The following is a 65,544-nucleotide window of genomic DNA, read 5'->3' as shown; positions in this document are numbered from 1 at the left end:
GAATATCCAACCGTTTCAGCTATAAGTTACCCACAGAGGTCTAAGTGGTGTGTGAATACACTATGAAAAGTATGATGAATGTGCAAAGGTAGCTTATACTGCTGCCTGCACAGAACGCAGATTTGTTTGAATTTTTAGTTTTCCACACTTTGAAATGCAAAAAACATAAAGCACTCATACAGGGAACATTAATCCTGTAAAGCAATCTTTGACAGACAATCTTCATATCAAATGAACTCAACTATAGTTTTATTATCGTGTCACAGTCTCTCTCTCTCTCTGTCTCTCTCTCTCTCTCTCTGTGTGTGTGTGTGTGTGTGTGTGTGTGTGTGTGTGTGTGTGTGTAAGAGTGAGTGAGTGAGAGTGAGACTACTTTGACAGAGCTCTGGAGCACTGTAACAGGAAATACTTTGGTAGGCATGGAACTGAGAAAGAAATGGAAGTTCTCAGGGATTGATGTGTCTGCAAAGAAACAGAAGGAACATTACTCACAGCCATAAAAAAAAGAAAAGGACTTACAGAATATCTGCAAAAATGCCCTGCAGGACTTTTTCAGTAATACAAATGCTCTGAAAAACCAAAGCATGAAATGCCACGTTAGTCATTTGTATTCATCTGAGTGCAATGCAATTAAAAGTATGTTTTAAAAGTCATAAAGTTTAAAAATTAGTAGTTCCTGAGCAGATCAGTGCATTTAGGCTTGTAGACATGGTCAAGAAAACCTAGATGATGAAAATCAGCTTCTGTACATAAATCCGAAGACAAAAGACAGCTGACCCCAGGAAAGAGGTGCAGAAGGAGGAAGGACAGGACTAGCATGAGGATTGTAATCACTAATAACGAGTACATCTGGTCTGGTGCCATAAAAAATGTGAACCAAATGATGGGTTAGCACAATAAACGTACCTATAGTTGACACTGACTAATCTGTGGTATCAAAATTGTCTGAACTCTTCAAAACAAGTGCAAACTTGTCATTTTTATGTATTGCTTTTTCACTTGTTAATTGTCTTAACCAGCATTTACACAGTGTTGAGTGGAGAAGATAAGAATTATACAAACAGATAAAGTGAGATAGGAGAAAAGACAGAGGAAGGGTGATTATTAAAAAAGAAAATTCATTAAAATGCATGCAAGTTGGGATATTCTGATGTCAGCTAACTTCCACCTCTGAAGGTGTCCTGTGTTTGACTGTGATATTACAACTTTTTCAGTAATTGCTGAAGGACCATTAGCATTCAGCATGCGTGCTGAAGGGACAGCTGAAAAACAGAGATATTTCATATTGGTCTGAGAAAAAAAAAACCCTCATACTTTAGCCTTTTGTCTCTCTCTGTCATTGTCTGTGGTCGAGAGAAAGACGAGGACTGTTTGCTTCACATCTACTCAACCTCGAGAACTTGGGAGACAAATTAACTACAGACCAACCTGTGTGTGTGTGTGTGCGTGTGTGTGCGTGCGTGTGGGTGTGTAGAGAGGGGTTAAGGGGAAAATAAAACAGCATCATGTTTATCTGCTTTCACCAGACAGCAAACTGTTGCTAATTTCTATAGTTTCTTAGAATTAGAAGAATACCTGGGAGCCAAAAATCTGAAATTTTTTATGCCTTTTTTTTTTAATTTAGAAAAACTAACACTGTTGAAAAATTGTCCCTTATCTCTAGTTCTGCAGGCTTCTGTGGTCAAATCTCACTGATAATTGGCACTTCTGCTATAGTCAAACACAGAAGAGCTAACTAATGAGGAGGCTTAGTTTATATGTAGTTATAACTCTGCTGGTTGGCTATGACAAATATACTTTCCCCAAGCAGACAGAGGAGGCCGAGACTTATTATAATATATTTATTTATTTATAATATTTACTGCAAACCTAGAATACATTTGCAGTGACAGACTGAATTCCTTTACATTTATAATAATGAACTGCGCTAACATGAAAATACAGTATTGTGCAGTTAGCTTAAAATGGCTTGGGTAGAGGTTTCCCAGACAGTTTGCAGTTCTCCTAACCCTAATGCGGAAAACATACACAATGTTGCACTGGGTAAAAATTTCTTCTCAATCTGCTGCTATGTTGTAGTTGGCTTAATGATTATTTTCTCAAACAAGAGATTGCTGGTGCCAAAGTGACTAAATATCATGCCTGGAACGTGTGTTTTTTTTTAACTATTCATGCCACTGATTAATCAGTGTATAGTTCTTAAAAAATGTATATAGCCATTTCCTCTGTTGAATCTATAGTTACTACACCATTGTTACATCCTGCAGTAACCTAGTGATGCCTTTATGAGCTGGTGCAGAACATATCAATCTCCTGTTTTCAGTCAGGTGTAAATATCCCCAAATTTGTTCATCATGACCTGAACTGAAATAAATGCTGGCATTTGCAGTGACCCATCTTACACTGGGTAGTTTACAATCTTTCATTATGTGAGCTGATTCATAGATGAACTAATGAACAGGGCCAAATTGAGCATCTCCCTCTTTGGACCTCATTATTCCATCCCACTGATATCCGGTGCATTGGCAATATGCCTGCTAAACACAGTGAGGTGCTCTGTGCTTATGTAAAGTAGCTAATAAAGACCACAGTAACTCTTGTGCATCAATGTATTTATGAAGAATACTATGTTTGGTTTAAGTGTTAGCAGTCACAGTCCTACAAATGCAGGTGTTTTTCTCTGCTTTAAAGTCTACTACAATTACTAAACTGAACTACAAAATATCATGGTCTGACCCATGTGCATCTAGACTTACACATCTCAGAAACCTTCTCCACTTAATAAAAGCAACACAATAAGAAATTTGGCCAAGTAGGAACATACTGAGCTGTAATGTCTCACATTTCATAATTTCAGCTTGGTTATGCAATCAGAAAACCTTCAGTGTGACCATACATTTAGTCATAATGCTGTAACAAGGAGGTGTTATTTTCACTGACTTGGTTTGTGAAAATAACAGTGTTTGTACGAAACTGCCAAGATGTTTAACTACAACATTTTTATTCTAATCTGACTCAAGCTAAAAAATGTTCTGGGCATGAAATTCAAACAGATCTTTCCAGGTATGAAATCAGGGTTGGTGACGTATTTGTGCAGTTTCAGCAGGAGCTCGGGTTTGATATTTTCCTTGTCATATTATGTCAGATTTTTAATAATTGCTTAGCACTAGGCCAGTCTGGTCTATGAAGAGAGAGAAGTGTTAGCTTGTCAACAAACGAGGAGGAAAAACTTTTATTGTTTAATACATGTGTGGTGGAATTTATAGTTAGTTAATGAATCTGTTAAAATATTTATAAGCTATGTATTGTTACAAATTTAACTGACGCTGTCATGTAATTGTAATAACGGACAGCTCTGAGATAACGAAGCCATGTGGTGATGTAAAATATATATGTTGAATTGCGAGCATAATTTAGGGATTCAACTTTGACACTTCAACTTTGTAGTGGTTAGAAGACACAAAATGTCATTCCGGTACAAATTCTCTTATTAGGCTTGAGAGCCAAAATAATATATTCATCACTGAAACTCCTGCAACTCAACAAGAAAGTGCTGAAACTCTGAACATCCACTCTATACAGGTCGATGCAACATGGTGCAATGAACTGAAAGTTGTATCACAGCCCTCACATAGCCATCTTTAAATCTTTCCACAATTGTTCCACTCCAGCCCTTCTTCCACATTTAATTTGGAGGTTACCTCTTACTGCTCTTGCTCATTGTTATAATCAGCATTGTTTGCTTCATAGGTGAGTGGTTATAAGGCTGTGGCTCATCAAGTGCTTGATGCCTTCACATTTATTCAAGTACTGGCCCTCAGTGAAAATACTACAGTTTTACACTTGAATTGTGTCTCACAAAAGCTTAAAGTGGATAGGATGTGTTCAAGATTGAATTTAGATCAGCAACCCAGTAGATTAGTGAATAATGAAATTTTAAGGTTGACAGATTAATGAGTGCCAAGTCGTGGGATGTAAGAGTAATCCCTGCTGAATGCTGATTCAAAATAGGTAGGATTAAAAAAATGTCCTGTGGAAATGGTCAGGTTATTAAGTAAAAAAAAATAATATATATATTATTGTGACTATAATGGTAGCTGAAATTATGATAATAAGAATTATGCAAATAGCATCATAATCTTTATGAACAATTATCTTTGATGAAGACAGAAATGATAATTATGATTACAATGAAAGATCATTGTGATTTTAGGGAGACTGATGAATTATTTCTGGTACAAACAACATTATGTAAATACATTTTACTGTTTCCTATATTTGCTATTTTGTTTTCACTGATTCGTTTTTTTTACAGAATAGACACTACAGATGATTATCTGTCTTTGCTGTTAAGTAAAATAAACTGCTGAACAAATGAAATATATCATGTATACAGATTAGTTCTCCTGTTCTGACTTCATTATAGAAAAGCATGGATACTGAATTTCACAGTGTATAGTTTTGGAAACCAACACCAGTGTTACAGGAGTAATGATTACCTAATGAATAATAAATTTAATTAAAACAAATAAGTAAAAATTATTTTGGCTGTTTGAGTCTCTGGAAATCAGACTTAAGCAGGAGGCCAGCATGACTCCAGGACAGTCATGACTAGTTCTGGAGGTTTGATAAACACACCCCGTTCCCTTTAGGTGTCATCTGCTATGGCCTGGTTGCCTTCAGCCTCGACTGGCCAACCCCTCATCTGCTTTATGTACCTGTAGTAAGGACCAGTATTTGAATTATGCACAAAATAAATGTAGTAATATGAATAAGTGTTGTGATTTTAGGCACAATAAAGGCAACATCAGTGACACTTTTGAAGAATTTGTGATAAAACACATGCACACACAAAACTCATCAGCCTTCTCTTTATCTACATTTTTACATCTCCTCCTTATCTCTGCAAGGAACATATGTATATATGGATATTATGTTTGACATAATTTATAAATCAGCATACCTGCACATACCAGTAATAAAGGAAACATACAACAGTGAGACCTGAAAGCCACAGCCAAAGTCACCCACAGGGCTCATACATACCAGAATGTGTAGTTTTGCCTGTACATGGGAGATGAAATACTGGAACACCTGAAGGGCAGCACTACAGACACATTAAAAAGGCTAAGCACACACAGATGATCACATAATTTCAGGAGGTCTAGTCTCAGCAGGCAAATAACTTGAAATCTGATGTGTTTTTTCCATTCATTTGGGGGCACTGATTGTAACTGAATGCTTTAGCCCAGATTCTTTTCTGCCCATTGTAAGAAACTTAGATGTTTTACAAGGTTTTTATTATCTTCTTTAACCAACTCATAAAGGCTTCATATTTAGTTCTATTATATTAGATAGTAATATAATAAAACATTAGATTTTATTGTAGATCTTGGTACTGTCACGGTGAGTGCTGTGGCAGGCAGACAGAGGACCCAAAAGCAGGCCTTACAGACACAAAGAGGTGAACTAAAAGAGGCACCTTTATTGCGCTGTACCCAAACACTAAATACAAAACTAAGCCAAAAACTAGAAACCAGAAACAAAGAACTAAAATTGGAACAGAGAACTAGGAGTTACAAGCAGTATGGAGGAAACACACAGCAATATGGGATGAAGCAACAACAGGCAAGCGTAAGAAACAGGAGGTATAAAGCTGGAACAGATCTAACATAATGAGACAGGAAGGAAGAAAAACTGAAAACACTGAACACAGGACTTGGAACTGTCAAAATAAAACAGGAAACATGAGACACACTAAGACACAGACGTGGCACTGTAACCGGGGAAATAAGCAGACATGAGAACATAGCTGACTGGGGGAGACAAATGAATATGAAGACAAGTGAGACTAGAAAGAAATGTGGAATACAGGAGAGGCATAGTAACAGAAAACTAATGGCTAGAAACTATCAAAGCAGAAGCAAAACACAAGCAGAAAAACAACCAAGAGAACCAGGAGCATGAATAAGAATAAATCAAAGGATATTAATTCAACCTGAAACACAAACACTGGGTGGCAGACCCAGTACAATGACAGGTACTACTGGTATCTTGCTATGTTAGGCTGCAGTTACAGGACTGGTTTCCTACCTTAAAAATTATAACCCATTAAAAAAACAACGCTTCTCAGGATTTGGACATAAACATGTTTTATGTTAGGTTATGTGTTATGTGTTGACACAACACTGGTTTATTCCTTGAGTAGGGGATGGAAGAAATTAATTAAAAAGCAGCCGGTGACCAAAGAAAAAATTAGAAAGACCTTCAGAAATCCTGGAAAACCAACAAGACCACTCAAAAATTATACGAAAGTCTGGCTCTTTGGTAGCAAAATATAAAGAAGAGGAGACTCAAAACTTTTGCACAGTACTATTGCTAATAGAAAAATTGTCAAACAGAATAAAAAACACACAGAGAGAAAAACAAGAGAGGCAGATTTGCTGTTCATGAAGACAATCTTTATGTGTCAAGCTCTTTAGTAAAACAAAAGTTACATTTGTGCTGTTGGGGATAATAATTAAATGAGTAAATTGTGGCATTAAGTAGCCTGTGATGATTAATTTTGCTCTATTTTATGTAAGTTTTCACTTTTGCCTTATCTTGTCAATTTAGTACATTTGACAAGATAAATTTCAATGTCTTAGCAGTTCCTTTGTTATATAGTAGTTGTGACTGCAACTGGAAACCTGGGTGTCCAATGATCCAGTGATTATCTGTCCCAGCAATATGTATGCTTATGTCTCACCTTAGACACACTTGGAGATGTCCCAGAGAATAAAACTTAGTGGGACTTGGCTGAAGTAGGCAGAGGATCCACACTTAAATGGTTGTAAATCTCCACAGCTGCATCCAGATTCTGCCGGCACAATCCTTCACTGCCAGAGAAAACTAACCGCTCAGGATAGCTTGAAAGGAGGTTGGGTATGACAAGATGTTGTAACAAGCATGATAAGATAAGATAATTAATACTGCAATGGACAAACCTAAGAAACTGTAACTGTCAAAAAATCAAACGTGAGAACTCACTGAAGGACGTAATTGCATATATTCATGTGTGAGTGCGTTTGTGTGAGTATTTTGGGGGACTCCTGACTTTGAAGCTCTGTTTGAGGCTATTTCCCAAGGATGTTGGCAGGCACAACATGCTGAAGTGGCAAGTGAATCTGGCCATCACAGGGCTGTGTCCTCCTCGTGGAGAACCACATGCTGCTGTGAGGAAACAGAAAGGATGGAGGGACTATTGAAAAACTGACAAAAAGCATAAAATAGTTTTCCCCCATGAGAAAATTCACAAAACTTCCCCAGTAGTTAGCAATAATAGCACCGCTGTTTCTTTAAAGCCTGACATTCCACCGAAAGGCTACTAACCATACACATTTCTACCAACATCAGACTAACAGTGTTTTACTTTTTCTTGACAACATGTCACCAATGAAAATGAAACGATGTTCAATTTAAGGTTCAACTGATATGGAGTACTTAAGGACAGACCAGAAATGTTCAAAAAATCTAGGAAAGCAATCTAAGGAAGCATCAGTTGTTGTGCATGTGTGCATGTGCGTGTGTTTGTAGCACAGGTTAAGGCAGCAAACGTCCTTAAAAAAACAAACCAAAAAAAACCTCACACATAGCACACAAGATAAATGGGTTTCCTAAATAAATTGGCAGTCTTCATTAAAAACTCCAAACAAAACAAATAAGGTTCATGCTGACTGAGTAAAAGCAAAAACAAAAGAGCTATATCTACACTTTTTAACTGAACAAAAAAACCCAAACAATTTTAAACAAATCTAAAGATACAGAAAGGCCGAAGGCTGTGCTCAGCCGAAAAGGCCCTCTGACATTTTTTCTACAGTTAGATGAGGACATTGATTTCCATTTTATCTCTGTGAGGTAAATACAGTTTCTAAACAGCTTAGCCTTGCTCAAAAACTGGAAAGAGGGAAGACATCCAGACTAGATCTGTCTAGAGAGATTTCTATGAGTTCTAAAACTGGTCTACTTGTAGGCAGTAGTTTGGGGAACTATATATATATATATATATATATAGAAAACAAAAGGTTGATGCTTAGCTAGTCTAGCCCGGCTGTGCATGTAGGACTGTCAAAGTCCAAAGGCAAACCTGTTTAATTCCCAAAATCTCAGAATGCTCCTTTTTGTGGTCTATCTAAAACATCTTTACACTGTTTACACTGTTTGCAGAATTCTAAAAGAGGGGATGTTGTACCAGATACTACCAACCAGCTGGGGGTAACTCCAAGCAACCAGAGTCTCATATATACACATATATACATATTTTCAAAGGTCTTATTTTAGTGTAGCTCGTCTTATTTATATCCCTGGATCTCCTTCTGGAAAACCATGTTTTGGTCATAGAATCCAGGAAAATTGAAGACAGAGAAAGTCTGAGCAGAGAAGTCGACGAAGACAGGAAGACAGTAATCCTGTTAAGAGAGCCTCAGCTAGCACAAATTTCAAGTCAGCCAAAATATCTCTAGAACACTGTCATGAATAATTGCATACAAAGTTTAACTCTGAATTCCAACACCAAAAGTATCATCTTTGGTTTGAACCACCATTAAGCCTTTCTGACAGCAGCCATGAAAACTAGGATTCATTTATTTGTTTGTTTTGTTTTTTATTTTTTAATTTTCCAGCTCTCCTAATCAGATGCCTGAACCACCTCAAGTGGCTCCTTTCAACGAAGAGAAGTGGCAGCTCTATTCTGAGCCTCTCGCAAATGCCTGAACTCCTAGGAATGTAACAGTTGTAGTTCCTTTCCTGAAGGGAAGTAGCTCTTGATCTACTGACAACAGCTTCAGTCCAGTCCTTGTATATTTCTTCCCAAGTTCTTAAACTGATAAGTCTCCCAAGGCCAAGGTCACCCCTGTTTCATTTGCACTGTTCCTGTTGCACTTTCCCTTCAGGTCAATGTTCCATTAATATACTTCGGTACAGTGCTAAACAGCCAGCCTTTTCAGTAATGACGTTCCCATTCTTGCGGAAGATGTGGATTCTGTCATCCACATAACTCTAAGTTCTAAGTTCACATAACTCAATAATCTTCTCCATTATTGTGGTTGGATGTACTGACCTTTCCCAAAATATAAATGGTAACCTTTCACAATATTCAAATTTAGTTTGTGCTGTCAAAGTTTGCAGTTCCTTTCAGCTCAACAATTTCTGTACATATTGGTGGATGTAAGCACAGGTCCATACCTTACCATTGCTGTTGTCCTCAAACTGATCTCTGATAACTGTGAAAGGCAGCAAAAATATAAAGGCTTGATATAGTACACTACTGAGGTGCCTGGGGTTCTGCCACCCAAACAAAAATAGGTACAAAAAATAAAGTATCTCAATTAGTAAGTAACAACATGGTTAAAAATTAAGTAAATCCTAAACCTAAAACCCATTTTATTTGATTGTCAAATCTGTTTTACAAAATTGTTGTTTGGACCAAATGACTGATTTTTTGAGGCATCATAGAAAAGATGACAGTTACATTTTGTGTTAAATATACCATATTGAGGTCTGGCACTCTGTTACCCAGCAGCAAAGCCTCCAGCAAAGAAGACAGAGTAGTTACTTTTTTGATGCCCACCTGATGAATTGCTTAGCGCAATGATTCAACATAGACTGCAGACCTTTCTCCACATACTGTTTAAACACCCCCATCAGATATGCACACACTGGGTGTTGAAGCTGGGGGCACAGCAATAAGTTAAATGAGATTAAATGAGGTTAAATGTAACAGCATATTAAATATATTCATAAACCTATATTTACAGTATCTACATATTTTGTAAACTAAACATGTTCGTTTTGGCATACTTAGACTACCTGGTATCTGCTTTTCCCCCTGTTTCTTTTCTCAATGCTTAACTAAGATAACTGTTAAACTTGAAAATGACTTACATTGTAACATCTAACCTCTCCCAAAAAAGCAAAAAACCCTAAATTCCCTAAAAGGCTGAACTATTCCTTCATCAGGTATAGTGTGTTAGACAAGACACAAAGAATTAGAATAAATACACCATTATCCCCCAAGACAATGAGAGAGAGTCTCCCAGTAAAAATAGCTACAAGAAAATCAATAGAAAATGAATTTAAAACTCTAATGAACTCCAACTACTCCACACAACTGATGAAAGTTTAATTAGTTCCTCCACACAGAGAGCATTACTAAAGCAACACTTAAATAAAAAAAGAAAAGTCACTTCTTAAAATATGTTTGTCAAAAACTGATTAAAGGAACCGAAATAGAGAGGTTGAGTAGATAAACAAAAATTAGAAACAGTAAGAAACAGGGAGAGAGAAACAGCGAGACAGAGAGAGTTGAAGATTGATATGATAGATGACCCATTCTTGCTGTGAAGTTAAGTCACAAAAGGCTCAGGGCTATTGCTTCCATTAACTTTGATGCAATGGGTTGCCATCAAACTTTATACTGATGCTGAATTTCTGTGTCTTGCGATGCTTGGAAGACATGTACCAGTAAATAAACATAGAGGACAACACATTCACAGCTCCACACACACTGAATACTGCCATGATATATATGGGAAAAGGGTGCTTGATGTGTAAATAATACCCTGAGCTTGGACTATAATCAAGGGTGCAGAACTATGCTCTGAAAGAAAAACAGCTACAACCAACAACAATTTGGCTACACTGTAAAAACTAACCTATGGAATAAAAAAAATTAAAAAATTGAAGATATTAGATAGTGCGTCAAACATCAAACATAGTTTCTCCCAAATGTCAAGAGCAAAGTGGCTTTTTAAATCTAGATTTAAAGGCCAAATGACCATAAAACCAGGAAAAGGGGCTGGACTTAGTTTTAGCCTTTGGTATTTCTTGGTTCTTAGTTTTTGTCCTTGTACTTTTAAAACTTCTCAAGTTCCTTCTTTCTGATGTTGCCATCAACTGGTATAGCGACTTCTATCACTATGGACTTCTTCCTCTGCCTACCCACCACTACTCTGTTCGGCTGGTTAGCCATCACCTGTTTCTCTGTCTGTATCTGAAAGTTCCACAGGATTTTAGATGGTGATTCTCAACCATCCTTGGGGGATTATCCCATTTTGATGTCAGGACTTCCAGGCCATACTTGACTCAGTTGTTTATGTATACTCTGGCAGGTTATGGCGTTAATGTATGCCTTGCCTGATAGCGTCTTGCATCCTGCAGTTATGTGCTGGATTGTCTCAGGGACATCTTTGCACTGCCTGAACCTGGGGTCTTGCCTGGTGTGGTAGACCCCAGCCTATACTGCTCTTGTGCTTATAGCTCATTCCAGTGCTGATTAGTGCATCTGTGCTGGCTTTCAGTCCAGCTTCATCTAACTATTGGTAGAAGATTTTTAATATCAGCCATTTTTTCTGTCTGCCATACCTGTCTTTCCATGATGTTTCCTTTTAAACAACAAACAGCACAGCATAATCAGTGAAGACCTTTGTCAGGTTGAGTCTCTGTGCTCTAATAATAACCACATTCTTACTAATGTTGAGGGTTATCTCTCTTCAGTGACCTTCAGTGAACATTATCATCATTCATCCATCCATTCTCTTCCGCTTCCCAGCTACCATAGGGCGAGAGGGAGGGTACAGCCTGGACAGACTGCCAGCGTGTCACGTCCTAAAAACAAACATTATAAATTATATGTATTTCTTTGTGTCATTACCATATCTAAATGTCTACTATTCCTTAGAAAAATAAAAAGTTTCCAAATAACTGATATACAGTGGAAATTGTTTTTAAAAACAGTTTTTTTGTTTTGTTATATTTTTGCTTCATATTAGTCATACTGAGTTACAATCCATAATTTTCAGTTCACATGCTTTTTACTTCATAACTGCATCAATTTGATAACCATAATCACCAAAATGGAATCAAATCTTAAAGCCAATCTGCTTGAAAAAAAAAAAAAGAACATCATTGCAAAAGAGCCTGTATGAGCATCTTTTCCAAAGTAGCTGGTGAATTCATTTAAATATATTTAACTTAATGTTATAGTGTTAAAATAAATCAGTGAAAAACCCTCATTATAGATGTAATAAATATGATAATCAATAAAATTCCGCTATTTACAAAAAGTTTGCTTAACTGAAATGTAAAAAAAATTGAAGTGCGAGATAATGAATGTTTACTGATTGTGGGACAAGCAGACTCAGAAAGGTAATGGCAAATCAAAGACAGACAATGGCTCTTAACTCTTTAGCAACCAAAATTCATACACTCCTAAAGGACTTATTTTGTAATTTTGGCTGTAAAATTATTATTATTTTTTTTTCATTTTTCAGGAACTGTTTGATTTTTCTCTCTGGCACAAAATGGTTGAGGAGTAAGGTAATGTGAAGTGCACATTGTAAAATCTATGTGGAGCTGATGTTCATGAGAAAAAAAAAAAGATTTTATGCCACACAGCAGGCATTCAGTCCTATACAGAACCCAGACACATAAAAAACAGCATTTTTCCCCATTTCTAAACATTTCTTTATCTCCTTTTATGTCACACTATTCAACCATGACATGCACTGAACTATGTAAATGAATTTCCAAAGTGAAAATGACGCTGAGAAACTTAGCTTAATGTAAAAGGGGTTGGAAGATCTTAAGGTCTTAGCTGCTAATCTGCGTCACCATCAATATAGTTTCACTGTTCTTGCTGTGGACTATAGCATGTTGTCCCAAAAAAACAAGTTATCTACTTAAAATAAAAAAAAGGTTTCACTGTAAACATTCTGTACATCTATCTTCAGGGTACACAAAAGCTAAATATAGTCAACATATCCATGTGTATGTGTGTGTGTGTTAAAATCACAGCAATCACACTGGAAATTGCTGAAAAGGTGGACGTCTGTCTGCCTAGATAATTGAATGCACATGTGTCATTGTGATGCTCTGACCCTGCCATGACCACAACAGATTTGGACAGCTCTCATCCCAAAGTCAGAGTGGTCCTGCTGGGACAGTTGCTCTGAGCACAGCTTGTACATGTGGGTCATTTTCCTTGCTAGGATACTGGACCCAAATCCCTCTGGGTAAAAAATCACCTGGATGGAGAACAGAAAAACAGTTATAGCGATTATAAATGCAGCTGAGCTTAAGTCAATAAAACAGATCAAAGAAAAAAGAATTGATGAATCATTTTATAGAGACACAGTATATATGAGAAATTAGGATAACACTAAAACTGCCAGTTACTTCTGCAATATGAGCACAGTTTGGAATCATAACTGCTATCGACCTAAAGGGAGTTTTGTGTCTCTGCAGTCTGACATCCTTTTTGGCATGCAGTGCCATTTATGGGGGTGAGACCAGCAAGGATACTGGGCCCATTACCACCCTTGTTGAGTGTGTTAACAGCAACGGTGTGTCACCAATCTTCCCCATGATTATAGTTGTGTGTCCTGAACTAGACCGAGAGATGTATGGTATGGTATGCCATATTTTATTTTTAATTTAACTTTAAGTTTGAGTAGTTTACACAAACTTAACATTAAATAATAATTGCTAATCATTTGAAATGCTGATTTATAAGCCATAAGTCAGAATCAGGTGTGCGTTTGTTTTGTGTGTACCTTTGCAGCTTTGGCATTTTGCATGTTTATGAGTTGCTGAGCAATGACAGAGAACACTTCAATATTCATTCGGTTAAATTTGTCAAAACAACACCAAGTTCCTGACAGAGCCAGCCCACCGAAGAACTGCCCTATTATCTGTACAATATTGTGATTGATTAAAAACAGATCTGTCTGTGGAAAACTGAGACTAGAAAAACTGCAAGACACTCACACTGAATACAAATACCTGCAATTCAGTTGCTAATTTTAATATTTCAAAGAAGCTATTGCACAGCTTTGTGTGTGTGTGTGTGTGTGTGTGTGTGTGTGTGTGTGTGTGTGTGTGTGTGTGTGAGGCATCAGTAATTTCCACTTGTCTCACAGACAGTGGAATAAAGTATTACAGATAGCCCTATATGTTGGTAAGCCACACAGGAAGATCTGGACGAAAAATGGGATTCCAGCCTGGATCCAAACACCTGTCCAGCTTTAATCTACTTCAGGTGTTGTTTAACAATAACAAACTACAGAAGACAGAGAGAATGCTTTCCCAGATGTCTTGTCAGTATGTGCTTTCAGCAATACTGACTCCAATCTATCTGAACTGCAAGAGAAATAATCGAATAGCACCTTAAATGAAAAGCACAGTAGGTTTCAAATTAAAATTCGGTGGGGCATTTAGAAGTTTGTGGGGTTTTAGAATAAAGATATATTCAAATATTCAGTCAAAAGGTTATTACATATGGATTAATATTAACAAGTTGTGTTAGTGTTAACGGATCATACTTGATGGAAAAAAAAATGATGAAACAAATAAACAAACAAACAAAGAGAAAACAGTTTAAATATATTTCTCAAGTATGCTTGAATCTTAAGTTTTGAATTTTCTACTTTGTAAGACAGAGTCATTGTTTGGGTCCTGTACTAAATTTATAATGTACTCTAATTAATGCAAATTAAAAAAAAAAAAAAAACATTTATCGTCTTAATAATACATGTTATCTATTATAGCTACAGTTGAATTCCTACCACTAATTCCCGTAACTCAAACAGCTACTAATCAAGAGGTAAACAGACAATAGAGAACAGTTACATTAATAAGAAAGATTAATGCTGCATAGTTGCACACGACCATATAGTTTAACTGCCACAAAGCAATAGTGCCATCTAATGGTACATGGTAGTAGATTCAGTCAGATTGTCAAAGGCAGCACTCTGTTAAAAACATATGTTTGCAATATAGTACATTCAAAGTTATTTAAAAAAGACACAAAAAATATTCTTGTATTGACAAAAAGAGATAACAGAAAAAGAATGGATGCATGTTTCTATGAAACTGAAAAAGACAGAAATAAACTTACTCGAAACCCTAACCTGCATGGGATTCAAGAGAAGTCGAAATGAAATAGCACAGCATTTACAAAAATGTGCCACAATGTAAGTGTAATTTATGCAACCAGTTTTACATCAGTAATACTTTATTTACAAGTGTATGTGTCATTTTAAACCAAGGCTCAGTCAGTGTAAGGCAGGTATCAATAGATATAGTCCACATTATTAGAAGCTGAACAGTTGCACCTTTTTATTTCTCCAGGTCCTGTATTTCAGCACTTTTAATATGTGTTAAATTTTGACAAAGCAACCTATCACAACTGTCAAAACTGCTTCTGTTATAGCTTTGGCATGTGTGTCTGCCGATGGAAGGTGTACAATAAGATGTACAGATGATTTAACTGTTGAGCAAAACAACAGAATGTAAGCAGAGCAAATATATGTATTAACAAACTCTCATTGGTACATTCAGCAGTACAATAATCCTAAAATATGAGTTGAAAGTTGTTACAATCAGATGCAATAAAGACTACAAAGAGTCTGTCTAATTGAATTCACCATCATTCTGATTGAGCTTGTTTGTCAAACTAATTTGTAAACTCTGCATTTTAATGTGCTGTATAAATATCTCTATTGAATATGTTGATTAACTATTACTAATAATATATGATGATTTTGTTAGTTGTTTTGTGCTCTGTTATATTTGACTCTGTTTAATCTCTCACATTTTTAAGCAGAGCACCAAACAAAAAAAATGGAAAACTGTTTAGATACTGGAACTCTACTCTTTTCTACTCTATTTGAGCACTCAAAGCATTTTCTTACTACAAGCCTCATTCACCCATTCACACAAGTGCTTTTTTCTATGCCTAACCACTTTAACCTAAAACTCTACATTCAGATAGATGCACTGGGAGGAACTGGGATATAACCACCAACCTTTTGGCTTGTGGACTACTGGCTCTCTATTACTGCGAGTGGTGTGATAACCATGCTAGGAAGGTATCCCAGATATTCATAGCCGTAAATGCATGTGGACAGCTCAATTGTTGCTACACAGTTGTTTAAGTTCATGTCCCAGTTGAAGGATAGTTGTCTCTGCCATTCAGGTCCAAGTTGTACCTGATATCAATCAAAAGAAAGCCTCGAGTCAAGTCAAGTTTTAAACCTAAGTTACACTGATCACAGGAAAAATCTCCAGTTAAATCTTGTACGTATTATACATATTATATTAAGCCAAGAACAGACGTTTATCAATGGTCAACTGACGCTGGACTATCGTACCTTTTCCCAAACTAGATACGTGACAATATCCCTGGCATGGATATCGATGGTGACGACATGGCATTTGTGTCAGTGGTGATGTCATTAAAATGTGCAGGCTTGTTCGGTCAGGTTAAAATTTAACCACACAATAAAGAAGGCACCGTGAGAATTTGTACTGCCAAACGGTCATGGTCTTTCTCCAAGTGTGTTTCCACGTCCCTGCCCTACATCATCTGTGATATGGTCAGCACCACCTGGTGGACGCAAAAACAAAGTGAAATTAAAATCTCGTATAAACAAAGAGTAAGCAAGCGCGCGCGCGCACGCACGCACACACACACACACACTGGACACCCATCCCACTAATCACAGATACATAGATTAATGTACACACACACTCTCACAAATTTTGTGTATATGTGTGTATGTGTGTTCTATGTGTGTATCTGCGATGGGTATCCAGCCACCACTTATTCCTCCGTAGACTTCACCTGGTAGGCTGTAATGGCCTCCTTGCTAAGCTGTTGCTGTGAGGAAAATCTAGCATCCTCCACACTGCAAAGCCAATCTTTGACGTTCCCTCATGCACAGAGCAGCAGAATCACTTGGGAATGAGGATTTGATTACATCTGTTGTGTCTTGTTATGATATACTGTAATTTCCAGAGGAGCAGAGAGTGGACTTCATCTGAATATTAGAAAACCCAAAGCAGAAAACAGCTGTCAATTATAACACTCTTGCCAACAAAGTTTTCGTGACAATACCGCTTTTCATTTTCAAATGTTTTAATTTTGGGTAAAAATTAAAACTGGGAATGTCCGTTTTTTGCTTTAAATGCTGCTTGTAGGAGTTCTTGCATAATGCAAAATAATTCTCACCACAGTGAGAGAGCTGAAATTTAAAATTCTGCAACTGCAATTAAAAATTACATAAACTTTATGATTAGGATGACTATTATTCAAATTAATAATACTGTTATGCAAAACTGTTCACTTGAAAGATGTGCACGCAGGCTTTTTCTTGCTTTCAAATTACTGGATACCTAACAGCAACTGGTAGCTCAATCGGTGGTCCAATCTAAGGATTCTAATCTGCCAGATAGATGAGTATAAGCGATTTTATGAGACATAAGGTTTTTGTTTTTTTTCCAATTTCTATCTACCCTTTTAGTAAGGACTGGAACAAGAAAATAACAGGCTGAATAAAACACAGTCAGAGAATAATGATCACAAGTGTGAAGGTTACTCAAACCTGACCTTTTCTCCCTCAGGGAAGGCCATATTCAGGATGTCTTTGCTATATATGGTCCTCTGTTCTCCAGCACCCACCATTTCTAGAGCACCAGAAGGTTCTTCGGGCAATAAAGCAAACTCTAGTTGTATAATGGCATCAAAACACTTCCTGAGGTGAGCCTGCACTGCTTGAAGGTTATGTGTCTGAGCCAGAATCTTTAGCAGCTAATCACTGGATAAGAAGCAAAATCTATACATCTGAGAAAAAGCATAAATACTAGCAGAGTGTGCAAAGAGTTAGAATTTAAGAATAATCTTCTTCTATTTTCTTTAAACGCAAAATGTAAAATGTAAAGAATTACAGATTTCTGTAGTACATAACTGAATTAAAGAAAAAAAAATGATGATAATTGGCCATGATCTTCAAGTAGTCAGGTGTCAATAGATTAAACATAACTACAAATATGAAGTGAAAAATTACAGCATATAGCACAAATGCTATTTAAAACTTGACATCATTAAAGGAATAAATAGAAAAAAAGATCTAAAATTTGAAAAAGCTGCTGTGTTTTCAGGGCCTGAGATCATTTAAGATGGTGAAAGATGAAGTTGAAAACTGTCCATTCAAAATTTGAAATTATATCAGGAAATCATGACCGTCATATCTTCCGGACAACAGGAGAGGGTATGCATGGCAAGGGTAATGTTTATATCTGTTAAGCACCATAATTTCTTAATGAAGCAGGGAGGTTTTGGAAAAAGATAAGCTACAATCCAGCAAAAGACTGATTTTAAAACTACAACAATTGGCCTTAGTGGTCTCAAAAGAAGAGTAATGTAAGTGATGTGATGCAATGCAGTGAAAGAAATACCACTGACCCATTTTTTGAAAAGAAAAGGGCTGCAGCTTTCAAATTGTAAATTTCAGTATATTTCTATCTATCTATCTATCTATCTACATACATACATGGGGACAGAGCATCTCCTTGGTAGATCCCGCACCTGATGGTGACATGTGCTATGGGCTTAGAAGCTGGCCTCTAGTGTTGTGCGCCACATCCCCATTGAGTTCCTGATGAAGGCACTTAGGGTCCTGTTAATCTTTTATAGTTCTAGGCATTCCAGGATCCTTATGTGGGGCATTGAGTCATAGGCCTTCTTGTAATAAATCCAGGCAGTGCACAGGTTGGTCAGTCTGGTCTTGCAGTCTCGGCTGATTGTTCGGTCTACCTTCAAGCTTGGGTCCTCTACCAGAGGCCTGGAAGTTTGAGGGTCCTGGGCAGTATCTTAGCTGTTCCCAGGACTGCGCTCTTCTGGACAGAGATCTCCGATGTTGTTTCTGGGATCTGCTGGAGCCACTTGCCTAGGTTGGGAGTCACTGCACCGAGTGCTCCAGTTACCACTTGGACCACCATTACCTTCACCCTCCACATGTTCTCGAGCTCTTCTCTGAGCCCTTGGTACTTCTCCAGCTTCTCGTGTTCCTTCTTCCTAATGTTGCTGTCATTCAGTATCGCTACATCAGTCACTACGGCTTTCATCTTCCGCTTGTCTACCACCACTATATCTGGTTGGTTATCCACCACCATTTTGTCCATCTGTATCCGGAAGTCCCACAGGATCTTAGTTCGGTCATTCTCCACCACCTTTGGAGGCATCTCCCATTTTGACCTCGGGACTTCCAGTCCATACTTGTCAGAGATGTTCCTGTATACTATGCCGGCCACTTGGTTATGGCGTTCCATGTATGGCTTGCCTGCTAGCATTTTGCACCCTGCTGTTATGTGCTGGATTGTCTCAGGGGCATCTTTACACAGGCTGCACCTGAGGTCTTGCCTGGTGCGGTAGATGGATCTTGTGCTCAGAGCTTGCTCCTGTGCTGCCATGATTAGTGCCTCTGTGCTGTCTTTCAGTCCAGCTTCATCCAGCTACCGGAAGGATGTCTGGATATCGGCCACCTCCTCTATCTGCCGGCGGTACATACCATGTCCTTCCATGATGGTTCCTCCTCTTTCTTGGGTTTCTGCTGCCTGGGGTATTCACTGAGCACGCAGTTGGTTGGAGCCATCTTCCTGATGCATTTGTGGATGTTCGTTGCCTCATCCTGGACTGTGGTCCTGAAACTCACTAGTCCCCGGCCTCCTTCCTTCCACTTAGCATACAGCCTCAGAGTGCTGGACCTGGGGTGAAACCATCCATGCATGGTCAGGAGCTTCCTTGTGTTTATGTCAGTGGCTTCTATCTCCTCCTTTGGCAAGCTTATTATCCCAGCAGGGTACATGATCACAGGCAGCGCATAGGTGTTGATAGCCCGGATCTTGTTCTTACCGTTCAGCTGACTCCTCCATTTACTTCTGAGAAACTAAAGATGCTATTTTTTATACTTTATATTATTTTAGTACTACTTACTTTCCCAGCTTTCTGTTACCCTGGTCTCAACTTTTTGGAGCCATGTTCCTGCAATAAAATTCAAAATGTGCTAATTTTCTCATAAAAATAGAAAAAATTCTCAGGATAAACATTTGTTATGTTTTCAAAGATCGGTTTTTATTTACATTTTACACAACATCTTGATGCTCTTGGAAATGGGATTGTAAAAACAAAAAAGATTGAATGCTGTTTGAAAATGTTTCAATAATATATAAAAAAAAGAGGTCTGTTGTTGTCGTATGTAACAAACAAATGATGTGTGCAGAATATCCTGGGGAAGATGATGGTCTTGGACTCCAGGTAAGCTTCTAGACACTTCTGTAGCTCATTAAAAGAGCATTTTCCACTAAAAAGTCGCCAACAGATCTGTTTGGGATATCAACAAGGCATGTGTGCTGTCTCAATATATTCACTTGCATAAATGCATATGTTTTCATGTTTCTTTCTCTTTCAGCATTAACATGCCTATGCCTGATTTCTATGCATTCCGTTTGGTCAAATACCACACTGTGTGGCTGCTTTAAGGTCATTGGGTATCTTATTAACTTTAGCCACAATCTCTTTCCAGGACTTCCCAACCTTGAGAAACATATTTGACTCAGCAGGCAGTTGCCTCTTGATGTCTGCAGCCAAAAAGATACCTAGGTATAACCAGTTTCTTTGGCATGTGAGCCAATCATCTTGGAGAGAAGGTAATAAAGGATGGAAAATAAGAAATAGATAAGAAATAGATTGGAACAGAAGACAGTGGGGACAGAAAATTAAGAATGTATTGGAAATTAATAAAAAGACAGGACACTGTTACCACAAAAGCGTTCCATTACATCAACTACTGAACTCAGTGAACTTTGAAAATGGATAAATTTTGCAATTTTGTTTTTTTTCTGTAGCCACTAGGGAGAGCTGCTGTTTAGCATTTAAGGGTAGAGTCAATGTGAATCAAAGCACATCTGCATTTAAAAAGTATACAAGCCTTTACTACTAAGACAAGAATCACTTAGAGCCAAATTAAAGATCAATCTATTCTTTTTTTATAGCCTTTACCAATGTTTGGTTAAAGAGGATCAGCTGTCTTAGCAATTTGTCCACCCTCTGCTTGATGCAAACTACAAAGCATGAAGATGCTACTGCACACGCACTGATAATGCTGTCATCCAGGAGTACTTTCACACAAAAACAAACACAGAGGCACGAAGGATACGCAATTACAAATCTGAAACAATGCTGCTGTTTTACAATAGACTGCATAAGAGTGCTACACATTACAACCTGGACATCCTCTGTGCTTCCCAAGATAAGGATATCTTTGGAGGTACCATGAGACAGCATAGTAAACACGTGTGTTACTCATTAGAAGTGCTTCATCAACATGGGGTAACTATAGGGCATTTCTTGAATACCTTTTTGTATCCATGTATATTCTCCTATAAACATTAATTTCCTGAAAGAAAGCTGGCGTGTCTGATAGAGTGCTAAATGTGACTCCGCAGCCAAAACAGCTTTGTTTAGTAGAATGCAGGAAGAAATAGCCAACCTGCCTATGTATGCACCACTAAAGTTATTATCATGAACCTATCTGCCAAGTAGGTTATGTTTTTAGTAGCATTTTAGTGAATTCTGATAAAACCTTGCAGGGGCATAGTGTAGTCATGTTAACAGTCCATTAAAATTTGGCTTACAAAATTTCATCTGGGATTAATAAAGTATTTTGTTTCTGATTCAACCACCAAGGTCTTCAAGGTTAATTCATTGAGTTACTCATTGGAAATTGACAAAAAGCTGTATAACCTAGAAACTACGATTCTGTGTTGTGTATTGTCAACATAAAGAAAATGATTTGTAATGTAATGACCACTTAAAACTATCCTTAAAATTAAAAATTTGTATTGGCAACATTTACAAAATGATGATTGGTATATGTGGATTCTAAATATCACATTATAGTTTGCATCCAGACCTCTGATCTCACTTTTACATTTCATATCTGCCCTTCTTCCAAGTTGACCCCAAAATGTGTTAGATCTTTTAAAAAAAGTATTTTCAAGAAAGAGATATCTAGTTACTTAGAAATTTACTTTATATATTATAATAAGTTTAACTTATTTATGTCCAGTTACTTACAAATTAATAACTATTATCCATGACCTACTTGTACATGTCTATCTGTCATGCTACTCTTATCCGATTTTTAATGCACTACAAAAATGTTAAAGTATTTTTAAAAAGAACAAAGAAAACAAAATGAATATATAAAAAATATAATACTAATCCCTTAAAAGTAAATACTGCCCAGAGTGAGCTGACTTGGCAGAAGTTTCCTCTCTCAGAGTGCGTCTTGTTTGTTTTATTGGTTACGTTAACTGTGCCCTTGCTGTGTTTTACACCAAAGGTTTCTGAGATCAAGAAACATTTGAGTGGCTTTGATTCATATGTGGGTGCAAAACAGAATATTTAACAGATAAATGTAAATGCAACTTCTACTACAGTTTATATAATATTAATATAATTACTGATATGAAGTCCACACACTTTTGAGATAATGTATTAGGTTATCTTTTTCCCCTCATCTATATGTTGCTGAGAAGGAATTAGAATTTGTATTTCATCTGTAAAATTGCCCTAAGGAGTTGTCATTTAATAACTGCAGATGCAATTATAATAGTGACTTGTGAGCCCATGAAGACAATTTGGGACTGGACATTTCATTCAATCAATCAGTAATCTTTGTCGGTATATTAATTTCTCACAGCTGAGGTTTGGCAAATCTCTGGGCATGTCCCTATAATTGATGGACAGGGGAGCAACTGATATAACAGCTAACCCTTATTGTAGAAGACAAAGGAAACACACAAGTGCACAAAGGCTACTGCATAAAACCATAAAATGTACGGTTTCTTACATTTATGCCTACAATATGAAGCGCCTCGTGGGACTGTTGTGATTTGGTGCTATATAAATTAAACTGAACTGAAATGGGATCTGATCACTTTCCATACATTCTGTGGCGCCACCAAAGTCCTTCTATAAACAACTTTTGCTACTCGGTACCCATCTTGAAACACATCCAGGAAGTTATTTTGAAGAAAGCGCTTCATTTTTTATTTAAATAGTTAGTGGAACATAAAAACAATATGCATTAAAAAAATGAGTGAAATCTGAGGGGAAAAAAAGCCTCAATATTAAAGTATCAACACTTTAACACATGACCACAGCCATTTTAAGACACAAAAATAATAATTAATAAATCCGCCACACCCGCACAAAAAAAGATTATTTTAAATTAGTTTTTTTTTTATAACAAAATGAAAAATTCATTTTTCATATAGCATTGGTACACAAAAAGAATGGAAAACATGAAAGCAGTGCTTTCTTGTACCACATTAGACATGCTCTAGATCCACCGAGGCTGTTTTTCTTCGCTGAGATTGCAACCTATTCAGCTATTAGAAAAAAACAAAACAAAAAGTAAAATGAAACGAGCACAACCACAAATAATATCAGTTTTCAATCAGACAACAAAGGGATAGTAAAAACACATATTTCTCCTAGCACGACTCTCACAATGGCAGCCCATCCCAGGGACCAGCACACTAGATTAGTTACCCATACCTGCTGTGAAGCAGTAGTTGCCCTTTGTTCCGCTTGCGTCAGCCGTCTCTGGAGACGACTAGTCTTCTCTTGATACTCCGCTAGCTGCTTCTCATACTGCACAAAATATGTATCAATTAGTTACACATGGAGTAAAACACAAATGTCTCAGTGTTAAACCTTTTGCTTTTTTTTTAAGTACTAAAGTACCAAGGAACATATGGTGGAATTATCATTTTCCATTACCGCAGACATACTTGTTTTCAGGCTGCTGTTCACAGATGCAAGCTTTGCATTTTAAAAATATGCAAAATCTTGACAACATCAGTGCAATTCATTTGTTTCTGAACAAACCCAAGCTGTTTCAGTTCATGGTACATTCTTTATATTATTCTTGCTGCATCTGTGCATTATGTGAGAAAAACTGCTCTCAAACATCAGGTTTGAGCTCATAAGATGAAAGCAACTTCTACAACATAAACTCCTAGAACTTCTAGAATCACTGAGTTGTTAAAGAGCGCTGACATTTTTCTTAGCTGCTGCGAAGGCCTGACATCTGCAGAGGCTAACACCTATTAACAGGCTTAAAGAAAAAGAAAAAGTCATTCACATATAATACAAGAATTATTTGAGAAATGGCCAGTTTCATTTTTCTCTTACAATAATCTCTAGTGTGTGTTTGTGTGTCGCTCAAACCTCAGAAATTGTGTCATGGTCAGTTTGAAGCTGCGCCTCCAGCTCACGTGAACGCTGCTTCTGTCGATTCAGCTCAGCCCTGAAATGAACATTTTAAAAAGACGAGTCCAACCATCTGTCAGTGAGGGCCAAGTCAACTTTTGTTTCAGCTGCTGTTGAAATGCATCTGTTACTTAAACTTTGTTTCACTGTTACAGATAAAACTGTAAAGTGTCAGACTGAGAATATTTCTTTACATTTAATTAAAAGTTTTTATTTCATTTTATAGACTGCTGTATTACCGTAATTGTCGGGCTATAAGCCGCTACTTTTTGCACAAGCTTTGAACCCTGCGGCTTTTAGTCAGGTGCGGCTTTTCTATGGATTGTCCATGATTTTTGTCATATCGTAAGACGATTTGTTTTGTTTGTTCCGCTGTTGTACGGCACTACGTTGCCTGGCGGAAGGGCATGTGATCAGACGCACAGTATCAGGGTTCAAGAGTGGTATGTTGGTCACATTTCCATCCGCCAAGCAACATAGTGCCGTACAAGTAGCGCGAAAAACAAACTTCAAAGTAGCGCTATGCGTTCAGCGGGAGTCGTGGATGATGAGCGGCGATAAACTTGCGAAAAGCAAGTTATGCTCAACTCCACCAGTGGAATCTGACAGCGTGGAAAAGTGTGAAAACATCCATGATCACCAACGGATTTCGAAGGGCTGGACTGCTGCACGATGGAGAGGAGGACACCGCCACGGCCCTTCAGAGGGTGTTCGACTCTGACACTGACAAGGAGGATTTGTTTGGTTTTGAAAGTGACAACGAAGGAAAGAAGCTGAGAGTGGATGACGTAGCCATCCTGAGCCTGTTCGTATCCGACACTGGAGAAGAGGACTTCGGTGGTTTTAGTGCACAGGAAGAAGAGAAAGATGGTGGTGAATGACTGACTTTTCTTCTTGTTAAAGCCGTGTCACTGCACCTGAGCCTAAAAGGTAGTCCGAATCTATTTTTCTGGTGTGCTGTAGGTTATTGTTATGTACTACATTTGTTACTCATTTATGAAGCACAGTACATGTTCCATACTTGTAATTACTGCTACTTGTACATATACCTAAAAAGTTATGCAAATATGTACCCATAACTTGTTTTTCAAAATATTAATAAAAGGGGTGTGTCTCCAAACAGCCATCTCTTTCCTGACAATTCCCTTTGTGCATATTCTCTTACATATGATAAGTCAACATTGAAACACCTGCGGCTTTTAGTCAGGTGCGGCTAATGTATGTACAAAACAGGATTTTCCCCTGATTTTAGCTTGTGCGGCTAATATTCAGGTGCGCTTTGTAGTCCGGGAAATACGGCACATATTTCTTTTTCCAATTTCATTCTTTTTCATTTTTTAAAACAACCCACTGTTTCACATTTTTCTACACCAGAAGCAGCCAGAGATACAGGCAAAGTATGCTGTGTAAGGTGAAAGGGTCAGCTGCACACCGATGTTTCGAAACCACCTTTAGCTCAGTTACTGAGTTTCGACCTGCCCATTTGGTCCATTTATCAGCGTGGTCAATAGCGGCACCAGCAATGACCTACAGTTCATGGAAGCAATTAAGGTACTCAAGCTCCCATCTGAGTCATAACTCTGCCAATGCTGAACACAAAGAATGCACAGTTTTAAATTCAGCATGACCTACGCCTCACAGGATGTTACACCTGTGTTTATTTCTCTCACATTTTAAGCAGATTTACTGCTATTTATCAAATAGTTGCTTGCAAATATCTTTTAAAATGTTAGTGACACAGGAATTCTGTAACAGATGTCAGTACATCTATATAAAAGTGGAAGAATACCTAATTTTCATAGAACCATGCTAAAATGTAAACAAATATAGGTAATATACCTCAACACCCTAAAGCATTATGGGAACTGAGGAAGGAAAGAGTGTCAGGCAACAACTCCTGAGGTGCACAAGCACATAGTAATTACCCAGTCAAGTCACACTCACAGTTGTCAGTGTAGAAGAGTTTGTAAGTTAGTCATGTGAAAAAAGGTTTCACAGGAATACACAGTCCTAGAAGTGTCCACGGAAGAGGCTTTCTTCTGGAAACCTTAACAAACAAGCACTACTTTTTCATTCTATTTCTAATTATATTCTCATGAACTTTAACATGTGCCATGCTAACTAGGGCCTGCAGAGTTTGAGTTGTAGCTCTTGTGTTACTTTTTATTTCTTCTTTTTTTTTTTAAATTCCAATTTTTCTGATGGTTTGAGCTCAGGTGAACTTGCCAAGGCATCCACTCCTTGGAAGACTGTTATATTATGTTAAGGCACACCTGACCACCAACCTGACCAAACGTCTGCTTTTATATAGGTGGTCACACTTGCTGATCAGTTAATCAAGTGTACTTGACAACCAGCACGTGGTTGCTATTTCCCTTTTACTTCCTATTGAATCAATAAGAGTGTACTTTGTTTTGTACAGGACTGGACAGAGTCCTGTACAAAGTCATTTTTTCTTGTAAATCATCTGACATTTAAGTTGTGAAGTTTTAACCCTTTAGTTTAAAGCACATTTCTTTTTGTGCCCTTCTGTCCTTGCATTAGTAATCTTAAAAATACAATTTCAAATTTCTTACTTAAGGGTCGTGATTTTAGTCTCAAATGCATGGACCAGGTTCTTGGCCTCTTCCTTCCATCGCTGTGTACTTTTCTGCTGAGCTGTAAGAAGTCGAGTGAGATCAGCGCTAGAACTTCGACTGCTTTCCTCCAGCTCCCTCACTCGTGCATCCAGTTCTTGCTCCTTTAAGCTGTACTCTTGCTCCAACTTAGAAACCTGAAGGGAGGAGGTTATATAAAGTTTCAAACTCTTTTTAAATGGTCAAATAAATTATATAATGGTACATTATCACTTGTGTGTAAACCCTGTTTTATGTTATATATCTAGCTATCCTACTACTGACAAAGGCTTTTCAGCAGTTAATCAAAAATATAACACTTTATTATTCCACTTTATTTAAAGGACCATTTCACAGATTTTACACATACCTTAGAAATTATCCCGGACAATGTCATGAGGCTAGAAAAACTTTTAATTAATTAACTCTTGATTTTTTTTTCTTAAATGCGGTAATTTATTAGGCAGGGTTGCAATTTGTTATCGTTATTATTAGAATGCATTATGGGAACTCCAAGACCCATAGGAAGCCCAAATTTCCCAAATTTGGATTATTAATCATTATCAATTCCCATCCTTCCCATTTACCTGTTGCTTGGCCTTATTCTGGACTTGCAGGGTGGCTTTGCGCAACTCATCCATCTCCTTGCGGAGCTGAAAGTTCTCCTGCTGCAGTTGCAGCCGCTCTTCGCTGACATCGATGCAGTCATTGCGGGCTGAAGCCAGAGAGCTCTGCAGGCGTCGCACTTCTTCCTGGCATCGTGACAGCTCCTCGCTATACCTATGGGTAAAAGATTGGAAGAAATAATGAGCAAAGTAAAAGCAGAGCACTAAACCTGATGCGCAGAATACTTACGGATCAAATAACGAAGAGCAAACCTATAGTGCACTTACTCCATCTCCATCTTTTTAAGTTTGTTCTGCGTGCTTTGCAGAGTGAGACTTATGTCTTCCCTCTGCCTCTCAGCATCTAGACACCTCTGATGAAGGGCATCAATCTTCCTGAACTCTGGCTCTGCCCTGCCTTCCTTATATACCTGACACGAAACACAGCAGACTATTAAAATGATCAGCAGTGCCTCAGCACATTCACAAAACCACATAATCAAACATTATCAAAACACTGGAACAACGTTTTGCAGTGTCTTTCTTGCATTCCCCCTGATAAATTCAGATACCTTCTCCAGTTCCTCCTCTACAGCTTTTCTCTCTCGCAGGGACCTTTCAATCTGAGACTCTTTATCTGAACACTCCTAGACAGAATCGGAAAGAAGAGGAGACAGGAAAAAATGTTGGTAGGAGACAGAAATGAGTGGACAGGTAGACGCTATAAAAGGATTTATGGTGATTTTGAAATGAGTTTGCCCTCTTAGTTGGACAATTTCTTACCAGCTGCAGTGCAGACAGCTCCTCTGCCATACGGTGGATTTGAACATTGCACTGTTTGCGAACATTTTCCACCTGTTAAAAGATAAAGCCATAAAGCTCAAATATGGGGAGTTTAGCTCCTTTGCTTTTCCTTCCCCTTAGACTGACTTTTAATGGTCACAAAAAGGCTTAACTCCTGAACTTAACCATCTGAGTTAAGTGCAGATATAAGTAAGGAAAAGCAGTCTGTGTTTAGAATTTTGCTTTGACTACTCCTATTTTAACTTTTTAATAGCACATTTGGTAACTTAAGGAAGAAGTGTCAATGTGTGAACAATATAGTCATATACATTAGTACACTGAAATCAAACTAGATTTGCTGAAGATTGAAACCATAAAAAGTCAAGATGAAAATAAACATCAAGCAGCAACATAGTGATGTATTTACTGACTTGATTTATGTATATATGAAACAACAGATAATAATGAGACAAAGGAAAAAACAATAACTATAGCAACCAAAAATGGAGCAATCGCTGCAAATTCTTAATTACACTTTATAGTGTTGCCGCTGCTATGATATTATGTGCTTTCCTTGTAATTCAGTGAATATGCTAAATCTTGCATGTGATCACAGCAGCTACAAAGGCAGTATAGTGAGTTCTTGGATGCAGCTACCTTGAAAAATATGTCGTCCTCAAAAATGTCCTTGTGGCATTTATTGCTAAAGTAGATGTTTCAAAGACTACATTTTGCCATGATAACATACAGAGAGACTGGCTACCAGACACAGTAGTGTTGCTGGTAACCTGAACATGAGTGATATAGCATCTCATCTGGCTCACAATCCATAACAATTCAAAAATTAAAAAAACAAATAATAAAAGTGATCTTGAGCGCAGTGGGGGGTGAAGACCCATTAAGTGATGATTGATAAGTTTCACTACAATCTGACCAATACTCTTGAAAGAGTAGCGATTCCTTTCCATTGTGGAAGGACAGACACCTCACACAGCTCATAAGCTCCGATCACTTGGCTGGATGACTTAAAAATTTTGCTAAGTCATCACAGCCTTACTTCCTGACAAGTCACTAAAAGTATTAAATACAAATGCCATCCCCATCAAAATCTCAAGTGAGAAAGTTAAAGTGAAAATTATCAAAAGTATTTTCTTCTTCACAGACATTTAAAGGACCATCAGGCCATTGTTTACATTTGTGTTACCTGCTTGCTTTTGTTAAACTGATATTCTTCACTACATAATCAAGAACAATAGCCTTAAACTATGGACATTTCTTTGTGTCACCTGCATATACATCCTTCCTGATACAAGTATATAATGCACTTGCATATTAAAGACACATAAAAACAATACTGCAAACTGTCAAAAAACAGATTACATGCAAGCTGACTGTGAATACAGTTTAATTGTAATCTCTGGCCTCCATTTTTGAAAATTTCTTCCCTCACACTTATCAGTTCGAGTGGCTCTTATGCCTTCAGTTAAGTCTGAGGTCTGACTCTCAACTGTAAGTAATTCTTCATTACATGACCTTATCTTAAGACTGAACTGCCTTAAATGAGAATGAGGGACAGAGTAGATTAAGGTTAAAAAAAACAAAAAAACATTGACCCACTTTGACTAAAATATTTAAACTTAAACTGTCTTCAATGACAAAATTACCTGTAAGCTAGGTAAGCAAAGGCATGATAAAGGCAAAGCCCCATGACTTGGAAAAAGCATCAACATTTAATCTCTAGAATATCATCCCATGTTGAGGGCCAGCAAGAGACTAAGATGACAGCTAGTGCTTCAGTCATACCATTTTACATTAATAGGATTAAACAGTTGAAGGCCTTGATGAAAAAGATCCATTAACAGAGCATTAATCACCATGTCTCCAGGGTTACACAGGGTAAAGAGCAGGGCTTTGCTTTCAGCTTAGTGCCTCATATGTTAAAAAAAAAAAAGTATGGCTAAGCACAAGGTACAGTTGGAGGTTGCACTTGTCCTTGTAATACTAATTATGAATCAAAAACTTTGGTTTTCTTTCATTTTCAGAATTGCCATTTTCGAAAGAAAGCATACAGATTTGGCAGCAAATACCCTGATGTCATCTATTGCTTTTAAGTAATGATGCAACTTGCTTCAAAGTAGACTTTAGTCACACACGAATCAAATTACATGAGTGTATTTCTAGGAGAAGCATTCATCTAGCCATTTATTAACCGTGTACCTCCTTCTTTGTGCGGACTGCAGCATCATAGATCAACTGCTTGATTGCTTCCTTTGTCTTTTCCAGCTCTTCTGTTTTCTGCTTCTCTCTTAACAGGGCCTGAAGTGAAAAGTAAAGGCAGATACAAATAGGCAATTGAGGAGAGATCTGAAAACTATTTAGAAGATGCAGTTGAATATGTCAAAAAGACGACTGTCATTTAAAACAAACGCGATAAAACACTGAAAGATCCAAAGTAACTGCATTTACCTGGTCTTTGTGCAATGTGGCTTCTTCGGCCACTTGAACGCTCTCTCGAACTTTAGACAGGGCTTCATACTTCTCCTCTTCGAGAGTGGTGCAACGTGCCTGGAGTTCCCCCACCTTTCGCTCCCACACAGTTTGTTCTCTGCGAACTGCCTCTGCCTCCTGTGATGCAGCTTTTAGCCTGCGATTGCAGAAAAGAAAGGATACCCAGCAGCAGAAAGAAAGTCAGAAAACTACTGCTTGACCCCATAAACACTGAAGCACTGATGTAAAATTCCATGACTTTCTATTAGATCAATACGCTGGCAGTGCTTTCCTAATCTCAACTACTGTTCCATCTTAGCTGACAGCCAGCAAGTGAAAGCCAACAGTTTAACATGGGCTGACCTGGTCTCCAGCTGGCTCAGGGCTGCCTGAAGCTGCTGCAGTCGTCTGTCTGCTGCGTGTTCACGGCCCCGTGCTTCAGCCATGTCCTCTTCCTAAACACATATGCATACAGTTAGGTCCAGAGTTTGGGACAAGGACACCGTTTTTTTTTTAAATTTTGCCTCCATCCAAAAAGATCAAGATGTGACTGAATTACACTTTAGTAAAGTCATTGGATAAACTAACAATTTTAAATAAAAAAACTGGAGGGTTTTTTTAGTACTTGAATGAAAATCATTTGGAGTTAATGACCATCTGAAGTCAATATTCATGGACATTATCAAATGCTGCATTTCCTCCCTTGAGATGCTCTGCTAGGCCCTTGCTGCAGCTGCCTTCAGTTTATGTTATTTTCTGTTTTTAGTTTTTTCATCAGTAACTTTGTTGGGTTGAGATCAAGTGACTGACTAGGCCATTGAAGAACACTCAATTTTTGTTACTTTCGCAGTGTGCTTTGTATCATTATCCATTAGCACAGTGAAGCACGATCCAGAAAGAGGATTTCTCTGTTCATTCAACACTGTATCAGCAATAACAACATCCCTAACTCACTTGTGATCAAGTTTCCACGGTGTTTGAGAGATGCTTCTGCTCATGAGGCGTTTTTTTCCCTCCGTCATACTTTACCCTTTCATCATTCTGGCGCAAGTTAATCTTAGTTTCATCTGTCTAAACATTATTTTCAGAACCTAGCAGGCTCTTTTAAATGTTTTCTTTGACTAATGTGGGCTTCCTATACTTTAGTGTAACCAGTTGTCTGCAGCACCTCTGTATTTACCGTCTTCCTCTTGATCATAGACTTTGATAGTGACATGCCTATGTATCTGTTTGAGAATCCTCTTGACTTGGTTAGATGCTATTCTTTAAGTTCAACAGTTGGAATTAACTTAACTTTTCATGTAATAATCAGGGAACAGACATTTGTGCAACTATATATAAAATTGTCAGTAATTCAGTTTAAACAGTTATTGCAGTACTTTTTTTTTAAAAGCCTTGAATTAAAGCTGAAAGTCTGCAGCGTTTGATTTAAAATTTAAAATCAAAGCAAAGACACACTGTCTAAATGTAGGGCCATAACTGTATTTGTCTTTCAAAATAGAGTTGTGAGGATGCAGGAATCTAATTTCAGATTATTAAAACAGATAGGCTGACATTTTTTCGGCCAACTTACAGTTATATGTTGAAAAAAAAAAGGGAAAAAAGTATAAATTGCAGAATTCCAGCTTTAGTTTGAGGGATTAAGAAAAAAAAACAAAAACTATGCAGAGTGCAATATTTTCAGCATCTCAACTATAACTGATCAAATCAAGAGTCCTTTCATGCTCCTGAAACAAGTAAAGTATTGGTCTTTTTTCATGAATATTCATGAATTAGGCAAATATATGTATTTATATTTTCTTTTTTTCTAACCCGTCTCTGCATCTGTTCCTGGAGATTCTGCAACAGCTTGGTCATTTCATCCACTTTGGCTGTGGCTGTCCTCAATTCAGCTTTGGCTTGCCTACATAAGGACAGAGAAAGGAGAAAAAAAACCCCACACAAATTAAATAGCAGTCTAACTGTCAGCTAGAATTTATAGCAGCCTGTCTGGATTACTGAAACTGAAAAATATATTTGGACAATTAAAAAAAACAAGAGAAAAAAAAAACCAAAACACCTCATTTTCTTCATTTTTGCTAAATGTCAGTTGAAAAGATGTCTTTTTGGCAAATATCAAGCTCACAGCTTAAAACATACATTTAAACTTTAAGACTTAAAAGAACTCAGGGGTAGAGATGTCGTGTTATGGGACACTTTGAGACTTTTACTTCACACTGCTCTTCCTCAAATATAACCTCCATTTATGAAACAACTTCAATTTACACAAAGTTACAGGACATAGGAGAAGGTGATTTTCAGTCCAGTGTAGCATGTTGTGTAGTAGTTACACACTAACAGAACATGACCTCTGATGGCAGCCAGTAGCCTGTTACCTGAGCTGGCTGTGTAGCTCCTCCATCTCCGTGCTCTGCTCTGTCACTGTCTTCAGGAACTGCTGGTTTGTCTGTGTGTGGCAAGAGAGACACGACTGCCATTTGTGTGGCATGCTTGCAAACACAGCTCCAACATTAACAACATCCAAATCAACCTTGTCTCTAATACATTTTTCAGTGTCCTTTTACATTAAACCCCGAGGTGTCTCTGTCAGTGATTACTACAAAGCCAGTCACTCTCCATGCTGTGAAAGAAACAGGCTGCTTGCATGAACAGTCAGAGGGGGGAGAGCCTAAAGCTTGCCTTCCCATTAAAAATGCATTAGAGGGATATAGTATTACTATACAATCTCTTTATACAGTGTATTGTGACCAAGCACCTGGCGTGTGTGTATGTGCGTTCACAAGTTTTTGTGTGAATAAAAACATCCACAATATTTTGTACTCCTTAATCTCCGAGCAAGGTTAAGCCCAAATACAGGTCAGTCGTGCCTCTAAATAAATAAATAATCTCTAGTGCTGAATTATCTGTGACTGTAGGATAGAGAGAGAGCGACAGAGGGAGAGCAGAGAGTACGACTTAAAAAGAATCTAGTTAGAGGATTACCAGGTGAGCTGACAGTCAATTATACAGCCTGACAGTTCTGGGTGACTACAGGAGTGATTTAGAAAACCAATTCGCTTAGTTAAAAGATTAATTATTAGAGCAGGGTCAATTTCAGAGAAGTGCATAACATTTCAATACCGTGGCTAATTGGGAGGCAGCAATTTAACACACTTTTAATTAACCGTCACTTACCGATTCCAGTTTCTGATTGGTCGCTTGGAGTTTGTATGTGTGCTGCTGAAAGTGAACAAGCTGATCCTGTGATGAAAAAAGGGGCATTCATGTCAAGTTAACTAACAGTAATTACCTCATCCTTATATCCCACATTAACTAAGGCCAAAGTGCTCTAATTAACTTGATTACAATGATAATAGCGCCATCTAGCGGTGAGAGGTTATTGTTCTAATCAAGTTCTGGCTTTGCATTTCCATTTCAGAATACTGAACCTTGAGCTGCTGTCTCTGGGAGTCATGGATTTGTCCTTCAGAGATTGTCTTCTGGTAGACCTGCTGGAGGCGATCCAGCTCCTGGGCTGTGGTCTGCCACAGTTCCATGGCCTGCATCCGCTCCTGAACACATACAGCAAACAATATCCACCCACATTTTGACACACAGTTAACTTTCTTACTAGGAGTTGGAAGAAGAATACCAAACATCTTTCTGCATTCACAAGAGATCATTACTCCAGACACAAAAAACAACTCTTCTCCCTCAAAGACGACTAATGGTTTCTAAATAACGTGTGTTGCATCTTGTTAGCGGGATAACAAATCACCACTGAATCCAAAAAATGACCTGGGTTTTGTTCAGAATTATTAAAAAGTGCAAAAATGACAGCTTCATTAAAAGAGTGTGTGGAGCCGCTGGGAAAGGCTTTGCTGTCTTCAGTTATTAGTGCAAACGTGTGAACTCACTACTCAAAAAGAATTATGTATCATTTCCCAATGTTGCATATGTAAAAAAAAATAATAAAATACACAGACGGTACAAATGTTTAACTGTCAGAAAGCAATTCTGACAAAGCCAGAGTGGCTGTTTCCTTGTGCTCTCCACTGAATCCACAGAGATCAAAATAATATTGATCGTGTGATCTAACTTCCAGTCACGATGAATGTTCACAGCATCCAGCTAAATTCCAGCTGCACTTCAGCTCAGCCAAGGCCCTGTTGCGGTTTTAGTGTCCATATAAAATAAACATACCCATTAATACATTTCAGCTTCACATACATTTAAAAATTTATTCTGAGTGCTACTTAACAAAAAAAAGAGAAAGCTTTATTATTGTTATAATATTACATTTTTAAGTCGATCACCTGAATATTTAGTTTAACCTGTATCTGAGGCGAATATGGCTTTTAGTTGGTCAGTGAATGAACAGACAAAACCCTAATACATCTGGGTAGCTCTCATACAGTAGGCAAAAAAAAACTGGCATACCCTGACGCTGAAAAAGCATCAGCTAAGAAGTAAGAGTTTTTTACGGATACCTGCAAATTGGTGCGGATTAACTTCCCATTTAGCATTTAATCAAACAATCAACTAAACACTGTAGCTCTAAAAATGTAGTTTTTTTTTTTATCTTAGATTGCTTACAACCACACTGCGAATTAGGCTACACTTGGACCCGGGGGGGATGGTCACAAAAAAATTTCAGGAATTAAGGAATTTGTTAACTTACAGCTTTCATGCAGAAAAGAACTTAAATTATCACAATTAACCTTACTGGACCAAACTGTTACTACAACCTTGGATACATGATTAAGACTACACCCTACTCTGATAAGCGGTACTGTCAAATCTTATCAGGATAAAGAGAAAAAGCCAGGTATTACAGGAAGACAAGTTGGATAGTCATAGATTCAGTTTATAGCAAGATAACCTTCGAAGCAAAGACCTACAAGTAGGGATGGGTATCGAAACCCGGTTCTTGTTGAGAACCGGTTCCCACTGTTTCAATTCCTTGGAATTGTTTGGCATTTTTGCAAACGATTCCCTTATCGATTCCAGTCGCCCCGAATGACGTCGCCACGTTGCGGAGCGTCATTTACCTGGCAGGAAACAGTTTGGTTATACTTTACGAGAACGGATGACAACAGGGCAACTTGCAAAGTAGATATTTCATTTAAGGGAGGAAACACTACGAATACGCAAAAGCATTTGCTCACAAAACACGCGATAACCTTAAATGAATGTCGTGTTTTTAATTTCGCTCCGGACTCGTGAATCTCAACCCAGCAGCAGCGGTAACGTTTGCACGTCCTCTCCCATTAATGCGGCAGGTAAATAATCAACTAACAGTGCATATTATGTTAGCGCGATCTGCCTTATTACAAAACCTGCCATTACTGTGCATTTAGGTGACCATGATGAGAGAGACAGATAGTCTGGCTCAGATGCTGGCAGTTCTCGCTGCAGTCTACCGGCAGCGTCTCCTTTCAGGCCAGGATAGACGAATGTCTCAGAGCAGTGACTAAGTTTGTGGTAAAAGGCTTGCACCCATTTGCCACAGCAGATGCCCCCGATTTTCAGTAAGTGAATGTGTTTAATTGTAGGCAGGGACATTACTGGATATTCTTGTGTAATTGCTAATTTTTTTTCCTGGGGACCCTGTGACACCCTGTGAGCCGTAGGCTGTGGATCTCTTAAGATCTCACTGTTGGGTTTGTAAGGCCATGTTACTCCTAAACGTCTGTCTTGTTCAAAGAGAAGATATAAAACAAAGTTCTAAGGTAATCGACCTTAGTGTTCTCCTTTTTTAAAAATAAGAATCGATAAGAGAATCGATAAAGAATCGAATCGTTAAACAGAATCGAAAATGGAATCGGAATCGTGAAAATCTTATCAATACCCATCCCTACCAACAAGGAGGCTTTCTAATGACACGAGGTCTGTACAGACTTAAGTCACATCAAGCTGAAATGGACTGAAAATTAGAAGAAACAGCAAGTACGACGCAACTGAATAAACTTCTGTAACACAGTTAGGATGAATTTTCTAAATTCTTTCCTTTTTATAGCATGAATTCTACAAATGTTCAAGGTTGAGTGAGTTGCAAATTTAGATTAATACACTTTACAGTTTAAGATGATTCCCTTTTCTAAAGTTAAATATGAATTCCTTCCTTACAATATTGGCATTTCTTGACACCATGTGCTTGCTTTCAAGTTTTGGAAAACATGTAGAAATTTCAGCGTATTGAAAAACTCTGTCAGCTTCTAATTCCTGGTGTTTAAGAACAGAAGAGTGCAGAAAAGACCTATGGATGTGTGACTTCAAACTCCAGGCTGATGGATATACACACAGGCTAGAAAGGCCCCACACACGATGTGTTTCTTATAAAAAAAAAGAAGAAAAAAAGTGTGTCTTAATCTACAAACGTTTAGACATATCAAACGGACATTTATGCAGACCTGTTCAGACAGCTGGACCTGTTCTTGGAGATTTTTGATGACCGCATCTTCTTCCAGTGTGCTGCCCTCTACTCCTGAAGCTGTGGGCAGGGCATGAAGCTGCTTCTCAACAGACTCTCTCAGCTCTGCATGAAGCCTGGAAAAAGTATTCAGACTTAAGATGTTATGTCACAAAAATAAATAAATAAATGAATAAATACATTAACAGCATGCATAGTTTTAAGTGCTAAATAAAATAGAACAACCTTCATTAGGTTAATTATTTAGCTGGAGTGCAAATGGTCAAGATGCCAGAATTCTAATCAAATCTCTAATTACTAGACAAACGAGTGCACTAATTACAGCAACCTGATTTGTGGTAGGTCATAGAAAATCAATCAGCCACTGAATGTAAAATAATTCAAGTAACAAATTCACACACAATACTGAATAATGCCATATCGTATGACAGGTTTAACTTATTGAAAATATTAGTACATTTGTCATGTTCTGTTGTGCAACCAACTTCTTTATATATTAACATGAGTGGATTTATATATTTTTTTACCTTTCATTTTCCTTGACAACCCTCTCCAACTTCAATTTGACATCTGTCATCTGTGTCTGTACGTGAACACTGAGAGTCATTGATAACATCCCGACATATTTAATGCATCAGATGACCAAGAAATCTCAGGATTAAGATATTTATTTCCCAGCTACCTCTATCAAAGTCTTTGACTTCTGAATTATCAGTTTAATAGATTTCAAGGACTTAAATCTATAAATCACATCACCTCATCAAGCACCCACCACCACACGCCTGTGTATTCGAACATTTCAGATGAAGGATGTTTTATTATTTCAGTATGTTGTTTTGTTGATTTACCTGATATCTCTGCAGCTGTTCAGTCATTTCTTCCATGTGCCGATCATACTCAGCTATCAGAGGAGCCATTATACTGCAACACAGACAAATGATGTTTCAGTACTGGGGGAAAACTTTTTTTAAAAAATTTGTGTTCACCATAACTCTGTCTTGCTGAATCTCCAGTGAATGCTGTGAGTCTCTAACGTGTCTACAAAGTGGTATGAAACTGATGAACTGACCCTCTATCTGAGATCCAGGGCACAGGAGACTCAGTGCGTCTTTCCTCCTCAACCTAACAAACATAAGGCATGTAAGGGGTGAGGGCTAGCAGTAGTTAATTGTATCAAAAACGTACTTTTCTTAGTTAAAAAAAAAAACAAACAATCACAATGTTTTTTATTGAAGATGCCAAATACTTGATTAATTTTAGATGAGCTAAACTAGCATAAGTTTTTAAGTTGAAGATCATTCTACTGTATACACACATGACTGTGTCAGTACCCATCCAGACAATGCAGTAAATAAGTTCACAGATGACACCACCGTGGTGGGGCACATCTCTGGGGGCAATGAGACAGCATACAGAGCTGAGTTTCAGAGGCTGTCAGACAGGTGTGCGGACAACAATATAGGCCTCAATACCACCAAAACAAAACAGCTATAGTCAACTTTAGAAGAAAGAAGTCTGAGCTGCAGCCCATCAGTATCAATGGGGAAGGCGTGGAAATGGTATTCAGCTTCAAGTTCTTGGGTGTCCACTAGAGCAGGGCGATATGACCAAAAATATTTATCACGATATACATTTGAAAATTTGCGATAACGATATAACTGACGATATAATTGACACTAGACAAAATGCTTTACAACTCCACAACTTTATTAGTGCAAAAAACCCCATCAATGTATTTTCACTTAAACAAGCAGCTGTTTTTTATGTGCATTAAAGTTATATAAAAATGTAACAGTGCAAATTCCTTGCTGACAGTTTAACCAAAAGGTATTTCCAGTGGAAATTGGCCGACATATCCTCAGCATAACCATGTTTAATATCCACAAAACTTAAAAAGAGGTTATACACACACAATATGGTAATATTATGTTGAAGCACAGTAGTATCACTCCGCGAGGCGCCTGCCTACGATAGCCGTAATGCTCCGACAATCCATCGAGCGGTGCGTGTTCATAGCTTAGCAAAGTCGTACTAAAACATGTGACAGATTTTCCAGCGCCGTGTATGACATAAAATCGTTTCGAGGTCAGTAAACACAACCAGAATTCATACATAAGGCACACGGGATTATAAGGGGCACTGTCGATTTTCAGAAAAATCAAAGGATTGATTTTAGGTGTGCCGTATTTTCCAAACAACACGGTAATAACGAAGCCCGCTAGCATGCTCTACCAAAAATAGTGTTTCTTTGTGTATCTGACGGACGAAAGCCAAACCAGTTCCACACCACTGAAGTTGCAGCATTTTTACAAACCAATTCTGGTTCATCCGTTTCATTTAACGATCCGCTTTCGCTCTTGTCATTCTGCGTCGCCGCCATGTGCGTATGTAAACATAGGCAATGCCATGCGCGTTTTACCCATATTCTATCGCGATATTTCATTTTCCTATCGTTGCCCAAAATTACACCGGTATTACCGTGAACGGTATGATATAGCCCAGCCCTACAGTGTCCACATAGACACAGACCTCCAATGGATTTTCTGAGAACCCTCAGAAAAATGGACCTTAAGTGGGAGCTGCTGATCATCTTCTACAGTTGCTCCATTCAAAGTGTGGTGACCTACTGCATCTCTGTATGGTTCTCTAGCTGCACAATGGCACACAAAAAGGCACTTCAAAGGGTCATTAAATATGGCCCCAAAAATCACGGGACATCCTCTTCCATTCCTGAAGTTTAGCACTTGCTGCCTCAAGAGGGTACGCAGCATCCTACAGGATTGCACACACCCAGGACACCAGGTGTTTAAGCTGCTGCCATCTGGCAGGAGATTCAGGTTGCTGAGGCCACGGAAAAAACAGACTCAAGGACAGCTTTTACAACAGGGCAATAGCCCTAATCAATGCTAACAGCTGACCTAATTGGTGATCTCTCTGTACTTTTTGGCGGGGGCAATAATGTGCAATAAACATTCATTCTTTAATTTATTAAGTCATACTTTTTTTTGCACTTTTTAAAAATCCACTTTGAAGTCTACTATGTTGTGTTGTGCTTAGTGCCGAAATGGGACAGTTTCTAATTTCATTGTACTATAGTACCAAGTATGACTGTGCAATGACAATAAAGAGTTATCATATCCCATTTTATCTTATGTCTTCGTACCTGAGAAGATGTGGACAGAGCACCGTGCCCACATTGATACTGGCTGAGCGCAGAATTTAGCCTGCGGACTGAAATGACACAAAAACGAGGACACTTACACAAAAAAGTAAAGATGTTCTAGTGATCATCACAAGCAGAAGACTGTAAACATCCAAAAAACGCACGCCATATAATTGATTGAGTTTTATACAGGGACCACCTATGGCTTAAAAAAGAAATTAACATAGAATAGTGGAAAAAACTGATGGACTAGACGGCATAACAGAAAAATATGCATGTAGTTTCCAAGTTTCGTCTCACCTTGATCACGCAAAAACTCCAGCTCTGCCTCCATGCTTACGGTGTCGTCTAAAGAGAAGCAAAAGAATTTGCACTGGCAAAAACGACCACCACTACCAAAACTAAAGACGAACACTTAAAGCCTGTCAAACCTGGCACCACTAATCTAGGGTTTTTTTTTTTCAAGTTAACGTTTCGGAACACGAAGAGAAAACTGTCGTTTAAGAATGTACTAATTCAGGTAAAGATGACACAAAGCCGCTAGAAACGTTCACTACAAACTAGCTAGCTACCTGTAGTAAATTTGTGCAGCTCGTGTTAGCTAAAGCAGCTAATCAATCTCGGCTAAGCTCATCAAAACAACTCAGTGTTTTGATCTCTTCAACAAAACACCAAACACATTTTCCGAGACAATATGCGCTTAAAAAAATACGCAAATGTATCGCATTGAAATTTTAAATTCATAATAGGTGTTTTTACTTCAATCCTCGTTTCCGCCTCTTGTTTTGAAGTAAACAAACGGGGACCAATGGAAAAGAAGCTGTGCAACCGTAAAGTCATTCCGTCTGTACAAGAAACGCGAAAGGATGTTCCTTTTAAAAAATAAAAATCAGGAAGCAGATGTAGAATACATTTGGAAGTCAATAATGCCAACTCTGCATATATAACAGTTTGAATTCGGTTGTTTGTTAAGGTATGATATATAAAGTCATCACGTGAAAAGAGATTATGGTTTGTAGTTCGTCAGAATGTGTCAAAAATAGTGGTTTAAAAATTGCTGGATAGACATTTCCATACAGATGTAACCACATATTGCATGAAAACGTAAACAGCATAGAGTTGGAAAATATCGTCCTCTGCTTGTCGTTTTAATCTCAGATCTTATCAAGTAAGTGTAATCGTCGGACGTTTGCTTTACCAGGAAAAGGATTTTACTGTCTTGTTACTGATAACATTATTCTGTTTGACACAATTTGATAACAAACTGCTTAAAGGACTGCTTAAAAGAACGCAGAGTATTTAAAGAAATTACACGCGCACTCGGAGCACTCTTGTCCTGTAGCCAGTGAAAACAAACATGGGGGTGACTCGTGGACTGCAGTTTATAACACTTATCCACATTCTGCTATGCTGTGAATCTCTGTAAGTTTTGTAGCTTTTTTGTTCCCTGTGTCGCTGCTCACACAGCAGATTTTAAGACTGAGTGATTTTCTTTCTTTCAGTCCTCGCACGCAAATGCAGTTTGACATCGAACACACTTGGGACAGCAACCCTGTGAATCACGACCCCCTCAAAATCACCTTCTCTCCTGGGTTAGGAGGCCTGAAGGTGGAGGTGTCTGGTCCGTTCTTCAATGACCCGGCTGCTCCTGCAGGGCCCCCAAGCCAGGCCTTCCCTGGACTGTGGAATTATGAAGGTGGGTAGATTGGTCTGTTGCTTCTATAGCCATGCAACCTTTCTTTTAACACAAGACACAAGCTTTTAGGGGTTTAGTCCGTGCAAAAAAACAAAACAAAAAAAACCAAATCGATTTTAGTTCAAATAATGTGATATGAATTCATGATATCCTGAATTTTTAAATATAAATATTTTTTTATCAGAAATGCCAGAATGTCAGCTTAAAGCTCACAAAACTATTTCAACAACCGCCAAACAGGTAAAACAGCAAACGGTTAAAAGAGCCAGTAAAAAGATTCTGCCTAAAGATGTAAACACAAAGCGCGACTGTCGGGTCGCCTACACAGACATGTCGTCGGGTGCTGAAAGTCGACATCTCACAGATTCTGAAGCTGTCGGTTTCGTCACTCCAACCGAAATTCACTGAACCAGCAGCAAAAGAAGATCAAAACTATGCTTCATGTTTGAAAATTATCTTACCTTGGTTGTTTTGTTTCCACCACAATAAAATTACACTTCCTGCACAGCTCTCTCTCTCAGTGTACATTAAGAACAGTTTACCATCACAAATCTCTATTTTCTGAATTATTCGCTTGCTTATTACACATCAGTCTATCGTTGTTTACAGTGCTATCGGCCACTGTTTTTTTTTTCTTTCAAAAATGACCTCTGACAAGACCTGCTGTCAATACATTACAAAACGCTTAGCTCTGTCTCTAATAAAACCTCTGTAACTTTGCTCTGCTTCACCTCAACAGCATCAGGTAATGTTCATATGCTGATTTGTGGTTTTCTTCCATTTTTGTTCTACTGCAGAATATTTTTAAGGCGGTTATCTGCTATAAAAAGCCACCCCATGAAAATCTCCTTCATGTTTTTCTGTGTTTTATCCTCAGTTACTTTGACACAAAGGCATCTACTGTGATTCTTACACCTCTGATGAAGTCTCACAAGTGTCAGCTTTGCTTTTATTGCCTACATAGATATAAAAATATGGATATGTACTGATAAATGATCAGAATTATAATATTTCTGACTGAGTCAAAATTGAATCGAATCGGGACCTTGTGAATCGGAATTGAAACAGTTATAGAAATCAGTAACGATACCCAGCCCTATTATAAAATATATATATGTTATAAAATACCTTTAGCCTTACGGCCTTAATTTGTTTATGTATCAAAGGTAGCCCCATTTGCAAATTATTAATGTAAAATAGAATCCCCTTTTAATCGCTTAATTGGGTTTCATAATTTCAACAGTTTTTAAATGTTTGTTATTGACAGGAAAATTCAGTCTGTTATATATATGCACAGTATGCTTATTCATATTATATTAAATTAGAATATTGACGAGTTTCATATATACCTATACAACATGAAACTGGTCCCATGAAACTGTTATCTTATTTTCTTTAACCTCAGTTTGGAAAACAAACCTGCTCACCAGCGCCTCTAAAACTCACAAATTAACATGTTATGTTTTATTTGTTTAATCTGTTCCCATTTGGCCCATCTCATATTAAACTGCTTTATACAAAAGCTAACCAGCTGCTAGCTGAAGCGTAATATTTCAGAGACCTTTCCCTAATTGTAGCACAATTCTTTTAAACGCTTATAATTAACAAATGAGAAACAGCAATTATATAACCGACAAGCTCCAGACTTCATAAGGCTGATTCCAACGGAAATTCATTATCTTTAAAAAGGTCACATTTATGGCTTATTGTAATAGATTGTAGTATTGTACATGTGTTACTTTTATGGTCCCCATGCTTGTTGTAGCCGTAGTTACGGAACCATCAGTTATGATTATGTAATTTAGTCCCTAGGATGCAATTTTAGGCCCTTTGGCAAGCTGAAATAATATGAATAAAGTCTACTGTGGCTGAAGAGACTAGAGACTGTCTGTTTATGGGATCATTACAGTAACTGCATTATCATTATTATGGCGACACAGCAATTAAACCTCACAATGAGGCTGAGTAATAACAATTGGTTCTAATTGACCTCAAGTAAGTTCGATTTCCGTTTAATGAGCCCCACATATTTGGTCTCATTAATGTTACTTAATAGATTAGAAACCAACCCCATTATGATCTAGGTAGATAAAGAGGTTAGGTTAGTGAGTGTGCTGCTCACATAATTGTATTTAAAAGTTTATGTAATTGTTATTTTTGCATGTTACTGTTAAAGTCCGAGTCAAAAATGAATGACCTGAATAATTTAATTATTACTTTTGTTTTTTTTTGTTTCTTTTTCAAAATAAGTGCTGAAGGTTAATAACACAGTTAAAGCAGTTTATTAATGTGAGATTAAACGTCTTATCTTCATTTTTCCTTATCTCATCAGTTGTAGAGACCTTCTTCCTTGATAGTACTACAGAAAATTACCTGGAAGTCGAGTTTTGTCCGTGAGTACCAAGCTGAGCTCTTGCTCTGCCCATGTATATATAGCCATATGTTTATACACAGTTGAACAATGACACGTCTTCCCTGTGTTTTTACTTTAGACATGGACAACACCTGATATTACTACTGTCAGGAGCCGGCCAAGCATTCCTGGTAAGCTGCGTATGGAGGTATTCGTAAGGTTTTTTTGGGTTTATGGGATATTTCTTACATTTTTGATTTCTCTCTCCAGCAACAGCTTCCCATGGTATTTAACACCAAGATCACTGGAGACAGATGGACAGGTGAGGCTCTCATCCCTTGGACATACTTCCCTCCCAATGTCAACAAGATGAACTCCTACGCGATCCACGGCTCAGGAGAGAATCGTATATATGAGGCTCTTTATCCCATCCCCAAGGAGGAGATAGCCGAAGGACAAATGCCTAACTTGTGAGTATGCTGACTTCTACAAGTGAAGTTTGATGTGCCATAGGTCATGTGCACAGACATTTTGTGTTATAGTGGTGCTGTCGTGAGGCACTGAGACATTTTGCAACAGAAAAAAGAGGTTCATGTGCAAAATCACACCTTTTTGTATATTCTTTTAAAGGTACAGTAAGTCATTTTGTAGGAAATTTAAAAGAAAAAAGAATTTTACACTAATTCATTAAAATATTCATAAAATACATACAAAATAAATAGGAGAGGCCGTCAGTTTATGGAAGCCATGGCAACATCTTGAAAACAGCAGCCAAGATAGAAATCGCCGTTCCACCTAATAACATTTTATATATGTGGCTAGAGACTGTCCATATTCGTGGTATTACTATTAATTAAAATGTCATAAATAGCTCTTTCAAACTCCATAGGACTATTTAACATTTGCAAATGTATATTTTCATTATCGCTTTCTCCTCCTCTTCATCTGCCTTGTTTACCACTGTTCTCTCCTCCCTCATTTCCACCTCATTGTTTTCCTCCTCAACTGAAGTCTCATTTCACGAACTGAAATCAGTGCTCTAACACACAAAACATGCATAAACATGCTTATTTATTCTGGTTATTCTCCTTATAAGCTAATATTAATCAACCAAATGTAGGCTCTAAAAATTATGCTTTCCCGGTTGATTACATTCTCACATTGTATGACAGTTTATTTGCTATCTGTCCAACAATGTTAGATCCACTTCAAAGCAAGTTTCACTAATGCCGGTTACAGCAGTTAACTGGCAACAACAGCACCACTTACCAAGAGAAAAGTTCACTGAAAGTTCACTGACTCATATAACATTCCTTTCACAAAGTTTTACAGCCTCCACCAGGTTAAATAGACTAGGACACTCAGCATATTGAAAACTGAGGTAAACAGCGGACTGACAGCCTATACTCAAAACTGTTAAACGGTAGTCTGCAGCCAGAATTTTTGAGGTATCTTGGGTTTTAAAAACCTAAAATACTGCAAAAATATTTGGCAAATTTCTTTTTTTTTTTCAGATTTATTGCTACGTGTTGATATTATCCAAATATTTTTAAATATTGCGCGTGCAAAAACAAATTACATTTTTCTGATCTCTCTCGGCTGAGTAAAACATGTTTGTCCTACAGCAAACATAAATAATGCACTGGAATTGGGAGGGGTAAGGAAACAGGAAACTGCAGTCTACTGACATCTAGTGATGAGATTTTGCATACTGCACCTTTAAGTTGTAAAACAGGTGTAGATCAAATGGTACTTAGGTCCAATCCACAATCTGTACCTTTTAGAGTCACATTAGTCAACTTTGTCATTTCAAATTACATGTATATAAATGTGTATTTCACTACCTTATGCATAATATATTAAATTTGTCTTTCTGTCTTTTAGCCATCGGCTAGAGTATTTCAAAGATTTTCGCCTGCAGAGCATCATGGGAGAGGGTTGGGTCCAACCACCATCTGATCTATGGCTTGGAAAGCCTTAAGCTTCTCAGAAACACTCCTTCTCTTTGCCTGTTTCATTCTTGCAGACACATATCCACAAAAATCCTCTAAAACAACAGCAGGGCAATAGGATAAACACTCTCTGACAGGGAACAAAGGGCAATCAATCTTTATTAGTTAATGATGTCAAACGATATGACATGAAATATGTTATCAGCTTGTCAGATTGCGTTAGTCTTCACACACATCTGTGCAAGCACACAAACATGCACTGCAAGATATTGGACGTCTCCGCAAATTGCCTGAGCAGAGCGTGACCTACAACACTTGTACAGTGGAGGAAAGCGCACAGCTTAAGTGTTTGACTTCAGTGAGATAATTCCTTGCAATTCCTCGTGATTCTAAACCCTAAATGTTGAGACACTGATATTAAAAAAAAAAGAAAAAAAAGAAAATGTGCATTCTTTTGGGTTTGTCTTTATTGTCATTCCATTACTATGATTAATGTCCTTTATAATGACATATTTTTACATACTGCTGCTGTCCTTTTTCTGTGATTGATGTCACTTTAATTTTATGTCTGATGTTTGATTATGTTTCATTCCCATGTCTGTATATTAAAATAATTATCTGACATTTTGTGGTATAATCTTTTTCACCTTTTGCCTGGGGGTTAGATATGAAGATCAGTGTCGTCCTCCTGTATAGATGCCATTTATGTGGCTAGATGGTTTAATTTCTGACTTCTTCCCAAAACTTTAAATTGCTCCAGTAACTTTACCAATGTGAATACCCAGTTCCCTTCTTACATAAAACGGCTGTATGATATGGATCTTAGTGGCAGATAAATATTCATAATTAATAGCTGATTAATTTATTACTCTCATATATACACTCACTAGCCACATTATTAGGTACACCTGTGAAACCAAAGTTTCTTCCACATTTTTTGCTTCACTGTCAACTCTACTACTGTTTGCATTAATATTATAAAGATCATGTTTTTTCACCATATCAAAACACAAGAAAGGGTGAAATATTAAGAAATTTTATCTCTTTATTAAGTACAGAGGAATTTACTTTGTATAGGGTTGCATTAGATATGCATCTGTACCTGTACTTAAAAAAGTGTCAGTGAGTATATATATCAAAGACCCCCTAACTCACTTTTCCACCCACTTTCTGAAGTGAAGATCACAGACCTTCAGATCTCCGACATACACTGACACACACAAACGGTGATTGGGGACTTAAAAATCTCTGTGTTCTCTCCATGACCCCCAAGTCAGTCCCTCTTGCCCCCACTGCAGCTCCTTATAGAGCCTGCATATTTATCAGAGACTCCTTTCAGATCACTGACTGGCTAACCTCATCTCCTAACCCATAGATGGGGGGGGGGATTGATTTTCATGTTGGCAGTGTTGCTCTTCACTGTGGCAGCCCAAAAGCCTATATTGAGCCCTATCAGTTTTAATTGGCATCCTCGTCTTTGAAATGGGTGCAGTGATTAGGCTTGGAGAGCCCACCTCTTAAGCCTCATCCTTATCATCGCCTGCGGTGATTTGCCACCACACTGAACAATATTCACGAGCACACACATACACACAGAATGGTCACACTATGCATGAACATGTCTCACAAATAAAATGTTGACCTAAAATATGTTTTTTTAATGCATTTTGACAAAAACATGCTCTTTCAGAAAAGCTTTGATGAATACACATGACTACGCACACCCACCTGTGTGCAGGGCGAGGATGTGTGTCCACACTAAGATTTAAAACCAGTTCTCTCTAATTAGTGTGAAGAGATGAGAGGGGAGAGCAAAAGAGGTAGCTGCTGTTCCTCTACCTCCAAAGCCCCGGCAGACAAGCAGACACGGGAGCTGTCTTATCCCCCTAAGAATAAGAGACCAGCTCACTCTAAAACATTCAACACCAGCTTAAGGGTGATTTTTCGTGTCAAAAACTTTCTGGTGATCACCCCAGACCCTACTTCATTTTTTTTTTGTCTCCAAAAGACGTGGGTCTCATTTCCTCAAGTTTAAAGAGTGTTTGAGGGTATGAATGAGGATAAAGTTGTGATGAAAAATAGAATGTGAGGGATAAAGGAGTGATCTCAGAACATGAAAAGATTGAAGAGATTGAAAAAGTGAAAACGGTAATGACTTTGCCTAGTTTTCCGAATTCTGTGATAGGGGTCCAAAAGAAAGAGCCATACTGCAGCTAATGAGATACTGTGACAATTTGTAGCCTTTGCAAGCTAATGCCACAAACAGTATCAGATTGTACAGAGCGATAGAACTTATCAACACTGTGCAGTACACATTCCTTTTATGGCTGGCTTCCAGTACACCACATCACACAAAGAAAAGCAAACTTTGATCAGCGTTCATGAGGAACTTTATCTTACCTAATCACCACAGTACTATTATGCCTAAACAGCAAGCAACCCTTTCTGCATTCTTTCAACAACAGCCAATGATAAACCTGTCAAAAAATAAGATAATACCCCACTGGTGCTACATAGCGTCAGTCTTCCATTGAGTTTAAAGTAGATAGGCCTATAATAAAGCATTAATGGAAGGGAAACACGGCATCCCCTTGTTTTCCTGGACCAGCTGAATGCTTATTAACTCAGTCTAATTATTGTCCAACAAGTCCATCATTACTGAGAGGGCTGCAGGGTTAAAGAATGGAAAGGGTGGAAGTGCACACAAAAAATATCTCGACCTAAATGCTTCTACGGTGTGTGTGTGTGCTTGTGAATGTGTGATGACACAAGTACTAATTGCAGTTGAAGCCTGCTAGTGTTGCGGCTACAAGGATGGCATGGCTAGAATGTGGGATGAAGCTGTAAGAGGCTGGGGAGAGAGATGCAAAGCCAAGCGAATGCCAAGGACATTAATGAGGGCCAGACAAGTTCTACTTCTCAAGAACACTGCAGCGAGGAGGGATAAGAGTGGGAGAGAATGAGGGAAATAGAAAACAGAATGAGGAACAGAGGGGTTTCATTACAGAAGAATGTTATTTGCAATCTTAAGCAAGCAAGGGTCTTTTTTCCATTACAGATCGATAGATTGTTCATGCTAACATGATGACACATAGAAATTCATTGTCATTCTCTTTGTTTTTATATAGTCATACTGATATGTGCATTTACATTTTGCAGTCTGTATTAAGAATAGTAAGAACAGTTACTCCTGCAGTTTCTCCATTGACACGGAGAAAAAGAGAGACAGGCACCAGTGCTCACTTTTTCATGAAAAGGAAGAAGGATTTATATGTTATCATCATAAACATGAAAAATAAATGATAGCAGTACGGAGGCAAGATAAACTAAATTAAGCTTTCTTTGTTATCTACACAGAATATAAATCACAACTGTTTGCCTAATTGATTCCATTACATTCCCACCTGCCTACTGAACCTCTCATCCATCCATATATTGTTTATCTTCATTTTTAGCTAGATGGATGAAAAAAGTTGTTACTGGATGTGAAACGTGCTGAATTTCATCCTTTTTTTTGCAAACACAATAATTGCCAATTAGAAGTAGCACAAAATTATTACAGAATATTTGTTTCTGTACAATAAACTCACAAGAAAGCAAACTCTTTGTACAGAAGTTTGCTTGTTTAGAGGATGCAAGATAGTGATGTTGCCTTGTTTTTAATAGGAAATAGACTGCATAGAAGGTAATTTATGTGCAGTGATATTAGCGGTTGTAAGCGAACAAGTTCACTAACTCTTAACTGGGAAATAAATCACGGTGTTGCCATAGCAACAAACTCTTAAAAGTGGTCATTGCAAAATGAGAGCTTGCTGAGGTAATGTGTATCTGTGTGTGAGGAGGGGTGGGTGTGTCCACTCATGCATGTGTGTTTTCACCTCCTCAAGCTCATTACCATACAGCCTTGTTAGTAGAGCTTCTGCTAGCTGTTGTACATGGCATCCAGTTTCATTTCATTAGCCCTTGTTTTGTCCATATTGCTATTAAAAAAGAAGCTGTGAGCTTGCTCATTTAAAACAGTGGCAAATGTTGAAATAAGAACGTAGTTAATTGTATATAGTGAACAAAATTACCTAATTTCATTATGTGTCAAAGCTTACCACATATTTTTTCTATATACGCCATGTCTGTGATTGCTTTTTTTCCTCTGCTATGCTTTTGTTCACATCTCTATTATTTATATAATCATTTAGTCGCTTTCTTTTTTCCAACTTTTCAATTTTTCTTCATTCCCTACTCTCCTCACCTCTGTTCGTCTCCAGGGACCTGTCCTCCCCTCTCCTCACCACCCTTCCATTCATGAAATGGATGGAGGCATAAAAAACCATTAGCGCAGATGAATGGATAGACTGGCCTAACACAATCTGGCCCACTTCAGCTGACAGTTTAATATGGACTCTCCCACAGTGTGGTTGCCCCAGCAGGATGCTGCACTAAATCTCACTTTGACTTGCCGTGATTGATACAGATTTGACACATCAAAACCCTGTGTGCATGCATGTGTTTGTGTAGGCATGATGGATATGACAGACGATCGGCAGACGGGTGAGCGGTGAGAGGCAGAACTGATAATTATAGTATTTATCTGGGTTAGGTGTCATGGCTGCCTCTGCTGCATTATGAAAAGATAAAATGCTGAAATGTCTTTCAGTGCATTCCATCAATTCAGCACCTGCACCTCACCTCTTAAATGAAATGCACCATAGAGGAAAGTAATGAAGTTTATAATTTAAATGAGTGTCTTCGAACACAAAGTGCAGAAGGGAAACCTTCACTTATTGTATTTGAATGTCACTTTCACTTCTTGCAGTGCTTTTCAACCACTGAAAGCTCCTCACTGTATTATATTTAATTTTTCACCTTCATGAGCACTTAAACCTTCTTTAGAAATATCCACCTTTTCTAAATGTGTCATTTTATATAGTATTTATACCTTTGTCAACCACGTAGTGTTCCCAGGAAAGATTATAAAATTGGAAAACACAAATAAAAACAATATTATCCAAGAAAGAAAGAAAGATCAATTAACATATAGGTGTTTAAATTGTTATTTAGGCCTTTTGTACAGCAGACATTTGGCTACTTGGAAATCAAATAGTATCCCAGTAAGGGATCAAATCCTACTCTATAACAATTTTTTATCACTTCAAACTTGATAAACACCAGTACAGTCACATTGCTCCATAAAAGAGAAACTTCTCATGACAAAAGGTAACACAAAGTGGCTTAGGTCTGAATAACCATTGCCAGCAACAACATCTTATTAGCCAAGATAAGCGACAAATCAATGGTTTGAAAGTCACTTCATGGTCAGTGCAGAGCCATTTATCTCCACTGACTCAATTAATTCTTCCAGTATCGTTAGGCAGATCAGTCAACAGAAGAAAGTAGATTTCTTAGTGACAACTTTACTAAGATGCCCTAATTGCCTCTTACTACACTGGAATTGGCGACATTTCAAGATCCACCAGATAAACTGATGCACATACACAATCAGTAGATAAGAAGTGGAGCAATTCTTTTTATTGCAACCCACGATACTAATATGTAATACATTTTGCTGAACATTGACCTGCTTTTGAACAGTGACTAGCTGCAGCATAAGAGAATACTAACACATAATTTAAATTCAGAGGGAACAGCAAAGTCCAAAACAAACTGTTCTGGGTAATGCTCTGTACAATACAAAATGTATTGTAATCTTTTGCCTGTTATTCCTGATGTTAAATCCACAACTCTTTGCCATGCAAAACATTTCAGAAGTTAAGACAATTCTAGCTCGCTTCAAATCAGTATATGTATTACGCAAGGACAATCCAGGCAACATTCAGCCCACATCTGTGTTCCCAGAAAATTACCCTCAAGCTGTCTTCCGTCTCTTCTGGTTATCCCATACTGACTCTATAATGTTGAGATCAGGGATCTGTGAGTGGCCTACCATCTGTTGCAGGGCTCCTTGTTTTTATTGTGGCTAAAGATGTTCTTTTGTGACTCTGGCTACATGCTTGGGTTTGTTGTCATGCTGCAGCACAAACATTGGGCAGATCGGTCAGCCCCTCCCCCTCAAGGATGGTATATTTTATGTAGAAAACAAAAAAACCCAAAATACTGAATATTAAAGATGACAGCATCTGACTCTCAGAATCACTAATGCTCACAAGACAAAAGTCAATATGTGACAGTTTCCCAAAACAATTTGTGCCATCAACTGTCAGTTCACAACAATGCCGATCTTTAAAAAAGTTCATGAATGCTGATGCCACATCTGAGTATGTGGCATAAAGTGACAGTAGTGCATATTATCAAATGTTATGTAGTATGCGTCAGCAACAAAATGGTGATGTGGGGAATTTTCCCTTTAGTCCTGGGCAAACTGATGGAGCTGCTGACGTAACATCCACAATCTGGACAAAGGATAATGTTAGGTTTATCTTGGATTGTTGAGACTTGGTGAAAAGAAGAGCAAAGTCTAAATAAATACATAATCTTATAGCATCACAGAAAGCACACTGAATAAAAACAAAAGACAGTCACTCAATACCTTGCATACTTTGTGGAGCTGCATCCTTGACAGTTTTAAATACAATATCAGAAGGCAGGTGGCCTAAGCTATTGGTATCATTTCATACTGAAATTACATTATCAAAGTTGACTCTTGTATTTAGAGACACAGCAGGATGAATCTATGGATTATATCATGGAAGCTGGAAAATGCTGAAATCTTAATATACAAGACTGATAATGTGCACTTCTCATTATGTGAAATTCAACTGCTGACCTAATATGGAAATGATAAATTTAGTTATTTCTGCTCTGAAGCTTGTAGTTGATACAGTAAGAACAGTAAGTACATTCCAACTAGGAAAACTGACAAAGAAGTGTTGTGTAAGAAGAAGGTCAATAATGTGGAATGTTAATATTCAGCCTCAGTTTTACAGCTTTGAAAGGATTATAAGCAAGTTTCATCACATGAAAGCAGTGCCTCCTGGAGGGTTGGCATCTTTGATATAAAGATGTGATCAGAATTTGATTGGAGTACTACAAGCTGAAGTGCAGCAGGGGGAGCGAGGATATACAAAGAGGTGGTACAGAATAACCTAAAGTAAGGGAGTTGAAAGGGAAAAAGCATAAACAGCACAGAAAGAAAAAATGGGAAAGAGATGAAAGGAACACAAAACTCATCTAAGACAAAGAAATTGTGCTGGAGAGAGAAATAGAGGGCAAACTTAAAGAGAAAGAGTTGAAGATAGGATATAAATGCTAAAAGTCAAATCTGAGCTTTGTTCTACGGGGAATGTGAAGAAGACTGGAGCTTAGCAAAGGAGAAATAAATGAATAGGGGAGAGGCAAATAAAGAGGTTTTATTTGTATTTTAATTATAATAATTTTAAATCATCGCTGATGTTTGCTTCATGGCAACCAGTCAAACTTCTGGGGTGATCAGAAGCAGCATGTTGACGAGTGAATTCAGAGATAAAACCTTTCCAGTTGTACAGATAAGACAAAATTAGAATTTCTTTTATTTTCCAATCTTCACTGTCCTCTCTTTTATTTCCATCTTTTCCCCTTGACTTTTTACTTCCTCCTCCTCCTCCTCCTCCTCCTTCTCTTTCTTCTTCTTCCCTTTCATCACTTGCGGTCTCTCACTTCTTCCTGTGTCCGCACCCTCTTCTCACTTTTTATCTTGCTGATAAGGCTTCTATCTGGCTGCCACGCAACTCTGATGCCAGAGCAGACACTGATAATGCTCTGACATCTCCTGCAACTGCAATTAACTGTGTCTTTTCTCACAAAAAAAAACAACTCACTGCTTTTCTCTCGTTTCCCTCACTCTCAGTGACCTCATGAATAAGTGATCAGAGTGTTAGCACATGTCTATAAGAAACAGGAGCAACCAGCCTCCCTCATCTGCTCTGTGTTGTGTTTCTAAGGTGTTTCTGTCTGTCTCAAGTCAGACTTAGGCAGCTTAACTAATCTAATTTCCAAAAGTATGTGCATTTAATTTTGCTAGTGAGTGTGTGTGTGCATATGGCTCGGTGAGTGAGTGAACGAGGATAAACTGTCACAGCTGCTGTGCTCCTTTCCAGCATTACATGGGTAACGTGTCAATGACAGCTAATAGTTCATTCGTTGCTCCAAATTAAAACACAATCACCTAATAGGAGTACAGAGAGGGAGGTGGGATCTAACAGGATTTATGAGAAAATGAAAAGTGATTGCATGTGAAGTTTGAATTAGAGGAAAGCAGTCTGGTGTCAGACTCTATGAAGGTGACTGACTGGACTGTTGAGCAGCGGCCTCTCAGTGGACCAAATCCTATCCAAAACTAGTGTGCTAAATGAATGTGATAGGCTGGCTCCTCCCAACAATTAAGCTAGGCAAGCAACTTGCCAGCAATTAATTATGATGCAGTTTCAATAGCTTTATGTCCCCTTTTATGCTCCACATGATGATGGAAATCTTCCATTCTTCTGCATGACTTTGCATTCATCCCCTCTTTATAATAAAGTATAACAATGTAAGTTCTGACACCCCCCCCCCCCTCCCCCCCAAAAAAACCCCCACCCCAAAAACAAAACAAAACAAAACAAAAAAACACCAATAAGTTTTACTTTTACAAGTTAAAATAATGATAAGCTGTGCTTTTTTCAGTTACCCATTTCCAATGACTCTGATTAAGGTCAACAAGTCTTTAAAGCAACTAATTTACTTGGGAACATTATTGGGCAATTATTATTGTTTATAATAATTAGAGTAGTATATATATATATATATGTATATATATATAATAGAGTATTAGAAAAATATATATATCAAAAATGAAAAGAGCAAAAAAACAAAACAAAAAACAAAACAAAAAACTCTTGATTCTTTTGCTTTGATGTAGTTACTTATTTAAGGTGGAAAGGTTTTTTTCTTGTTTGTTTGTTTGTTTGTTTGTTTTGTTTTTGCTTTGTTTTATTATTTGCTTCGAGCCCTGTGTACAGGAGCTGCATGCAAAAAGATCTTTTGTTAAAAGGGTTGGCGTAATAAGCAAATGCTTCAGCCAATACCTTTTGATTAGCCTTGTCTCATGCTTTCTTGCTTTGTGGTAGATCTTTGTTCTGTCTTCACTGAGATATTTGAATGCTAATCAATCAAATCAAATCAAATCATATATATATATATATATATATATATATATATATATATATATATATATATATATATATATATATATATATATATATATATATGCAGTAATCAGAGCACTAGGTGTGGTGACTCGCTGTCCAGAAGAGCGCAGTCCTGGGACCAGCTAAGATACTGCGCAGGACCCTCAAGCTCCCAGGCCTCTGGTAGAGGACCCGAGCTTGAAGGATAAACTGCCCGCAGGGGCGAGCTGGGTGTCATATATTTATATTTTCATTCTATAACTTACAATTGTATGACACATGTGAATGTGTGCTAGGCTTCTTGTGTAAAAGGCACAAGAAGCAGGTCTGTTTTGACAGTTATTCAGCACGTATTTTATACCATAAGCAGACGTTTGAAGCACAGAAATGTTCTTACTCAGATTGGGATAAACATCTGTGTGCCATGGAAGCTTTGTGATCTTTCTCATTCTTTTAAAACCTTGAAACAGGCAAGCCTGTCTAGAAATATATATAAAAAAGTTTATGGAATAAAGTGTGCATAATGATCAAAATGTTCTTACTTCTTCACATGTATTTCTGGTTTCTTATAAGAGTTTTTCAACTACCCCTGGTGAGAAGTCCGATGTAATATTACTACTGTGTTTTGAAGAGGTTACATTTAAATTAAAAGAATTTCAACGCTCTCTCTCAAGGCCAAAAAAAGAGAAAAGACATTTTGGTATTGCAGCCTGCATGGATACTTGACAGCTGGGAATATACTGCATTGCTTTTATTTCTTTAAACATGACATTTCTGGCCTTAAAAGAGTCATCACAGAAGTGAGGAAGACTAATGATCACGAACTATTCAGATATTCATGCATGCTATTTTTTCACAAACCTGTCTTCTCTGCTATTTAAACACTGAAGAGAAGACACTTTTTTCATTTATACCAAAAGTGATTTCTGTCTATCCTTCTCTCAAAGCCGTCATCTACCCTTTCATAGATTTTCATCTATCACATGGTCCTCTAAGACCTCATTACCTGTAAATTGACGCTGCCCTAGTTTAGGTAACAGTGATGCTGAACATTGAACATGACTTCTATAGTAGCAAAGGTAAAAGCTCTCTCTCTATATATGCTTAAGTCACTCCTCTATTCTTATGTTCACAACACATCTCTTCTGAAAGCTGCAATTATTAGAGACCCATATGTATCTTGGAAAGCATAATGATACAGCCATCACTGATAACCAGGTAGGATTGCCTGGTAAAGAAGACTCCATTGCAAGATAAAAAAACGTTTATATCCTCTCCAACCCCAGTAAAACCATTTCTTGTCCCCCCGCTTTTCAGCCTGTTCTTTTCCTCTGTCTCTCTCAACACTGTGTTTCCCTTAGGAATGTCTCTTCTCGGTCTCCTTCTGTCTTTCTTTAAAAAGTGGCTTATGTTGAGATCTTCTCCCTCTGTCCCTGAGTGTTTCTCTGCCCATTATTTCTTTCCTTGCTGTCCCCTTAAGTGTAATTACTGTGGTGGATGCCATCAGGTAGGAAGGGGAAGTAAATATATAAATATATATATTGTTGTGGAGAAGAAATGGGGAAAAACAGGAGAAGGAGCAAAGAGTAGTAGAACAGAGGAAAGATAAGGAGAAGTGGCAGCAAAGAGGAATAAGAGGAGAAATGAGAGAGGGGTAATGTAATCTTACTGTGGGAAGTGTGGTAATATATCACATGCCAGAGTTAATAAAATGTCTCGATGCCATTGCTTTAGACAAGAAAGAAAGGTTAACTGCTTCTTATAAATGTACTTCACCAAACACAGGTGGATGAGATTACAACTGCTTGCACACGCGCACATACTGTAAGAAGCAACACAAGCTTACAGGCGATTCACGCATCCCCACAAACACTGTTTGCGTATAAATGTATACTGTATGCATGTGTGTAGGCAGCAACAAAATGTGCACAGTGAACAGACACTGTGTGTAAGTATATGCGCAGTCAATCAGTAGGACCTTTGATGATAGAATGTAACAACATGTGGTGGAAAATCTCATTTTCATAAAGTGAGTGTTCTTGTGCATTCCCATCATCACTCGTTTCTCTTCTTACTTTTTCTCTTTTTTCTCTTCTTTTTCCATTCTCCTGCCTATCGTATCCCTTCACTCATCTATCGCCCTTTCTTCCTTCTCTCTCCTCTCTATGCATATCTCCTCTCGTCATTTTCCACCTCCCTCTCACCCTCACCCTCCACCTCCTCTCCTCCCTGTGGTCGGCTCATCCCTCTCTCCTACTCCTTCTTTTGCCCCAAGGATATCTCCCCTCCTACACGGGCTCGCCTCATCCCTCTCTCTCTCTCCATTTATTTATATCAATGAGCAAAAGTCAACCTTTCATCTTCCTCCAGATGAACAGACTCGGCTTGTGGAAGAGGACAGAAGAAAAGATGAGCCGAACACAAAGGAGCACAGTCTCTCTTAGTCCATAAATTCAACTGTACCAAGCAATGGGAATATTATATAAACTCAACCTTGTAAAAGGAGATAATTCAATGTGTTTTGGCTGGCTGGTAACAGGATTGTTTCACCACAACCACTCCAAACACATATTAACGCTGAATTGAAGAAATCAAGACTGTATTTCAGCATTTACACAAAGGACTATTGTGAACAAAAAACATTTTAGAGAGTCAAATTCACCTCAGGCTCATGGTTTGGCCTCAAATCCACCAACGATACAAAATACAGAAAGAAGTAATGTTCTGTGTTGCTTGTGTACAAAATAAAAGAAAAGCTTGAAGCAGTATGATGTTTTGAAAACACTGTCTATTTGGTGAGAACTGTTTCAAGCTTCTGGTGTTAAATGGTTAAAGATCAGAGCCTGCAAATTACTGCATTATTATTCTGGAATTATGATGTCCTTATAAAGCAATAATGGGACATATTAACAGAGCAACAAAGCATTGAATTTTTACAGTGTAGTATCAAAGACAGGGAAACAGAACAAATATACAAGAGGTGTGTAATCTTAATTAAAAAAAGCTTATAGAAGAAAAAATGTTTAAATTAATTAATAAATTATCTATGAGGTATTTCATTGCTAGTTAGTTTTCATGCTGCATACCCAGGCTGTGAGTCGATGACCGTACCATGTGCCAATCTGGAACTGACCCACTTTTTAAATGAAGGCTTCCATAAACCTTTGAAGTGATGGACAGCCTATGTCCGTGTATAAAAGGGTTACTTGAAATAGGTCCTGGATCAATGACCAATATACCCACTGCAACTGCTCTAATTTCTGATTTGGTACTGTGAGATGAGGGGAATCATATCACATTTTAGAATGCAAACCTGTACCTTGTACAGGTATGTATATGCGTATATGCACTCACAGTTACAGTGCAATGAAACTACAATATAGTGCAAAGTGTAGGTATATGTGAAGTACAACTGGTCTTATATATTTCTATTATTTCAGACAGGTTCATACTAGTTTGAACCCTCATTAAAACTTAACATGCAGAGCTATAGACAGAGAATGAGTTGAAGCTAATTATTTGAGGGGGACGCCAGTGAAAAAGCAGCCATGTTGGCATGTTCACTTTAAGATTGTTTACCTTTGCAAAGTTCTAGTTCTTATTCAAAATATTATTAATGGACTCTTTGTTCCAAGCTCCACAGCCAATGGATAATTTAGGAAAATATTGTGCCAAGTTTAGACTCTTGAAATATAGGAATGACCTGGTACATGGACAGGTTTCAACCTGAAAGAGGTATAAAGTAAAATGACAGAATGCTGATGCCCAGATAAATCCATGCCCTTTCTGCCCCCAAACATATACAGTACAGCTTGTCTGATACCAATAACTAACTATAGAAGATGCTGACACAACAGTTTATAGCTGTTCTGCTGGTGTGCGCTTCTAGAAGTTTTTATTTAATGTTTAACTGAATTGCAGTATGTGTAGGTTCAGGTATCTGGAAAACAATACAATCCGGACTGTATTTGGATTGGATTTTTAACCAAATTATAGTTTATCTAATTTTATATCTGTTCAGATTTGGTTAATCCAACTTTTTTGTTGGATTTTCTTGTTGTCTTATAAAGTAAACCCGTAAATGAATGTTTTTCTTACTTCAGAACTAAGAAACTAGTAGCTTTAAGTATAAATGACACCAACTAATTTAAAGTGCATAATGCATAATGGTGCCCAATGTAATATATAAATGATCCTCAGCAATACTGCAGGATTTGTGCAGTGTTTTATAATATTTGCTTAGCCCTACTTTAGAAAGTTAATGTGATTAATTCTTAAATTCCTCCTAAGCATATAATCGCTGTAGCCCATTAGTGCTATTATGACCATATGGTTACACTGTATTAACGCTGTTTTAATTAATTCAATTTAAGTCCTTTGGGGTAATATAGCTACATTATATAACTCCACAATTATTTTTTTACATACTATATTCAGTATTAAAACTGAGTCATAATCTTAATCATTTTTTTCTCCTGTAAACAATTATGTATGAAATAGAAAAAAAAGGCAAAATGACAGTTTTTATGCTTTTACTCATTACCAGTGAAAAATAGCATCTATAAAATGACGGCACTTTCAGTTAATATAATCTAGTAGCAAAATTAATGTAGCATACATGATGTCTGACACATGTCTTAGAAATTTTTCCTGGAGTGTCAGGGACTGGTTTGTGTGTCGGAGCAAACCATATATTTACAGTTTAGTACCTTATACATTTCACGTCCTTGGCTATGATCACACAAATTGGAATCAAAATAAAAGCCACTGAGAAAAAAAGAAACAGTCTTAGAAGCATCTTACTTCTTGTACCTCATCTTTTCTTCCTATTAGCTAAAATGTTCAGGAACTTTAATCAACATGTATTCAAACTGTGATTGATGTAGAGCTGTGTCATTCTGCCTTGTTACATGATACATGTCTTACACTCTTAAAGAAGCTGGATCAGGAATGAGAAAGAATTGTGGCACAAAACTGAGAATGAGATAAAATTATGATTTTGTTATTCCTAATAGTCACCTTTGCCTGCATTTTAAATATTTTTCCTCACTTGTATATAATTGAATTATTTTTAAGCTACCCCTCCACTGTGGGCATGAGAATTTCTCTAAAGTGGAATCTTATAGCCTTATTTTAGTGTACTTAAGGGCTTGCCTGAGGGACTGTGTATGAGACACTCGGTCAGGAGAGCTGATGTCTGACACGTGTCTTTCCAATCAGCTCCGTTGCCTTGACTGACTCATCCTTGTGACTCAGATGGTAAAGAAATCTCACACTGTGACACCTGATGGCTTTGTTCTCAAATAAAAAGCACTTCTGGGACTTGTAAGGGAATCATACACGCATACGCGGACACACACGCTGGTGATAATGGAATAACGAGCTCCGTTTGGAGAGTTACTGCGCTAGACTCAGATGAACGTGGAATGAGCCAGAACACCTTTAGTTTTCCATTAAGAGGGAAGCTGTGAGGGAGGGGAAGCTGCCTGTACTCAATGGTCTGTGTCCAGGGAAAACTGCAGAGCTGGATAGAAGAAATGATACAGAGAGTGAGAAATAGGATGATGATGTTATTGGTTAACTGCTGGGACTGTGATTAAATCCTCTTCACTCAGATAAGTCTCTCTGTCAGTTTCCTTTTCGATTTCAAGACATACAATTCGGCTAGCTCACTCTGAGTCAGTCTCTCCACATACACAGTCCCATCTCTTCTTTGTCTCTGTATCTTACAAGCTGTCTCAACATATATTTAACCTCCCTCTTCTTGCTTTTGCTTCCTCTTTCCACCCTTCTTTCGTTGTCTTTGGAGCTGAATCTCAGTCATATTATCTCCTGAGAATTAAATCAAAGCACCCTGCGAAATTCTACCAAAACCCTGTGGAACTGCTAACTCTGTCAACTAGCTATCTCCTGTGTTTATGTCTCTCTGTACAGTATGTCAAGTGTGATCTAAAGCCTTGAGTAAAGATTAGGCAGTTATGTCTTTACTGAAGGAAGGGATGCGCAAAAGCACTATATAAAGAACAGTCGTGATTTAGAAGAAAAAAAATGCATTTTTGAACTGTGAAAAATCAATAGTTAGAGATGATTATCGTTCGTCTCTTCAAGAGCAAGCACAGAACTCTGTTTGTATTCAATATTCTGTCAAATCATGTAGAAAGAAAAATATTCATAATGTCATGAGGAAGAAATTATTTAAAAATCTGAAATGCGCCAGTTTTCGAATAAATGGATAAGCGATGAAGCAGGGGCACATGCTTGACTTGACTTCACAGAAGTCTCTTGCATGGGAGTTTCACTTAGCAGAGCATTATGGCTCCTCTTTCTCTCATCACGGCTTTTCTCTTCACCCCTCTTCTACTCAATTTCTCCAGTTTGTTACTGATTCCATATATAATCTGCATGAATGAAACATTACAATTGGTTTTACACATTTTCAGCTGCTAATTGTTACAAATGTCGGTTGAATATTTAAGAATGCATATGATAATGTGTGTATTGGTTAGCCATATTCAAAAATAGGCCTTTCTTAGCAATGTGTTGAAAAGTTGACAATTTGTGCTCTACCACATTGAAACTGGTGGTTAAAAAAAAGAAAGATGGTAATTGCAAGTATGTTTAAAACTATCACGATGGCAGCTTAGCAAATGTAATGGACTAATTATATCTCTTTACTGCATGAAAATGGAACAAGAGAAAAACATTTCGATACTGTTCTAATTTGAGAACATCAGCACTTGTTTACTGTGACCCCAATGATGCTGATGTGAGAGTTAGTAGGTGGACATGGATGGACCCCATGATACTACAGTTTTTGTCATGTGCCCTGCCACCACAGGTGATGCTAAATGCTCTAGGTGTCTGGAACTCTATAGACAATCTCCCATGATAAAGAATAAGGTAGCAGACCTATATGCCTTTAGCCTTCACAGACAACTGTCAGTTCCATTTCATTGGTAGAATTTTGTCTTTCTTTGGTTGCAGGATGGTTACAATGCCCAGTTTTCTTTGACCGAATGATTCTTTCATGTTGGGGATCTTTCATCTGAGACACCCAGAAATTGAATGGTGTATATACCTGCTTTAAGGTATTGCCTCATCCCAGCCAATATGAGTGGCCTGCTACAACAGCACCAAGTCTGTCCTTAAGACAGCTTTATCCCCAAACTCAGACAGGGCAAATGTCCGCTGTAGCACCCATAACCTTTCACCACACTGGAATGAGACAAATCTCAAGAAGGAGATCATTCATTCAAATCATTCAAAATAAATAATAATAATAATAACAACAGGTAATAAGTAGGTTTAATAAGTAAGTTTAAAGTCACTGTATATTGATTTGCCAAAAGACTTGTATACCACCGGTGCTAGATGGTATTCTTGTAACGCTGTGCAAGAGAGCAAAAATAATGCTTTATTGTTAGTTTATTGTCGTATTGTTAAAAGTTCTTTTAAAACGTTTGCATGTATCAAAGTTTTGTTGACCCAGTTAGGAGTCAGATATGAGTTTGAGTTTTGTGACCACCAAACCACAGTGGGATTAGTGAGGGAATGAGCATTGGGCTGTTACTGTTGGAATAAATGCCAGATGATTCAATGAAAGCAGCAGTCACGATTCCATCTCATAACTGGCAATTGTGCAAAGTATCAGTATGAGATCTAAAAATTACTGCTTTATTATTTGTTCTTTTCTCCTGCCATCTGAACATTGAAAATTATTCAGGGGAGGATACCTTTCCCAATTGCTGAAGATTGAAACAAAGTTGATGAATGCAATGGGAAGAACGACTGAGGGAAATCTCCAGCAGTAGTGATTCTCAATTGGAAAATTCTGCATGACATTTAGATTATGAGCATACCTATGACTGTTCCAGTGAATCCTAAAGCTGCACTATTCATTATGCTTAAATACAGTCTGTTAAATGATATGATTGGTATAAACTAAAATCACAAATCAAGGCACTTGACTCTGCAGATCCTCCCAGCTTTCTGGAGCACTGGGGTAACTTTCAGATTTTTAAAGCCAAAGTTTTTCACTATTTAAGTTCAGCCTTACTGCTGTTATCAGCCACGTTTCTTAACGCAGAAGGCTCTCTTTCCTTGAAAAAAAAAATACTCCAATAACCTATTTTTTCCCTTTATCATCACATCTACTGGCTGGCAAACACAACAACTAGCTGGTGAGTAAATTTTGAAACTACCTTTAGAAAACGCAACCTCAAAATAAAATGTTTTTCTTCCATTGTGGCTAACTGTGGTAATGGACAATGAGTGTGAACACATTTGTCATAGTAATTTTATAGGGTCTTACTGTAAAAGGTTCAGCTGGTTGAAATGGCCACAAATTCAAAAATGTATTAAAGCTTCTTTAAATTAAAAAAAAAAAAAAAAGTGAACGAGTCTATTAGTGGAGCTGCTTATTTCAAACAAAATGGTAGCACATCACAGAAATTGATCTATAAATTGCCTAACTGGAGTTGGCATCTTGTATTTGTGATTAACCTTTGAGTCTTTGATAGTAAATGCACACGAACATGCAAACACAGATGTGCACAGACAGTATATGAATAGACTTGATCATCACTGTAAAAATGATCAAACAGCACTACTCTTTATACAGAAGCTTTTTAATCATACTAGTTTGAAATGACAAGTATGCTGAGGCAAGGTGATAACAGAATCTGTTGAAAAGCGAAAACAACATCAGAGAATGTTGCTTCTTTCCACTGCCACTGACTCCACCTGAAAATGAGGGAACGTAAAAATTAAGAGAGATTAAGAAATGACAAGCATTCTCTAAAAAGGGAATAAGTTGCTCTTGGCCTTTTGCAGAGTGCTTCTGAGCTGTGCTGTGAAACCATTCTGTCACCTTCTGATAATGACTGAGAGAAGTAGAGGAACAGAAGCAAAGAAGACAAGCAAAAACAACAAAAAAAGGGTCGAGATAGATATGAGGCCACTGTTCAAGCATGTGAAAGGACTCCTAAAACTGTCACCACTGAAATGGACCTCTAGATAGTGTTTGATCAACCTTTTACCTCGATTCACACAGCTGTGAATAATGTCTGGAGTCCTTCTGCCCCACCTCCACACACAGACCCCGCATTTAAAACCTCCGAGCACTTTAGACAATACACACCATTTCTCCTCTGTATGAAAAAAAGTTGTCTAACCTTTCAGCATCGTTTCCCAGCTTATTAATATGCCTCATCGCTAAAAGGCAGGAAGGGAAAATGTCTCATTTAAATTTGGAACGGCTATGAGATGGATGTGGGATTCCATTAAAGTGCCTCTCTCTTTTATGATAAACACACAAGTGCACCTCTGCACTCGTACGTACACACCTTGGCAGAGCTCCACACAGTACTGCAAGAGTCAGTGATTAAAAGGATGGTGGTGAAACTCAATGTGAGCACGTTTTTCCCAAGCCTGACATTTCAACTTCTTGCTCTGCTCTAATCCTTTGTCTATAATGCAGTGCTAAGTGGCTAGCAGAATAGCTTATGTTTCTTTTTCTCTTATTCCCTCTTAAGCCAGCTACAGTACCATATCAGCTTTTAACTTTAAAGATCTTTTCACCTCATCTCACCTTTCACAAATTCACTTCGGAAACTGCTGTTTCCTGACATACTTTTTCATCAATAAAAGAGTATAATTGCTATTTTTGACAGCAGTACCCTCAGAGCTTCAACATTTCGGGTCATTTCAAAACATTTGATAACCCTGTGGTCAAAAATTATGAAAAAAGACACGTAAAAACAAACAAACAAACCTGATTTCAGGTATTGTGACAGAGTATTGGGGCGCATTAGTTATCATTAATATCGTTCATTTTGAAAATACAGTCAAAATTTTAAGATTAAACTCAACATGTCTTTTTGAGATCAAATTAAAAATATTATTTTGAGAAGAAAGTTAAAATGTGGAGATTAAAGTTTTCGTTTAAAGTTAAACCTCTAGCATGGCTGCAATAACCCTCTGAAAAAATGACTTGTGTAGATGAGTTGAGTTAGCGAAACAACTTCATCAGCTGTCTTATTGCATCTTGTTAAACTGCGTCTTTACTGTACGGGGGCGTACGATCGATATCCTTGAACCAGTCCATTGCCAGCTATTGCATTTTGCACAAATCTGGCCAAGTATTCCAACTTTGTAGTTTTTCATTC

The 65,544-nt window shown here is 37.8% G+C and overlaps 3 protein-coding genes across 9 annotated transcripts; 1 reads left to right on the top strand and 2 right to left on the bottom strand.

The window, feature by feature from the left end:
• Positions 1 to 11,804: 11,804 nt before the first annotated feature.
• Positions 11,805 to 19,806, bottom strand: LOC146384935 (uncharacterized). Its single transcript, XM_084930407.1, has 2 exons — positions 16,188 to 19,806; positions 11,805 to 16,025 (listed from the first exon to the last, which is right to left on the bottom strand). Exon 1 carries the CDS (start codon positions 19,285 to 19,287, stop codon positions 18,649 to 18,651), a length of 639 nt encoding a protein of 212 aa, XP_084786533.1. The 5' UTR covers positions 19,288 to 19,806; the 3' UTR covers positions 11,805 to 16,025; positions 16,188 to 18,648.
• A 174-nt stretch (positions 19,807 to 19,980) lies between these two features.
• sclt1 (sodium channel and clathrin linker 1) lies at positions 19,981 to 41,085 on the bottom strand. Of its 4 annotated transcripts, XM_084930399.1 has the most exons (22): positions 40,982 to 41,085; positions 40,523 to 40,570; positions 40,223 to 40,290; positions 38,129 to 38,181; positions 37,908 to 37,980; positions 37,587 to 37,642; positions 37,040 to 37,175; positions 34,076 to 34,198; positions 33,822 to 33,887; positions 33,023 to 33,093; positions 32,460 to 32,550; positions 31,011 to 31,102; positions 30,627 to 30,804; positions 30,378 to 30,476; positions 28,161 to 28,232; positions 27,950 to 28,024; positions 27,666 to 27,808; positions 27,360 to 27,552; positions 26,734 to 26,930; positions 24,116 to 24,194; positions 23,441 to 23,536; positions 19,982 to 23,271 (listed from the first exon to the last, which is right to left on the bottom strand). In XM_084930399.1, exons 2-22 carry the CDS (start codon positions 40,554 to 40,556, stop codon positions 23,212 to 23,214), a joined length of 2,055 nt encoding a protein of 684 aa, XP_084786525.1. In that variant the 5' UTR covers positions 40,557 to 40,570; positions 40,982 to 41,085; the 3' UTR covers positions 19,982 to 23,211. The 4 variants fall into 4 exon arrangements, with proteins under 4 accessions (XP_084786524.1, XP_084786525.1, XP_084786526.1 ...); XM_084930398.1 differs by having other exon boundaries at positions 19,981 to 23,536; XM_084930400.1 differs by lacking the exon at positions 40,223 to 40,290 and having other exon boundaries at positions 19,983 to 23,536; positions 40,982 to 41,022.
• On the top strand, positions 40,576 to 46,847 carry c6h4orf33 (chromosome 6 C4orf33 homolog). Of its 4 annotated transcripts, none has more exons than XM_084930405.1 (6): positions 40,576 to 40,742; positions 41,725 to 41,918; positions 44,251 to 44,311; positions 44,411 to 44,462; positions 44,542 to 44,741; positions 46,156 to 46,847. In XM_084930405.1, the coding sequence occupies exons 2-6, from the start codon at positions 41,738 to 41,740 to the stop codon at positions 46,250 to 46,252; spliced, it is 591 nt and encodes a 196-aa protein (XP_084786531.1). In that variant the 5' UTR covers positions 40,576 to 40,742; positions 41,725 to 41,737; the 3' UTR covers positions 46,253 to 46,847. The 4 variants fall into 4 exon arrangements, with proteins under 4 accessions (XP_084786531.1, XP_084786529.1, XP_084786530.1 ...); XM_084930403.1 differs by lacking the exon at positions 40,576 to 40,742 and adding an exon at positions 41,093 to 41,195; XM_084930404.1 differs by lacking the exon at positions 40,576 to 40,742 and adding an exon at positions 41,202 to 41,390.
• Positions 46,848 to 65,544: the final 18,697 nt, after the last annotated feature.

The sequence above is a fragment of the Perissodus microlepis genome, chromosome 6 (assembly GCF_051167445.1).
Source record: "Perissodus microlepis isolate ML-2025 ecotype Zambia chromosome 6, ASM5116744v1, whole genome shotgun sequence".
In the NCBI taxonomy this organism is placed as follows: domain Eukaryota; kingdom Metazoa; phylum Chordata; class Actinopteri; order Cichliformes; family Cichlidae; genus Perissodus; species Perissodus microlepis.
Note: the sequence above shows the minus strand (reverse complement) of the source record. Positions and strands in the feature narration are given on the sequence as shown.

What these genes read in the sequence shown, in the direction of transcription:
- sclt1 (XM_084930398.1), bottom strand. Translation starts at nt 40,556, where the DNA reads ATGGAGGCAGAGCTGGAGTTTTTGCGTGATCAAG. An exon ending in CTGAGCCAGCTGGAGACCAG is followed by an intron (nt 30,805 to 31,010) that starts GTCAGCCCATGT and finishes CTGCAATCGCAG; the next exon opens with GCTAAAAGCTGCATCACAGG. An exon ending in AGCTGTCTGCACTGCAGCTG is followed by an intron (nt 28,025 to 28,160) that starts GTAAGAAATTGT and finishes GATTCTGTCTAG; the next exon opens with GAGTGTTCAGATAAAGAGTC.
- LOC146384935 (XM_084930407.1), bottom strand. Translation starts at nt 19,287, where the DNA reads ATGGCAGCACAGGAGCAAGCTCTGAGCACAAGATCCATCTACCGCACC.
- c6h4orf33 (XM_084930402.1), top strand. Translation starts at nt 41,580, where the DNA reads ATGGGGGTGACTCGTGGACTGCAGTTTATAACACTTATCCACATTCTG. An exon ending in CTGCTATGCTGTGAATCTCT is followed by an intron (nt 41,645 to 41,724) that starts GTAAGTTTTGTA and finishes TCTTTCTTTCAG; the next exon opens with TCCTCGCACGCAAATGCAGT. An exon ending in TGGACTGTGGAATTATGAAG is followed by an intron (nt 41,919 to 44,250) that starts GTGGGTAGATTG and finishes TTATCTCATCAG; the next exon opens with TTGTAGAGACCTTCTTCCTT.